The sequence below is a fragment of the Taudactylus pleione genome, unplaced genomic scaffold (genome assembly GCF_031769625.1).
Source record: "Taudactylus pleione unplaced genomic scaffold, aTauple2 ptg000324l, whole genome shotgun sequence".
NCBI lineage: Eukaryota > Metazoa > Chordata > Amphibia > Anura > Myobatrachidae > Taudactylus > Taudactylus pleione.
Genome location: NW_028284725.1, coordinates 2290797 through 2362885, shown reverse-complemented (window position 1 = coordinate 2362885; position 72089 = coordinate 2290797).

Here is a 72089-nt window from a genome sequence, read left to right as displayed (position 1 = left end):
TATGGGTGGAAAGGATTTGTTCAGAGCTAACTTTACACAGATTTTGGGGCTTTTTGACCTTCCGGTGGCGGAGAAATAGACAGTCAAAGGAAGGGTTCAAAAATCTCATCCGGTCCCACTTTAAGTCAATGAAGATTTCCATTTGCTTTAAAAGCTTGCGGTTATTGATCCATGGAGTCTAAAATTACAGGACAAGTATGGGTGGAAATGACTTGTTCAGTGCTAACTTCACTACAATTTTGGGCCATTTTGACCTTCAGGCGGCGGAGAAACAGCCGGTCAAAGTAAAGGTACAAAACTGCTCTGGTCCTGCTTTAAGTCAATGGAGATTTTAATTTGTTTTAAAGCTTGCAGTTATCAATCCATGGGGTCTAAAATTACAGGACCAGTATGGATGGAAATGAGTTGTTCAGAGCTAACTTCACAATAATTTTGGGCCATTTTGACATTCAGGCAGCGGAGAAACAGCCGGTCAAAGTAAGGGTACAAAACTGCTCTGGTCCTGCTTTAATTCAATGGAGATTTTAGTTTGCTTTAAAAGCTTGCGGTTCTAGGTCCTAAAATTACAGGACCAGTATGGGTGGAAAGGATTTGTTCAGAGCTAACTTTACACAGATTTTGGGGCTTTTTGACCTTCAGGTGGCGGAGAAATAGACAGTCAAAGGAAGGGTACAAATCTCATCCGGTCCCACTTTAAGTCAATGAAGATATTCATTTGCTTTAAAAGCTTGCGGTTATCGATCCATGGAGTCTAAAATTACAGGACCAGTATGGGTGGAAAGGACTTGTTCAGAGCTAACTTCATTACAATTTTGGGCCATTTTGACCTACAGTCGTCGGGGAAATAGCCGGTCAAATGAAGGGTACAAAACTCCTCCTGTCCCACTTTAAGTCAATGGAGATTTTAATTTGCTTTAAAAGCTTGCGGTTATCGATCCATGCGGTCAAAAATTACAGCACCAGTATGGCTGGAAAGTTCTTGTTCATAGCTAACTTCACAACAATTTTGTGCAATTTTGACCTTCAGGAGGTGGTGAAACAGCCGGTCAAAGTAAGGGTACAAAACTGCTCTGGTCCTGCTTTAAGTCAATGGAGATTTTCATTTGCTTTAAAAGCTTGCGGTTATCGATCCATGGAGTCTAAAATTAGAGGACCAGTAGGGATGGAAAGGACTTGTTCAGAGCTAACTTCACAACAATTTTGGGCCATTTTGACCTTCAGGCGGCGAAGAAATAGCCGGTCAAAGGAAGGGTACAAAACTCCTCCTGTCCCACTTTAAGTAAATGCAGATTTTCATATGCTTTAAAAGCTTGCGGTTATCGATCCATGGGGTCAAAAATTACAGGACCAGTATGGCTGGAAATCACTTGTTCAGAGCTAACTTCACATTAATTTTGGTCCATTTTGACATTCAGGTGGCGGAGAAACAGATGGTCAAAGTTAGGGTTCAAAACTGCTCTGGTCCTGCTTTAAGTCAATGGAGATTTTAATTTGCTTTAAAAGCTTGCAGTTATCGATCCATGGGGTCTAAAATTACAGGACCAGTATGGATGGAATGGACTTGCTCAGAGCTAACTTCACAATATTTTGGGCCATTTTGACATTCAGGCGGCAGAGAAACAGCCGGCCAAAGTAAGCGTACAAAACTCCTCCTGTCCCACTTTAAGTCAATGGAGATTTTAATTTGCTTTAAAAGCTTGCGGTTATCGATCCATGGGGTCAAAAATTACAGGACCAGTATAACTGGAAAGCACTTGTTCACTGCTAACTTCAGAACAATTTGGGGCCATTTTGACCTTCAGGCGGCGGAGAAATAGCCGGTCAAAGTAAGGGTACAAAACTGCTCCGGTCTCACTTTAAGTCAATGGAGATTTTAGTTTGCTTTAAAAGCTTGCGGTTATAGATCCATGGGGTATAAAATTACAGGACCATTATGGATGGAAAGGATTTGTTCAGAGATAACTTCACAATAATTTTGGGCCATTTTGACATTCAAGCGGTGGAGAAACAGCTGGTCAAAGTTATGGTACAAAACTGCTCCGGTCCCGCTTTAAGTCAATGGAGATTTTAGTTTGCTTTAAAAGCTTGAGGTTCTAGGTCCTAAAATTACAGGACCAGTATGGGTGGAAAGGATTTGTTCAGAGCTAACTTTACACAGATTTTGGGGCTTTTGACCTTCCGGTGGCGGAGAAATAGACAGTCAAAGGAAGGGTTCAAAAATCTCATCCGGTCCCACTTTAAGTCAATGAAGATTTCCATTTGCTTTAAAAGCTTGCGGTTATTGATCCATGGAGTCTAAAATTACAGGACAAGCATGGGTGGAAATGACTTGTTCAGTGCTAACTTCACTACAATTTTGGGCCATTTTGACCTTCAGGCGGCGGAGAAACAGCCGGTCAAAGTAAAGGTACAAAACTGCTCTGGTCCTGCTTTAAGTCAATGGAGATTTTAATTTGTTTTAAAGCTTGCAGTTATCAATCCATGGGGTCTAAAATTACAGGACCAGTATGGATGGAAATGAGTTGTTCAGAGCTAACTTCACAATAATTTTGGGCCATTTTGACATTCAGGCAGCGGAGAAACAGCCGGTCAAAGTAAGGGTACAAAACTGCTCTGGTCCTGCTTTAATTCAATGGAGATTTTAGTTTGCTTTAAAAGCTTGCGGTTCTAGGTCCTAAAATTACAGGACCAGTATGGGTGGAAAGGATTTGTTCAGAGCTAACTTTACACAGATTTTGGGGCTTTTTGACCTTCAGGTGGCGGAGAAATAGACAGTCAAAGGAAGGGTACAAATCTCATCCGGTCCCACTTTAAGTCAATGAAGATATTCATTTGCTTTAAAAGCTTGCGGTTATCGATCCATGGAGTCTAAAATTACAGGACCAGTATGGGAGGAAAGGACTTGTTCAGAGCTAACTTCATTACAATTTTGGGCCATTTTGACCTACAGTCGTCGGGGAAATAGCCGGTCAAATGAAGGGTACAAAACTCCTCCTGTCCCACTTTAAGTCAATGGAGATTTTAATTTGCTTTAAAAGCTTGCGGTTATCGATCCATGCGGTCAAAAATTACAGCACCAGTATGGCTGGAAAGTTCTTGTTCATAGCTAACTTCACAACAATTTTGTGCAATTTTGACCTTCAGGAGGTGGTGAAACAGCCGGTCAAAGTAAGGGTACAAAACTGCTCTGGTCCTGCTTTAAGTCAATGGAGATTTTCATTTGCTTTAAAAGCTTGCGGTTATCGATCCATGGAGTCTAAAATTAGAGGACCAGTAGGGATGGAAAGGACTTGTTCAGAGCTAACTTCACAACAATTTTGGGCCATTTTGACCTTCAGGCGGCGAAGAAATAGCCGGTCAAAGGAAGGGTACAAAACTCCTCCTGTCCCACTTTAAGTAAATGCAGATTTTCATATGCTTTAAAAGCTTGCGGTTATCGATCCATGGGGTCAAAAATTACAGGACCAGTATGGCTGGAAATCACTTGTTCAGAGCTAACTTCACATTAATTTTGGTCCATTTTGACATTCAGGTGGCGGAGAAACAGACGGTCAAAGTTAGGGTTCAAAACTGCTCTGGTCCTGCTTTAAGTCAATGGAGATTTTAATTTGCTTTAAAAGCTTGCAGTTATCGATCCATGGGGTCTAAAATTACAGGACCAGTATGGATGGAATGGACTTGCTCAGAGCTAACTTCACAATATTTTGGGCCATTTTGACATTCAGGCGGCAGAGAAACAGCCGGCCAAAGTAAGCGTACAAAACTCCTCCTGTCCCACTTTAAGTCAATGGAGATTTTAATTTGCTTTAAAAGCTTGCGGTTATCGATCCATGGGGTCAAAAATTACAGGACCAGTATAACTGGAAAGCACTTGTTCACTGCTAACTTCAGAACAATTTGGGGCCATTTTGACCTTCAGGCGGCGGAGAAATAGCCGGTCAAAGTAAGGGTACAAAACTGCTCCGGTCTCACTTTAAGTCAATGGAGATTTTAGTTTGCTTTAAAAGCTTGCGGTTATAGATCCATGGGGTATAAAATTACAGGACCATTATGGATGGAAAGGATTTGTTCAGAGATAACTTCACAATAATTTTGGGCCATTTTGACATTCAAGCGGTGGAGAAACAGCTGGTCAAAGTTATGGTACAAAACTGCTCCGGTCCCGCTTTAAGTCAATGGAGATTTTAGTTTGCTTTAAAAGCTTGAGGTTCTAGGTCCTAAAATTACAAGACCAGTATGGGTGGAAAGGATTTGTTCAGAGCTAACTTTACACAGATTTTGGGGCTTTTTGACCTTCCGGTGGCGGAGAAATAGACAGTCAAAGGAAGGGTTCAAAAATCTCATCCGGTCCCACTTTAAGTCAATGAAGATTTCCATTTGCTTTAAAAGCTTGCGGTTATTGATCCATGGAGTCTAAAATTACAGGACAAGTATGGGTGGAAATGACTTGTTCAGTGCTAACTTCACTACAATTTTGGGCCATTTTAACCTGCAGGCGGCGGAGAAATAGCCGGTCAAATGAAGGGTACAAAACTTCTCCTGTCCCACTTTAAGTCAATGGAGATATTCATTTGCTTTAAAAGCTTGTGGTTATCGATCCATGCGGTCAAAAATTACAGGACCAGTATGGCTGGAAAGTTCTTGTTCATAGCTAACTTCACAACACTTTTGTGCAATTTTGACCTTCAGGAGGCGGTGAAACAGCCGGTCAAAGTAAGGGTACAAAACTTCTCCTGTCCCACTTTAAGTCAATGGAGATTTTCATTTGTTTTAAAAGCGTGTGGTTATCGATCCATGGAGTCTAAAATTAGAGGACCAGTATGGATGGAAAGGACTTGTTCAGAGCTAACTTCACAATAATTTTGGGCCATTTTGACTCTCAGGCGGCGGAGAAACAGCCGGTCAAAGTTAGGGTTCAAAACTGCTCTGGTCCTGCTTTAAGTCAAAGGAGATTTTAATTTGCTTTTAAAGCTTGCAGTTATCAATCCATTTGGTCTAAAATTACAGGACCAGTATGGATGGAAATGAGTTGTTCAGAGCTAACTTCACAATAATTTTGGGCCATTTTGACATTCAGGCAGCGGAGAAACAGCCGGTCAAAGTAAGGGTACAAAACTGCTCTGGTCCTGCTTTAATTCAATGGAGATTTTAGTTTGCTTTAAAAGCTTGCGGTTATAGATCCATGGGGTATAAAATTACAGGACCATTATGGATGGAAAGGATTTGTTCAGAGATAACTTCACAATAATTTTGGGCCATTTTGACATTCAAGCGGTGGAGAAACAGCTGGTCAAAGTTATGGTACAAAACTCCTCCGGTCCCGCTTTAAGTCAATGGAGATTTTAGTTTGCTTTAAAAGCTTGAGGTTCTAGGTCCTAAAATTACAGGACCAGTATGGGTGGAAAGGATTTGTTCAGAGCTAACTTTACACAGATTTTGGGGCTTTTTGACCTTCCGGTGGCGGAGAAATAGACAGTCAAAGGAAGGGTTCAAAAATCTCATCCGGTCCCACTTTAAGTCAATGAAGATTTCCATTTGCTTTAAAAGCTTGCGGTTATTGATCCATGGAGTCTAAAATTACAGGACAAGTATGGGTGGAAATGACTTGTTCAGTGCTAACTTCACTACAATTTTGGGCCATTTTGACCTTCAGGCGGCGGAGAAACAGCCGGTCAAAGTAAAGGTACAAAACTGCTCTGGTCCTGCTTTAAGTCAATGGAGATTTTAATTTGTTTTAAAGCTTGCAGTTATCAATCCATGGGGTCTAAAATTACAGGACCAGTATGGATGGAAATGAGTTGTTCAGAGCTAACTTCACAATAATTTTGGGCCATTTTGACATTCAGGCAGCGGAGAAACAGCCGGTCAAAGTAAGGGTACAAAACTGCTCTGGTCCTGCTTTAATTCAATGGAGATTTTAGTTTGCTTTAAAAGCTTGCGGTTCTAGGTCCTAAAATTACAGGACCAGTATGGGTGGAAAGGATTTGTTCAGAGCTAACTTTACACAGATTTTGGGGCTTTTTGACCTTCAGGTGGCGGAGAAATAGACAGTCAAAGGAAGGGTACAAATCTCATCCGGTCCCACTTTAAGTCAATGAAGATATTCATTTGCTTTAAAAGCTTGCGGTTATCGATCCATGGAGTCTAAAATTACAGGACCAGTATGGGTGGAAAGGACTTGTTCAGAGCTAACTTCATTACAATTTTGGGCCATTTTGACCTACAGTCGTCGGGGAAATAGCCGGTCAAATGAAGGGTACAAAACTCCTCCTGTCCCACTTTAAGTCAATGGAGATTTTAATTTGCTTTAAAAGCTTGCGGTTATCGATCCATGCGGTCAAAAATTACAGCACCAGTATGGCTGGAAAGTTCTTGTTCATAGCTAACTTCACAACAATTTTGTGCAATTTTGACCTTCAGGAGGTGGTGAAACAGCCGGTCAAAGTAAGGGTACAAAACTGCTCTGGTCCTGCTTTAAGTCAATGGAGATTTTCATTTGCTTTAAAAGCTTGCGGTTATCGATCCATGGAGTCTAAAATTAGAGGACCAGTAGGGATGGAAAGGACTTGTTCAGAGCTAACTTCACAACAATTTTGGGCCATTTTGACCTTCAGGCGGCGAAGAAATAGCCGGTCAAAGGAAGGGTACAAAACTCCTCCTGTCCCACTTTAAGTAAATGCAGATTTTCATATGCTTTAAAAGCTTGCGGTTATCGATCCATGGGGTCAAAAATTACAGGACCAGTATGGCTGGAAATCACTTGTTCAGAGCTAACTTCACATTAATTTTGGTCCATTTTGACATTCAGGTGGCGGAGAAACAGACGGTCAAAGTTAGGGTTCAAAACTGCTCTGGTCCTGCTTTAAGTCAATGGAGATTTTAATTTGCTTTAAAAGCTTGCAGTTATCGATCCATGGGGTCTAAAATTACAGGACCAGTATGGATGGAATGGACTTGCTCAGAGCTAACTTCACAATATTTTGGGCCATTTTGACATTCAGGCGGCAGAGAAACAGCCGGCCAAAGTAAGCGTACAAAACTCCTCCTGTCCCACTTTAAGTCAATGGAGATTTTAATTTGCTTTAAAAGCTTGCGGTTATCGATCCATGGGGTCAAAAATTACAGGACCAGTATAACTGGAAAGCACTTGTTCACTGCTAACTTCAGAACAATTTGGGGCCATTTTGACCTTCAGGCGGCGGAGAAATAGCCGGTCAAAGTAAGGGTACAAAACTGCTCCGGTCTCACTTTAAGTCAATGGAGATTTTAGTTTGCTTTAAAAGCTTGCGGTTATAGATCCATGGGGTATAAAATTACAGGACCATTATGGATGGAAAGGATTTGTTCAGAGATAACTTCACAATAATTTTGGGCCATTTTGACATTCAAGCGGTGGAGAAACAGCTGGTCAAAGTTATGGTACAAAACTGCTCCGGTCCCGCTTTAAGTCAATGGAGATTTTAGTTTGCTTTAAAAGCTTGAGGTTCTAGGTCCTAAAATTACAGGACCAGTATGGGTGGAAAGGATTTGTTCAGAGCTAACTTTACACAGATTTTGGGGCTTTTTGACCTTCCGGTGGCGGAGAAATAGACAGTCAAAGGAAGGGTTCAAAAATCTCATCCGGTCCCACTTTAAGTCAATGAAGATTTCCATTTGCTTTAAAAGCTTGCGGTTATTGATCCATGGAGTCTAAAATTACAGGACAAGTATGGGTGGAAATGACTTGTTCAGTGCTAACTTCACTACAATTTTGGGCCATTTTGACCTTCAGGCGGCGGAGAAACAGCCGGTCAAAGTAAAGGTACAAAACTGCTCTGGTCCTGCTTTAAGTCAATGGAGATTTTAATTTGTTTTAAAGCTTGCAGTTATCAATCCATGGGGTCTAAAATTACAGGACCAGTATGGATGGAAATGAGTTGTTCAGAGCTAACTTCACAATAATTTTGGGCCATTTTGACATTCAGGCAGCAGAGAAACAGCCGGTCAAAGTAAGGGTACAAAACTGCTCTGGTCCTGCTTTAATTCAATGGAGATTTTAGTTTGCTTTAAAAGCTTGCGGTTCTAGGTCCTAAAATTACAGGACCAGTATGGGTGGAAAGGATTTGTTCAGAGCTAACTTTACACAGATTTTGGGGCTTTTTGACCTTCAGGTGGCGGAGAAATAGACAGTCAAAGGAAGGGTACAAATCTCATCCGGTCCCACTTTAAGTCAATGAAGATATTCATTTGCTTTAAAAGCTTGCGGTTATCGATCCATGGAGTCTAAAATTACAGGACCAGTATGGGAGGAAAGGACTTGTTCAGAGCTAACTTCATTACAATTTTGGGCCATTTTGACCTACAGTCGTCGGGGAAATAGCCGGTCAAATGAAGGGTACAAAACTCCTCCTGTCCCACTTTAAGTCAATGGAGATTTTAATTTGCTTTAAAAGCTTGCGGTTATCGATCCATGCGGTCAAAAATTACAGCACCAGTATGGCTGGAAAGTTCTTGTTCATAGCTAACTTCACAACAATTTTGTGCAATTTTGACCTTCAGGAGGTGGTGAAACAGCCGGTCAAAGTAAGGGTACAAAACTGCTCTGGTCCTGCTTTAAGTCAATGGAGATTTTCATTTGCTTTAAAAGCTTGCGGTTATCGATCCATGGAGTCTAAAATTAGAGGACCTGTAGGGTTGGAAAGGACTTGTTCAGAGCTAACTTCACAACAATTTTGGGCCATTTTGACCTTCAGGCGGCGAAGAAATAGCCGGTCAAAGGAAGGGTACAAAACTCCTCCTGTCCCACTTTAAGTAAATGCAGATTTTCATATGCTTTAAAAGCTTGCGGTTATCGATCCATGGGGTCAAAAATTACAGGACCAGTATGGCTGGAAATCACTTGTTCAGAGCTAACTTCACATTAATTTTGGTCCATTTTGACATTCAGGTGGCGGAGAAACAGACGGTCAAAGTTAGGGTTCAAAACTGCTCTGGTCCTGCTTTAAGTCAATGGAGATTTTAATTTGCTTTAAAAGCTTGCAGTTATTGATCCATGGGGTCTAAAATTACAGGACCAGTATGGATGGAATGGACTTGCTCAGAGCTAACTTCACAATATTTTGGGCCATTTTGACATTCAGGCGGCAGAGAAACAGCCGGCCAAAGTAAGCGTACAAAACTCCTCCTGTCCCACTTTAAGTCAATGGAGATTTTAATTTGCTTTAAAAGCTTGCGGTTATCGATCCATGGGGTCAAAAATTACAGGACCAGTATAACTGGAAAGCACTTGTTCACTGCTAACTTCAGAACAATTTGGGGCCATTTTGACCTTCAGGCGGCGGAGAAATAGCCGGTCAAAGTAAGGGTACAAAACTGCTCCGGTCTCACTTTAAGTCAATGGAGATTTTAGTTTGCTTTAAAAGCTTGCGGTTATAGATCCATGGGGTATAAAATTACAGGACCATTATGGATGGAAAGGATTTGTTCAGAGATAACTTCACAATAATTTTGGGCCATTTTGACATTCAAGCGGTGGAGAAACAGCTGGTCAAAGTTATGGTACAAAACTGCTCCGGTCCCGCTTTAAGTCAATGGAGATTTTAGTTTGCTTTAAAAGCTTGAGGTTCTAGGTCCTAAAATTACAAGACCAGTATGGGTGGAAAGGATTTGTTCAGAGCTAACTTTACACAGATTTTGGGGCTTTTTGACCTTCCGGTGGCGGAGAAATAGACAGTCAAAGGAAGGGTTCAAAAATCTCATCCGGTCCCACTTTAAGTCAATGAAGATTTCCATTTGCTTTAAAAGCTTGCGGTTATTGATCCATGGAGTCTAAAATTACAGGACAAGTATGGGTGGAAATGACTTGTTCAGTGCTAACTTCACTACAATTTTGGGCCATTTTAACCTGCAGGCGGCGGAGAAATAGCCGGTCAAATGAAGGGTACAAAACTTCTCCTGTCCCACTTTAAGTCAATGGAGATTTTCATTTGCTTTAAAAGCTTGTGGTTATCGATCCATGCGGTCAAAAATTACAGGACCAGTATTGCTGGAAAGTTCTTGTTCATAGCTAACTTCACAACAATTTTGTGCAATTTTGACCTTCAGGAGGCGGTGAAACAGCCGGTCAAAGTAAGGGTACAAAACTGCTCTGGTCCTGCTTTAAGTCAATGGAGATTTTCATTTGTTTTAAAAGCGTGTGGTTATCGATCCATGGAGTCTAAAATTAGAGGACCAGTATGGATGGAAAGGACTTGTTCAGAGCTAACTTCACAATAATTTTGGGCCATTTTGACTCTCAGGCGGCGGAGAAACAGCCGGTCAAAGTTAGGGTTCAAAACTGCTCTGGTCCTGCTTTAAGTCAAAGGAGATTTTAATTTGCTTTTAAAGCTTGCAGTTATCAATCCATTTGGTCTAAAATTACAGGACCAGTATGGATGGAAATGAGTTGTTCAGAGCTAACTTCACAATAATTTTGGGCCATTTTGACATTCAGGCAGCGGAGAAACAGCCGGTCAAAGTAAGGGTACAAAACTGCTCTGGTCCTGCTTTAATTCAATGGAGATTTTAGTTTGCTTTAAAAGCTTGCGGTTCTAGGTCCTAAAATTACAGGACCAGTATGGGTGGAAAGGACTTGTTCAGAGCTAACTTTACACAGATTTTGGGGCTTTTTGACCTGCAGGTGGCGGAGAAATAGATGGTCAAAGGAAGGGTACAAATCTCATCCGGTCCCACTTTAAGTCACTGAAGATTTTCATTTGCTTTTAAAGCTTGCGGTTATCGATCCATGGAGTCTAAAATTACAGGACCAGTATGGGTGGAAAGGACTTGTTCAGAGCTATCTTCACTACAATTTTGGGCCATTTTGACCTACAGGCGGCGGGGAAATAGCCGGTCAACTGAAGGGTACAAAACTCCTCCTGTCCCACTTTAAGTCAATGGAGATTTTAATTTGCTTTAAAAGCTTGCGGTTATCGATCCATGCGGTCAAAAATTACAGGACCAGTATGGCTGGAAAGTTCTTGTTCATAGCTAACTTCACAACAATTTTGTGCAATTTTGACCGCCAGGAGGCGGTGAAACAGCCGGTCAAAGTAAGGGTACAAAACTGCTCTGGTCCTGCTTTAAGTCAATGGAGATTTTCATTTGTTTTAAAAGCTTGTGGTTATCGATCCATGGAGTCTAAAATTAGAGGACCAGTATGGATGGAAAGGACTTGTTCAGAGATAACTTCACAATAATTTTGGGCCATTTTGACATTCAAGTGGTGGAGAAACAGCCGGTCAAAGTTATGGTACAAAACTGCTCCGGTCCCGCTTTAAGTCAATGGAGATTTTAGTTTGCTTTAAAAGCTTGAGGTTCTAGGTCCTAAAATTACAGGACCAGTATGGGTGGAAAGGATTTGTTCAGAGCTAACTTTACACAGATTTTGGGGCTTTTTGACCTTCCGGTGGCGGAGAAATAGCTGGTCAAAGGAAGGGTACAAATCTCATCCGGTCCCACTTTATGTCAATGAAGATTTCCATTTGCTTTAAAAGCTTGCGGTTATTGATCCATGGAGTCTAAAATTACAGGACAAGTATGGGTGGAAATGACTTGTTCAGTGCTAACTTCACTACAATTTTGGGCCATTTTAACCTGCAGGCGGCGGAGAAATAGCCGGTCAAATGAAGGGTACAAAACTTCTCCTGTCCCACTTTAAGTCAATGGAGATTTTCATTTGCTTTAAAAGCTTGCGGTTATCGATCCATGCGGTCAAAAATGACAGGACCAGTATGGCTGGAAAGTTCTTGTTCATAGCTAACTTCACAACAATTTTGTGCAATTTTGACCTTCAGGAGGTGGTGAAACAGCCGGTCAAAGTAAGGGAACAAAACTGCTCTGGTCCTGCTTTAAGTCAATGGAGATTTTCAATTGTTTTAAAAGCTTGTGGTTATCGATCCATGGAGTCTAAAATTAGAGGACCAGTATGGATGGAAAGGACTTGTTCAGAGCTAACTTCACAATAATTTTGGGCCATTTTGACTCTCAGGCGGCGGAGAAACAGCCGGTCAAAGTTAGGGTTCAAAACTGCTCTGGTCCTGCTTTATGTCAAAGGGGATTTAATTTGCTTTTAATGCTTGCAGTTATCAATCCATTTGGTCTAAAATTACAGGACCAGTATGGATGGAAATGAGTTGTTCAGAGCTAACTTCACAATAATTTTGGGCCATTTTGACCTTCAGGCGGTGAAGAAATAGCCGGTCAAAGGAAGGGTACAAAACTCCTCCTGTCCCACTTTAAGTCAATGCAGATTTTCATATGCTTTAAAAGCCTGCGGTTATCGATGCATGGGGTCAAAAATTACAGGACCAGTATGGCTGGAAATCACTTGTTCAGAGCTAACTTCACAATAATTTTGGTCCATTTTGACATTCAGGCGGCGGAGAAACAGCCTGTCAAAGGAAGGGTACAAATCTCATCCGGTCCCACTTTAAGTCAATGAAGATTTTCATTTGCTTTAAAGGCTTGAGGTTATCGATCCATGGAGTCTAAAATTACCTGACCAGTATGGATGGAAAGGACTTGTTCATAGCTAACTTCACAACAATTTTGTGCAATTTTGACCTTCAGGAGGCGGTGAAACAGCCGGTCAAAGTAAGGGTACAAAACTGCTCTGGTCCTGCTTTAAGTCAATGGAGATTTTCATTTGTTTTAAAAGCTTGTGGTTATCGATCCATGGAGTCTAAAATTAGAGGACCAGTATGGATGGAAAGGACTTGTTCAGAGCTAACTTCACAATAATTTTGGTCCATTTTGACTCTCAGGCGGCGGAGAAACAGCCGGTCAAAGTTAGGGTTCAAAACTGCTCTGGTCCTGCTTTAAGTCAAAGGAGATTTTAATTTGCTTTTAAAGCTTGCAGTTATCAATCTATTTGGTCTAAAATTACAGGACCAGTATGGATGGAAATGAGTTGTTCAGAGCTAACTTCACAATAATTTTGGGCCATTTTGACATTCAGGCAGCGGAGAAACAGCCGGTCAAAGTAAGGGTACAAAACTGCTCTGGTCCTGCTTTAATTCAATGGAGATTTTAGTTTGCTTTAAAAGCTTGCGGTTCTAGGTCCTAAAATTACAGGACCAGTATGGGTGGAAAGGACTTGTTCAGAGCTAACTTTACACAGATTTTGGGGCTTTTTGACCTGCAGGTGGCGGAGAAATAGATGGTCAAAGGAAGGGTACAAATCTCATCCGGTCCCACTTTAAGTCAATGAAGATTTTCATTTGCTTTTAAAGCTTGCGGTTATCGATCCATGGAGTCTAAAATTACAGGACCAGTATGGGTGGAAAGGACTTGTTCAAAGCTATCTTCACTACAATTTTGGGCCATTTTGACCTGCAGGCGGCGGGGAAATAGCCGGTCAACTGAAGGGTACAAAACTCCTCCTGTCCCACTTTAAGTCAATGGAGATTTTAATTTGCTTTAAAAGCTTGCGGTTATCGATCCATGCAGTCAAAAATTACAGGACCAGTATGGCTGGAAAGTTCTTGTTCATAGCTAACTTCACAACAATTTTGTTAAATTTTGACCTTCAGGAGGCGGTGAAACAGCCGGTCAAAGTAAGGGTACAAAACTGCTCTGGTCCTGCTTTAAGTCAATGGAGATTTTCATTTGTTTTAAAAGCTTGTGGTTATCGATCCATGGAGTCTAAAATTAGAGGACCAGTATGGATGGAAAGGACTTGTTCAGAGATAACTTCACAATAATTTTGGGCCATTTTGACATTCAAGCGGTGGAGAAACAGCCGGTCAAAGTTATGGTACAAAACTGCTCCGGTCCCGCTTTAAGTCAATGGAGATTTTAGTTTGCTTTAAAAGCTTGAGGTTCTAGGTCCTAAAATTACAGGACCAGTATGGGTGGAAAGGATTTGTTCAGAGCTAACTTTACACAGATTTTGGGGCTTTTTGACCTTCCGGTGGCGGAGAAATAGCTGGTCAAAGTAAGGGTACAAATCTCATCCGGTCCCACTTTATGTCAATGAAGATTTCCATTTGCTTTAAAAGCTTGCGGTTATTGATCCATGGAGTCTAAAATTACAGGACAAGTATGGGTAAAAATGACTTGTTCAGTGCTAACTTCACTACAATTTTGGGCCATTTTAACCTGCAGGCGGCGGAGAAATAGCCGGTCAAATGAAGGGTACAAAACTTCTCCTATCCCACTTTAAGTCAATGGAGATTTTCATTTGCTTTAAAAGCTTGCGGTTATCGATCCATGCGGTCAAAAATGACAGGACCAGTATGGCTGGAAAGTTCTTGTTCATAGCTAACTTCACAACAATTTTGTGCAATTTTGACCTTCAGGAGGTGGTGAAACAGCCGGTCAAAGTAAGGGTACAAAACTGCTCTGGTCCTGCTTTAAGTCAATGGAGATTTTCATTTGCTTTAAAAGCTTGTGGTTATCGATCCATGGAGTCTAAAATTAGAGGACCAGTATGGATGGAATGGACTTGCTCAGAGCTAACTTCACAATAATTTTGGGCCATTTTGACATTCAGGTGGCAGAGAAACAGCCGGCCAAAGTAAGCGTACAAAACTCCTCCTGTCCCACTTTAAGTCAATGGAGATTTTAATTTGCTTTAAAAGCTTGCGGTTATCGATCCATGGGGTCAAAAATTACAGGACCAGTATAACTGGAAAGCACTTGTTCAGTGCTAACTTCAGAACAATTTGGGGCCATTTTGACCTTCAGGCGGCGGAGAAATAGCCGGTCAAAGTAAGGGTACAAAACTGCTCCGGTCCCGCTTTAAGTCAATGGAGATTTTAGTTTGCTTTAAAAGCTTGCGGTTATAGATCCATGGGGTATAAAATTACAGGACCATTATGGATGGAAAGGATTTGTTCAGAGATAACTTCACAATAATTTTGGGCCATTTTGACATTCAAGCGGTGGAGAAACAGCCGGTCAAAGTTATGGTACAAAACTGCTTCGGTCCCGCTTTAAGTCAATGGAGATTTTAGTTTGCTTTAAAAGCTTGAGGTTCTAGGTCCTAAAATTACAGGACCAGTATGGGTGGAAAGGATTTGTTCAGAGCTAACTTTACACAGATTTTGGGGCTTTTTGACCTTCCGGTGGCGGAGAAATAGCTGGTCAAAGGAAGGGTACAAATCTCATCCGGTCCCACTTTAAGTCAATGAAGATTTCCATTTACTTTAAAAGCTTGCGGTTATTGATCCATGGAGTCTAAAATTACAGGACAAGTATGGGTGGAAATGACTTGTTCAGTGCTAACTTCACTACAATTTTGGGCCATTTTAACCTGCAGGCGGCGGAGAAATAGCCGGTCAAAAGAAGGGTACAAAACTTCTCCTGTCCCACTTTAAGTCAATGGAGATTTTCATTTGCTTTAAAAGCTTGCGGTTATCGATCCATGCAGTCAAAAATTACAGGACCAGTATGGCTGGAAATCACTTGTTCAGAGCTAACTTCACATTAATTTTGGTCCATTTTGACATTCAGGTGGCGGAGAAACAGACGGTCAAAGTTAGGGTTCAAAACTGCTCTGGTCCTGCTTTAAGTCAATGGAGATTTTAATTTGCTTTAAAAGCTTGCAGTTATCGATCCATGGGGTCTAAAATTACAGGACCAGTATGGATGGAATGGACTTGCTCAGAGCTAACTTCACAATATTTTGGGCCATTTTGACATTCAGGCGGCAGAGAAACAGCCGGCCAAAGTAAGCGTACAAAACTCCTCCTGTCCCACTTTAAGTCAATGGAGATTTTAGTTTGCTTTAAAAGCTTGCGGTTATCGATCCATGGGGTCAAAAATTACAGGACCAGTATAACTGGAAAGCACTTGTTCACTGCTAACTTCAGAACAATTTGGGGCCATTTTGACCTTCAGGCGGCGGAGAAATAGCCGGTCAAAGTAAGGGTACAAAACTGCTCCGGTCTCACTTTAAGTCAATGGAGATTTTAGTTTGCTTTAAAAGCTTGCGGTTATAGATCCATGGGGTATAAAATTACAGGACCATTATGGATGGAAAGGATTTGTTCAGAGATAACTTCACAATAATTTTGGGCCATTTTGACATTCAAGCGGTGGAGAAACAGCTGGTCAAAGTTATGGTACAAAACTGCTCCGGTCCCGCTTTAAGTCAATGGAGATTTTAGTTTGCTTTAAAAGCTTGAGGTTCTAGGTCCTAAAATTACAGGACCAGTATGGGTGGAAAGGATTTGTTCAGAGCTAACTTTACACAGATTTTGGGGCTTTTTGACCTTCCGGTGGCGGAGAAATAGACAGTCAAAGGAAGGGTTCAAAAATCTCATCCGGTCCCACTTTAAGTCAATGAAGATTTCCATTTGCTTTAAAAGCTTGTGGTTATTGATCCATGGAGTCTAAAATTACAGGACAAGTATGGGTGGAAATGACTTGTTCAGTGCTAACTTCACTACAATTTTGGGCCATTTTGACCTTCAGGCGGCGGAGAAACAGCCGGTCAAAGTAAAGGTACAAAACTGCTCTGGTCCTGCTTTAAGTCAATGGAGATTTTAATTTGTTTTAAAGCTTGCAGTTATCAATCCATGGGGTCTAAAATTACAGGACCAGTATGGATGGAAATGAGTTGTTCAGAGCTAACTTCACAATAATTTTGGGCCATTTTGACATTCAGGCAGCGGAGAAACAGCCGGTCAAAGTAAGGGTACAAAACTGCTCTGGTCCTGCTTTAATTCAATGGAGATTTTAGTTTGCTTTAAAAGCTTGCGGTTCTAGGTCCTAAAATTACAGGACCAGTATGGGTGGAAAGGATTTGTTCAGAGCTAACTTTACACAGATTTTGGGGCTTTTTGACCTTCAGGTGGCGGAGAAATAGACAGTCAAAGGAAGGGTACAAATCTCATCCGGTCCCACTTTAAGTCAATGAAGATATTCATTTGCTTTAAAAGCTTGCGGTTATCGATCCATGGAGTCTAAAATTACAGGACCAGTATGGGAGGAAAGGACTTGTTCAGAGCTAACTTCATTACAATTTTGGGCCATTTTGACCTACAGTCGTCGGGGAAATAGCCGGTCAAATGAAGGGTACAAAACTCCTCCTGTCCCACTTTAAGTCAATGGAGATTTTAATTTGCTTTAAAAGCTTGCGGTTATCGATCCATGCGGTCAAAAATTACAGCACCAGTATGGCTGGAAAGTTCTTGTTCATAGCTAACTTCACAACAATTTTGTGCAATTTTGACCTTCAGGAGGTGGTGAAACAGCCGGTCAAAGTAAGGGTACAAAACTGCTCTGGTCCTGCTTTAAGTCAATGGAGATTTTCATTTGCTTTAAAAGCTTGCGGTTATCGATCCATGGAGTCTAAAATTAGAGGACCAGTAGGGATGGAAAGGACTTGTTCAGAGCTAACTTCACAACAATTTTGGGCCATTTTGACCTTCAGGCGGCGAAGAAATAGCCGGTCAAAGGAAGGGTACAAAACTCCTCCTGTCCCACTTTAAGTAAATGCAGATTTTCATATGCTTTAAAAGCTTGCGGTTATCGATCCATGGGGTCAAAAATTACAGGACCAGTATGGCTGGAAATCACTTGTTCAGAGCTAACTTCACATTAATTTTGGTCCATTTTGACATTCAGGTGGCGGAGAAACAGACGGTCAAAGTTAGGGTTCAAAACTGCTCTGGTCCTGCTTTAAGTCAATGGAGATTTTAATTTGCTTTAAAAGCTTGCAGTTATCGATCCATGGGGTCTAAAATTACAGGACCAGTATGGATGGAATGGACTTGCTCAGAGCTAACTTCACAATATTTTGGGCCATTTTGACATTCAGGCGGCAGAGAAACAGCCGGCCAAAGTAAGCGTACAAAACTCCTCCTGTCCCACTTTAAGTCAATGGAGATTTTAATTTGCTTTAAAAGCTTGCGGTTATCGATCCATGGGGTCAAAAATTACAGGACCAGTATAACTGGAAAGCACTTGTTCACTGCTAACTTCAGAACAATTTGGGGCCATTTTGACCTTCAGGCGGCGGAGAAATAGCCGGTCAAAGTAAGGGTACAAAACTGCTCTGGTCTCACTTTAAGTCAATGGAGATTTTAGTTTGCTTTAAAAGCTTGCGGTTATAGATCCATGGGGTATAAAATTACAGGACCATTATGGATGGAAAGGATTTGTTCAGAGATAACTTCACAATAATTTTGGGCCATTTTGACATTCAAGCGGTGGAGAAACAGCTGGTCAAAGTAAGGGTACAAAACTGCTCTGGTCCTGCTTTAAGTCAATGGAGATTTTCATTTGTTTTAAAAGCGTGTGGTTATCGACCCATGGAGTCTAAAATTAGAGGACCAGTATGGATGGAAAGGACTTGTTCAGAGCTAACTTCACAATAATTTTGGGCCATTTTGACTCTCAGGCGGCGGAGAAACAGCCGGTCAAAGTTAGGGTTCAAAACTGCTCTGGTCCTGCTTTAAGTCAAAGGAGATTTTAATTTGCTTTTAAAGCTTGCAGTTATCAATCCATTTGGTCTAAAATTACAGGACCAGTATGGATGGAAATGAGTTGTTCAGAGCTAACTTCACAATAATTTTGGGCCATTTTGACATTCAGGCAGCGGAGAAACAGCCGGTCAAAGTAAGGGTACAAAACTGCTCTGGTCCTGCTTTAATTCAATGGAGATTTTAGTTTGCTTTAAAAGCTTGCGGTTCTAGGTCCTAAAATTACAGGACCAGTATGGGTGGAAAGGACTTGTTCAGAGCTAACTTTACACAGATTTTGGGGCTTTTTGACCTGCAGGTGGCGGAGAAATAGACGGTCAAAGGAAGGGTACAAATCTCATCCGGTCCCACTTTAAGTCACTGAAGATTTTCATTTGCTTTTAAAGCTTGCGGTTATCGATCCATGGAGTCTAAAATTACAGGACCAGTATGGGTGGAAAGGACTTGTTCAGAGCTATCTTCACTACAATTTTGGGCCATTTTGACCTACAGGCGGCGGGGAAATAGCCGGTCAACTGAAGGGTACAAAACTCCTCCTGTCCCACTTTAAGTCAATGGAGATTTTAATTTGCTTTAAAAGCTTGCGGTTATCGATCCATGCGGTCAAAAATTACAGGACCAGTATGGCTGGAAAGTTCTTGTTCATAGCTAACTTCACAACAATTTTGTGCAATTTTGACCGTCAGGAGGCGGTGAAACAGCCGGTCAAAGTAAGGGTACAAAACTGCTCTGGTCCTGCTTTAAGTCAATGGAGATTTTCATTTGTTTTAAAAGCTTGTGGTTATCGATCCATGGAGTCTAAAATTAGAGGACCAGTATGGATGGAAAGGACTTGTTCAGAGATAACTTCACAATAATTTTGGGCCATTTTGACATTCAAGCGGTGGAGAAACAGCCGGTCAAAGTTATGGTACAAAACTGCTCCGGTCCCGCTTTAAGTCAATGGAGATTTTAGTTTGCTTTAAAAGCTTGAGGTTCTAGGTCCTAAAATTACAGGACCAGTATGGGTGGAAAGGATTTGTTCAGAGCTAACTTTACACAGATTTTGGGGCTTTTTGACCTTCCGGTGGCGGAGAAATAGCTGGTCAAAGGAAGGGTACAAATCTCATCCGGTCCCACTTTATGTCAATGAAGATTTCCATTTGCTTTAAAAGCTTGCGGTTATTGATCCATGGAGTCTAAAATTACAGGACAAGTATGGGTGGAAATGACTTGTTCAGTGCTAACTTCACTACAATTTTGGGCCATTTTAACCTGCAGGCGGCGGAGAAATAGCCGGTCAAATGAAGGGTACAAAACTTCTCCTGTCCCACTTTAAGTCAATGGAGATTTTCATTTGCTTTAAAAGCTTGCGGTTATCGATCCATGTGGTCAAAAATGACAGGACCAGTATGGCTGGAAAGTTCTTGTTCATAGCTAACTTCACAACAATTTTGTGCAATTTTGACCTTCAGGAGGTGGTGAAACAGCCGGTCAAAGTAAGGGAACAAAACTGCTCTGGTCCTGCTTTAAGTCAATGGAGATTTTCAATTGTTTTAAAAGCTTGTGGTTATCGATCCATGGAGTCTAAAATTAGAGGACCAGTATGGATGGAAAGGACTTGTTCAGAGCTAACTTCACAATAATTTTGGGCCATTTTGACTCTCAGGCGGCGGAGAAACAGCCGGTCAAAGTTAGGGTTCAAAACTGCTCTGGTCCTGCTTTATGTCAAAGGGGATTTAATTTGCTTTTAATGCTTGCAGTTATCAATCCATTTGGTCTAAAATTACAGGACCAGTATGGATGGAAATGAGTTGTTCAGAGCTAACTTCACAATAATTTTGGGCCATTTTGACCTTCAGGCGGTGAAGAAATAGCCGGTCAAAGGAAGGGTACAAAACTCCTCCTGTCCCACTTTAAGTCAATGCAGATTTTCATATGCTTTAAAAGCCTGCGGTTATCGATGCATGGGGTCAAAAATTACAGGACCAGTATGGCTGGAAATCACTTGTTCAGAGCTAACTTCACAATAATTTTGGTCCATTTTGACATTCAGGCGGCGGAGAAACAGCCTGTCAAAGGAAGGGTACAAATCTCATCCGGTCCCACTTTAAGTCAATGAAGATTTTCATTTGCTTTAAAGGCTTGCGGTTATCGATCCATGGAGTCTAAAATTACCTGACCAGTATGGATGGAAAGGACTTGTTCATAGCTAACTTCACAACAATTTTGTGCAATTTTGACCTTCAGGAGGCGGTGAAACAGCCGGTCAAAGTAAGGGTACAAAACTGCTCTGGTCCTGCTTTAAGTCAATGGAGATTTTCATTTGTTTTAAAAGCTTGTGGTTATCGATCCATGGAGTCTAAAATTAGAGGACCAGTATGGATGGAAAGGACTTGTTCAGAGCTAACTTCACAATAATTTTGGTCCATTTTGACTCTCAGGCGGCGGAGAAACAGCCGGTCAAAGTTAGGGTTCAAAACTGCTCTGGTCCTGCTTTAAGTCAAAGGAGATTTTAATTTGCTTTTAAAGCTTGCAGTTATCAATCTATTTGGTCTAAAATTACAGGACCAGTATGGATGGAAATGAGTTGTTCAGAGCTAACTTCACAATAATTTTGGGCCATTTTGACATTCAGGCAGCGGAGAAACAGCCGGTCAAAGTAAGGGTACAAAACTGCTCTGGTCCTGCTTTAATTCAATGGAGATTTTAGTTTGCTTTAAAAGCTTGTGGTTCTAGGTCCTAAAATTACAGGACCAGTATGGGTGGAAAGGACTTGTTCAGAGCTAACTTTACACAGATTTTGGGGCTTTTTGACCTGCAGGTGGCGGAGAAATAGACGGTCAAAGGAAGGGTACAAATCTCATCTGGTCCCACTTTAAGTCAATGAAGATTTTCATTTGCTTTTAAAGCTTGCGGTTATCGATCCATGGAGTCTAAAATTACAGGACCAGTATGGGTGGAAAGGACTTGTTCAAAGCTATCTTCACTACAATTTTGGGCCATTTTGACCTGCAGGCGGCGGGGAAATAGCCGGTCAACTGAAGGGTACAAAACTCCTCCTGTCCCACTTTAAGTCAATGGAGATTTTAATTTGCTTTAAAAGCTTGCGGTTATCGATCCATGCGGTCAAAAATTACAGGACCAGTATGGCTGGAAAGTTCTTGCTCATAGCTAACTTCACAACAATTTTGTTCAATTTTGACCTTCAGGAGGCGGTGAAACAGCCGGTCAAAGTAAGGGTACAAAACTGCTCTGGTCCTGCTTTAAGTCAATGGAGATTTTCATTTGTTTTAAAAGCTTGTGGTTATCGATCCATGGAGTCTAAAATTAGAGGACCAGTATGGATGGAAAGGACTTGTTCAGAGATAACTTCACAATAATTTTGGGCAATTTTGACATTCAAGCGGTGGAGAAACAGCCGGTCAAAGTTATGGTACAAAACTGCTCCGGTCCCGCTTTAAGTCAATGGAGATTTTAGTTTGCTTTAAAAGCTTGAGGTTCTAGGTCCTAAAATTACAGGACCAGTATGGGTGGAAAGGATTTGTTCAGAGCTAACTTTACACAGATTTTGGGGCTTTTTGACCTTCCGGTGGCGGAGAAATAGCTGGTCAAAGTAAGGGTACAAATCTCATCCGGTCCCACTTTATGTCAATGAAGATTTCCATTTGCTTTAAAAGCTTGCGGTTATTGATCCATGGAGTCTAAAATTACAGGACAAGTATGGGTGAAAATGACTTGTTCAGTGCTAACTTCACTACAATTTTGGGCCATTTTAACCTGCAGGCGGCGGAGAAATAGCCGGTCAAATGAAGGGTACAAAACTTCTCCTGTCCCACTTTAAGTCAATGGAGATTTTCATTTGCTTTAAAAGCTTGCGGTTATCGATCCATGCGGTCAAAAATGACAGGACCAGTATGGCTGGAAAGTTCTTGTTCATAGCTAACTTCACAACAATTTTGTGCAATTTTGACCTTCAGGAGGTGGTGAAACAGCCGGTCAAAGTAAGGGTACAAAACTGCTCTGGTCCTGCTTTAAGTCAATGGAGATTTTCATTTGCTTTAAAAGCTTGTGGTTATCGATCCATGGAGTCTAAAATTAGAGGACCAGTATGGATGGAATGGACTTGCTCAGAGCTAACTTCACAATAATTTTGGGCCATTTTGACATTCAGGTGGCAGAGAAACAGCCGGCCAAAGTAAGCGTACAAAACTCCTCATGTCCCACTTTAAGTCAATGGAGATTTTAATTTGCTTTAAAAGCTTGCGGTTATCGATCCATGGGGTCAAAAATTACAGGACCAGTATAACTGGAAAGCACTTGTTCAGTGCTAACTTCAGAACAATTTGGGGCCATTTTGACCTTCAGGCGGCGGAGAAATAGCCGGTCAAAGTAAGGGTACAAAACTGCTCCGGTCCCGCTTTAAGTCAATGGAGATTTTAGTTTGCTTTAAAAGCTTGCGGTTATAGATCCATGGGGTATAAAATTACAGGACCATTATGGATGGAAAGGATTTGTTCAGAGATAACTTCACAATAATTTTGGGCCATTTTGACATTCAAGCGGTGGAGAAACAGCCGGTCAAAGTTATGGTACAAAACTGCTTCGGTCCCGCTTTAAGTCAATGGAGATTTTAGTTTGCTTTAAAAGCTTGAGGTTCTAGGTCCTAAAATTACAGGACCAGTATGGGTGGAAAGGATTTGTTCAGAGCTAACTTTACACAGATTTTGGGGCTTTTTGACCTTCCGGTGGCGGAGAAATAGCTGGTCAAAGGAAGGGTACAAATCTCATCCGGTCCCACTTTAAGTCAATGAAGATTTCCATTTACTTTAAAAGCTTGCGGTTATTGATCCATGGAGTCTAAAATTACAGGACAAGTATGGGTGGAAATGACTTGTTCAGTGCTAACTTCACTACAATTTTGGGCCATTTTAACCTGCAGGCGGCGGAGAAATAGCCGGTCAAATGAAGGGTACAAAACTTCTCCTGTCCCACTTTAAGTCAATGGAGATTTTCATTTGCTTTAAAAGCTTGCGGTTATCGATCCATGCAGTCAAAAATTACAGGACCAGTATGGCTGGAAATCACTTGTTCAGAGCTAACTTCACATTAATTTTGGTCCATTTTGACATTCAGGTGGCGGAGAAACAGACGGTCAAAGTTAGGGTTCAAAACTGCTCTGGTCCTGCTTTAAGTCAATGGAGATTTTAATTTGCTTTAAAAGCTTGCAGTTATCGATCCATGGGGTCTAAAATTACAGGACCAGTATGGATGGAATGGACTTGCTCAGAGCTAACTTCACAATATTTTGGGCCATTTTGACATTCAGGCGGCAGAGAAACAGCCGGCCAAAGTAAGCGTACAAAACTCCTCCTGTCCCACTTTAAGTCAATGGAGATTTTAATTTGCTTTAAAAGCTTGCGGCTATCGATCCATGGGGTCAAAAATTACAGGACCAGTATAACTGGAAAGCACTTGTTCACTGCTAACTTCAGAACAATTTGGGGCCATTTTGACCTTCAGGCGGCGGAGAAATAGCCGGTCAAAGTAAGGGTACAAAACTGCTCCGGTCTCACTTTAAGTCAATGGAGATTTTAGTTTGCTTTAAAAGCTTGCGGTTATAGATCCATGGGGTATAAAATTACAGGACCATTATGGATGGAAAGGATTTGTTCAGAGATAACTTCACAATAATTTTGGGCCATTTTGACATTCAAGCGGTGGAGAAACAGCTGGTCAAAGTTATGGTACAAAACTGCTCCGGTCCCGCTTTAAGTCAATGGAGATTTTAGTTTGCTTTAAAAGCTTGAGGTTCTAGGTCCTAAAATTACAGGACCAGTATGGGTGGAAAGGATTTGTTCAGAGCTAACTTTACACAGATTTTGGGGCTTTTTGACCTTCCGGTGGCGGAGAAATAGACAGTCAAAGGAAGGGTTCAAAAATCTCATCCGGTCCCACTTTAAGTCAATGAAGATTTCCATTTGCTTTAAAAGCTTGTGGTTATTGATCCATGGAGTCTAAAATTACAGGACAAGTATGGGTGGAAATGACTTGTTCAGTGCTAACTTCACTACAATTTTGGGCCATTTTGACCTTCAGGCGGCGGAGAAACAGCCGGTCAAAGTAAAGGTACAAAACTGCTCTGGTCCTGCTTTAAGTCAATGGAGATTTTAATTTGTTTTAAAGCTTGCAGTTATCAATCCATGGGGTCTAAAATTACAGGACCAGTATGGATGGAAATGAGTTGTTCAGAGCTAACTTCACAATAATTTTGGGCCATTTTGACATTCAGGCAGCGGAGAAACAGCCGGTCAAAGTAAGGGTACAAAACTGCTCTGGTCCTGCTTTAATTCAATGGAGATTTTAGTTTGCTTTAAAAGCTTGCGGTTCTAGGTCCTAAAATTACAGGACCAGTATGGGTGGAAAGGATTTGTTTAGAGCTAACTTTACACAGATTTTGGGGCTTTTTGACCTTCAGGTGGCGGAGAAATAGACAGTCAAAGGAAGGGTACAAATCTCATCCGGTCCCACTTTAAGTCAATGAAGATATTCATTTGCTTTAAAAGCTTGCGGTTATCGATCCATGGAGTCTAAAATTACAGGACCAGTATGGGAGGAAAGGACTTGTTCAGAGCTAACTTCATTACAATTTTGGGCCATTTTGACCTACAGTCGTCGGGGAAATAGCCGGTCAAATGAAGGGTACAAAACTCCTCCTGTCCCACTTTAAGTCAATGGAGATTTTAATTTGCTTTAAAAGCTTGCGGTTATCGATCCATGCGGTCAAAAATTACAGCACCAGTATGGCTGGAAAGTTCTTGTTCATAGCTAACTTCACAACAATTTTGTGCAATTTTGACCTTCAGGAGGTGGTGAAACAGCCGGTCAAAGTAAGGGTACAAAACTGCTCTGGTCCTGCTTTAAGTCAATGGAGATTTTCATTTGCTTTAAAAGCTTGCGGTTATCGATCCATGGAGTCTAAAATTAGAGGACCAGTAGGGATGGAAAGGACTTGTTCAGAGCTAACTTCACAACAATTTTGGGCCATTTTGACCTTCAGGCGGCGAAGAAATAGCCGGTCAAAGGAAGGGTACAAAACTCCTCCTGTCCCACTTTAAGTAAATGCAGATTTTCATATGCTTTAAAAGCTTGCGGTTATCGATCCATGGGGTCAAAAATTACAGGACCAGTATGGCTGGAAATCACTTGTTCAGAGCTAACTTCACATTAATTTTGGTCCATTTTGACATTCAGGTGGCGGAGAAACAGACGGTCAAAGTTAGGGTTCAAAACTGCTCTGGTCCTGCTTTAAGTCAATGGAGATTTTAATTTGCTTTAAAAGCTTGCAGTTATCGATCCATGGGGTCTAAAATTACAGGACCAGTATGGATGGAATGGACTTGCTCAGAGCTAACTTCACAATATTTTGGGCCATTTTGACATTCAGGCGGCAGAGAAACAGCCGGCCAAAGTAAGCGTACAAAACTCCTCCTGTCCCACTTTAAGTCAATGGAGATTTTAATTTGCTTTAAAAGCTTGCGGTTATCGATCCATGGGGTCAAAAATTACAGGACCAGTATAACTGGAAAGCACTTGTTCACTGCTAACTTCAGAACAATTTGGGGCCATTTTGACCTTCAGGCGGCGGAGAAATAGCCGGTCAAAGTAAGGGTACAAAACTGCTCTGGTCTCACTTTAAGTCAATGGAGATTTTAGTTTGCTTTAAAAGCTTGCGGTTATAGATCCATGGGGTATAAAATTACAGGACCATTATGGATGGAAAGGATTTGTTCAGAGATAACTTCACAATAATTTTGGGCCATTTTGACATTCAAGCGGTGGAGAAACAGCTGGTCAAAGTAAGGGTACAAAACTGCTCTGGTCCTGCTTTAAGTCAATGGAGATTTTCATTTGTTTTAAAAGCGTGTGGTTATCGACCCATGGAGTCTAATATTAGAGGACCAGTATGGATGGAAAGGACTTGTTCAGAGCTAACTTCACAATAATTTTGGGCCATTTTGACTCTCAGGCGGCGGAGAAACAGCCGGTCAAAGTTAGGGTTCAAAACTGCTCTGGTCCTGCTTTAAGTCAAAGGAGATTTTAATTTGCTTTTAAAGCTTGCAGTTATCAATCCATTTGGTCTAAAATTACAGGACCAGTATGGATGGAAATGAGTTGTTCAGAGCTAACTTCACAATAATTTTGGGCCATTTTGACATTCAGGCAGCGGAGAAACAGCCGGTCAAAGTAAGGGTACAAAACTGCTCTGGTCCTGCTTTAATTCAATGGAGATTTTAGTTTGCTTTAAAAGCTTGCGGTTCTAGGTCCTAAAATTACAGGACCAGTATGGGTGGAAAGGACTTGTTCAGAGCTAACTTTACACAGATTTTGGGGCTTTTTGACCTGCAGGTGGCGGAGAAATAGACGGTCAAAGGAAGGGTACAAATCTCATCCGGTCCCACTTTAAGTCACTGAAGATTTTCATTTGCTTTTAAAGTTTGCGGTTATCGATCCATGGAGTCTAAAATTACAGGACCAGTATGGGTGGAAAGGACTTGTTCAGAGCTATCTTCACTACAATTTTGGGCCATTTTGACCTACAGGCGGCGGGGAAATAGCCGGTCAACTGAAGGGTACAAAACTCCTCCTGTCCCACTTTAAGTCAATGGAGATTTTAATTTGCTTTAAAAGCTTGCGGTTATCGATCCATGCGGTCAAAAATTACAGGACCAGTATGGCTGGAAAGTTCTTGTTCATAGCTAGCTTCACAACAATTTTGTGCAATTTTGACCTTCAGGAGGCGGTGAAACAGCCGGTCAAAGTAAGGGTACAAAACTGCTCTGGTCCTGCTTTAAGTCAATGGAGATTTTCATTTGTTTTAAAAGCTTGTGGTTATCGATCCATGGAGTCTAAAATTAGAGGACCAGTATGGATGGAAAGGACTTGTTCAGAGATAACTTCACAATAATTTTGGGCCATTTTGACATTCAAGCGGTGGAGAAACAGCCGGTCAAAGTTATGGTACAAAACTGCTCCGGTCCCGCTTTAAGTCAATGGAGATTTTAGTTTGCTTTAAAAGCTTGAGGTTCTAGGTCCTAAAATTACAGGACCAGTATGGGTGGAAAGGATTTGTTCAGAGCTAACTTTACACAGATTTTGGGGCTTTTTGACCTTCCGGTGGCGGAGAAATAGCTGGTCAAAGGAAGGGTACAAATCTCATCCGGTCCCACTTTATGTCAATGAAGATTTCCATTTGCTTTAAAAGCTTGCGGTTATTGATCCATGGAGTCTAAAATTACAGGACAAGTATGGGTGGAAATGACTTGTTCAGTGCTAACTTCACTACAATTTTGGGCCATTTTAACCTGCAGGCGGCGGAGAAATAGCCGGTCAAATGAAGGGTACAAAACTTCTCCTGTCCCACTTTAAGTCAATGGAGATTTTCATTTGCTTTAAAAGCTTGCGGTTATCGATCCATGCTGTCAAAAATGACAGGACCAGTATGGCTGGAAAGTTCTTGTTCATAGCTAACTTCACAATAATTTTGTGCAATTTTGACCTTCAGGAGGTGGTGAAACAGCCGGTCAAAGTAAGGGAACAAAACTGCTCTGGTCCTGCTTTAAGTCAATGGAGATTTTCATTTGTTTTAAAAGCTTGTGGTTATCGATCCATGGAGTCTAAAATTAGAGGACCAGTATGGATGGAAAGGACTTGTTCAGAGCTAACTTCACAATAATTTTGGGCCATTTTGACTCTCAGGCGGCGGAGAAACAGCCGGTCAAAGTTAGGGTTCAAAACTGCTCTGGTCCTGCTTTATGTCAAAGGGGATTTAATTTGCTTTTAATGCTTGCAGTTATCAATCCATTTGGTCTAAAATTACAGGACCAGTATGGATGGAAATGAGTTGTTCAGAGCTAACTTCACAATAATTTTGGGCCATTTTGACCTTCAGGCGGTGAAGAAATAGCCGGTCAAAGGAAGGGTACAAAACTCCTCCTCTCCCACTTTAAGTCAATGCAGATTTTCATATGCTTTAAAAGCCTGCGGTTATCGATGCATGGGGTCAAAAATTACAGGACCAGTATGGCTGGAAATCACTTGTTCAGAGCTAACTTCACAATAATTTTGGTCCATTTTCACATTCAGGCGGCGGAGAAACAGCCTGTCAAAGGAAGGGTACAAATCTCATCCGGTCCCACTTTAAGTCAATGAAGATTTTCATTTGCTTTAAAGGCTTGCGGTTATCGATCCATGGAGTCTAAAATTACCTGACCAGTATGGATGGAAAGGACTTGTTCATAGCTAACTTCACAACAATTTTGTGCAATTTTGACCTTCAGGAGGCGGTGAAACAGCCGGTCAAAGTAAGGGTACAAAACTGCTCTGGTCCTGCTTTAAGTCAATGGAGATTTTCATTTGTTTTAAAAGCTTGTGGTTATCGATCCATGGAGTCTAAAATTAGAGGACCAGTATGGATGGAAAGGACTTGTTCAGAGCTAACTTCACAATAATTTTGGTCCATTTTGACTCTCAGGCGGCGGAGAAACAGCCGGTCAAAGTTAGGGTTCAAAACTGCTCTGGTCCTGCTTTAAGTCAAAGGAGATTTTAATTTGCTTTTAAAGCTTGCAGTTATCAATCTATTTGGTCTAAAATTACAGGACCAGTATGGATGGAAATGAGTTGTTCAGAGCTAACTTCACAATAATTTTGGGCCATTTTGACATTCAGGCAGCAGAGAAACAGCCGGTCAAAGTAAGGGTACAAAACTGCTCTGGTCCTGCTTTAATTCAATGGAGATTTTAGTTTGCTTTAAAAGCTTGCGGTTCTAGGTCCTAAAATTACAGGACCAGTATGGGTGGAAAGGACTTGTTCAGAGCTAACTTTACACAGATTTTGGGGCTTTTTGACCTGCAGGTGGCGGAGAAATAGACGGTCAAAGGAAGGGTACAAATCTCATCCGGTCCCACTTTAAGTCAATGAAGATTTTCATTTGCTTTTAAAGCTTGCGGTTATCGATCCATGGAGTCTAAAATTACAGGACCAGTATGGGTGGAAAGGACTTGTTCAAAGCTATCTTCACAACAATTTTGTTCAATTTTGACCTTCAGGAGGCGGTGAAACAGCCGGTCAAAGTAAGGGTACAAAACTGCTCTGGTCCTGCTTTAAGTCAATGGAGATTTTCATTTGTTTTAAAAGCTTGTGGTTATCGATCCATGGAGTCTAAAATTAGAGGACCAGTATGGATGGAAAGGACTTGTTCAGAGATAACTTCACAATAATTTTGGGCCATTTTGACATTCAAGCGGTGGAGAAACAGCCGGTCAAAGTTATGGTACAAAACTGCTCCGTTCCCGCTTTAAGTCAATGGAGATTTTAGTTTGCTTTAAAACCTTGAGGTTCTAGGTCCTAAAATTACAGGACCAGTATGGGTGGAAAGGATTTGTTCAGAGCTAACTTTACACAGATTTTGGGGCTTTTTGACCTTCCGGTGGCGGAGAAATAGCTGGTCAAAGTAAGGGTACAAATCTCATCCGGTCCCACTTTATGTCAATGAAGATTTCCATTTGCTTTAAAAGCTTGCGGTTATTGATCCATGGAGTCTAAAATTACAGGACAAGTATGGGTGAAAATGACTTGTTCAGTGCTAACTTCACTACAATTTTGGGCCATTTTAACTTGCAGGCGGCGGAGAAATAGCCGGTCAAATGAAGGGTACAAAACTTCTCCTGTCCCACTTTAAGTCAATGGAGATTTTAATTTGCTTTAAAAGCTTGTGGTTATCGATCCATGCGGTCAAAAATGACAGGACCAGTATGGCTGGAAAGTTCTTGTTCATAGCTAACTTCACAACAATTTTGTGCAATTTTGACCTTCAGGAGGTGGTGAAACAGCCGGTCAAAGTAAGGGTACAAAACTGCTCTGGTCCTGCTTTAAGTCAATGGAGATTTTCATTTGCTTTAAAAGCTTGTGGTTATCGATCCATGGAGTCTAAAATTAGAGGACCAGTATGGATGGAATGGACTTGCTCAGAGCTAACTTCACAATAATTTTGGGCCATTTTGACATTCAGGTGGCAGAGAAACAGCCGGCCAAAGTAAGCGTACAAAACTCCTCCTGTCCCACTTTAAGTCAATGGAGATTTTAATTTGCTTTAAAAGCTTGCGGTTATCGATCCATGGGGTCAAAAATTTCAGGACCAGTATAACTGGAAAGCAATTGTTCAGTGCTAACTTCAGAACAATTTGGGGCCATTTTGACCTTCAGGCGGCGGAGAAATAGCCGGTCAAAGTAAGGGTACAAAACTGCTCCGGTCCCGCTTTAAGTCAATGGAGATTTTAGTTTGCTTTAAAAGCTTGCGGTTATAGATCCATGGGGTATAAAATTACAGGACCATTATGGATGGAAAGGATTTGTTCAGAGATAACTTCACAATAATTTTGGGCCATTTTGACATTCAAGCGGTGGAGAAACAGCCGGTCAAAGTTATGGTACAAAACTGCTTCGGTCCCGCTTTAAGTCAATGGAGATTTTAGTTTGCTTTAAAAGCTTGAGGTTCTAGGTCCTAAAATTACAGGACCAGTATGGGTGGAAAGGATTTGTTCAGAGCTAACTTTACACAGATTTTGGGGCTTTTTGACCTTCCGGTGGCGGAGAAATAGCTGGTCAAAGGAAGGGTACAAATCTCATCCGGTCCCACTTTAAGTCAATGAAGATTTCCATTTGCTTTAAAAGCTTGCGGTTATTGATCCATGGAGTCTAAAATTACAGGACAAGTATGGGTGGAAATGACTTGTTCAGTGCTAACTTCACTACAATTTTGGGCCATTTTAACCTGCAGGCGGCGGAGAAATAGCCGGTCAAATGAAGGGTACAAAACTTCTCCTGTCCCACTTTAAGTCAATGGAGATTTTCATTTGCTTTAAAAGCTTGCGGTTATCGATCCATGCAGTCAAAAATTACAGGACCAGTATGGCTGGAAAGTTCTTGTTTATAGCTAACTTCACAACAATTTTGGGCCATTTTGACATTCAGGCAGCGGAGAAACAGCCGGTCAAAGTAAGGGTAAAACACTGCTCTGGTCCTGCTTTAATTCAATGGAGATTTTAGTTTGCTTTAAAAGCTTGAGGTTATAGGTCCTAAAATTACAGGACCAGTATGGGTGGAAAGGACTTGTTCAGAGCTAACTTTACACAGATTTTGGGGCTGTTTGACATTCAGGCGGCGGAGAAATAGCCGGTCAAAGGAAGGGTACAAAACTCCTCCTGTCCCACTTTAAGTCAATGAAGATTTCCATTTGCTTTAAAAGCTTGCGGTTATCGATCCATGGAGTCTAAAATTACAGGACAAGTATGGGTGGAAATGACTTGTTCAGAGCTAACTTCACTACAATTTTGGGCCATTTTGACCTGCAGGCGGCGGAGAAATAGCCGGTCAAATGAAGGGTACAAAACTCCTCCTGTCCCACTTTAAGTCAATGGAGATTTTCATTTGCTTTAAAAGCTTGCGGTTATCGATCCATGCAGTCAAAAATTACAGGACCAGAATGGCTGGAAAGTTCTTGTTCATAGCTAACTTCACAACAATTTTGTGCAATTTTGACCTTCAGGAGGCGGTGAAACAGCCGGTCAAAGAAAGGGTACAAAACTGCTCTGGTCCTGCTTTAAGTCAATGGAGATTTTCATTTGTTTTAAAAGCTTGTGGTTATCGATCCATGGAGTCTAAAATTAGAGGACCAGTATGGGTGGAAAGGACTTGTTCAGAGCTAACTTCACTACAATTTTGGGCCATTTTGACCTACAGGCGGCGGGGAAATAGCCGGTCAACTGAAGGGTACAAAACTCCTCCTGTCCCACTTTAAGTCAATGGAGATTTTAATTTGCTTTAAAAGCTTGCGGTTATCGATCCATGCGGTCAAAAATTACAGGACCAGTATGGATGGAAAGGACTTGTTCAGAGCTAACTTCACAACAATTTTGGGCCATTTTGACCTTCAGGCGGCAAAGAAATAGCTGGTCAAAGGAAGGGTACAAAACTCCTCCTGTCCCACTTTAAGTCAATGCAGATTTTCAAATGCTTTAAAAGCTTGCGGTTATCGATCCGTGGGGTCAAAAATTACAGGACCAGTATGGCTGGAAATGACTTGTTCAGAGCTAACTTCACAATAATTTTGGTCCATTTTGACATTCAGGCGGCGGAGAAACAGCCAGTCAAAGTTAGGGTTCAAAACTGCTCTAGTCCTGCTTTAAGTCAATGGAGATTTTAATTTGCTTTAAAAGCTTGCAGTTATCGATCCATGGGGACTAAAATTACAGGACCAGTATGGATGGAATGGACATGCTCAGAGCTAACTTCACAATAATTTTGGGCCATTTTGACATTCAGGCGGCAGAGAAACAGCCGGCCAAAGTAAGGGTACAAAACTCCTCCTTTCCCACTTTAAGTCAACGGAGATTTTCATTTGCTTTAAAAGCTTGCGGTTATCGATCCATGGGGTCAAAAATTACAGGACCAGTATACCTGGAAAGTACTTGTTCAGTGATAACTTCAGAACAATTTTGGGCCATTTTGACCTTCAGGCGGCGGAGAAATAGCCGGTCATAGGAAGGGTACAAATCTCATCCGGTCCCACTTTAAGTCAATGAAGATTTTCATTTGCTTTAAAAGCTTGCGGTTATCGATCCATGGAGTCTAAAATTACAGGACCAGTATGGATGGAAAGGACTTGTTCAGAGCTAACTTCACAACAATTTTGGGCCATTTTGACATTCAGGCGGCGGAGAAATAGCCTGTCAAAGGAAGGGTACAAAACTCCTCCTGTCCCACTTTAAGTCAATGGAGATTTTAATTTGCTTTAAAAGCTTGCGGTTATCGATCCATGCGGTCAAAAATTACAGGACCAGTATGGCTGGAAAGTTCTTGTTCATAGCTAGCTTCACAACAATTTTGTGCAATTTTGACCTTCAGGAGGCGGTGAAACAGCCGGTCAAAGTAAGGGTACAAAACTGCTCTGGTCCTGCTTTAAGTCAATGGAGATTTTCATTTGTTTTAAAAGCTTGTGGTTATCGATCCATGGAGTCTAAAATTAGAGGACCAGTATGGATGGAAAGGACTTGTTCAGAGATAACTTCACAATAATTTTGGGCCATTTTGACATTCAAGCGGTGGAGAAACAGCCGGTCAAAGTTATGGTACAAAACTGCTCCGGTCCCGCTTTAAGTCAATGGAGATTTTAGTTTGCTTTAAAAGCTTGAGGTTCTAGGTCCTAAAATTACAGGACCAGTATGGGTGGAAAGGATTTGTTCAGAGCTAACTTTACACAGATTTTGGGGCTTTTTGACCTTCCGGTGGCGGAGAAATAGCTGGTCAAAGGAAGGGTACAAATCTCATCCGGTCCCACTTTATGTCAATGAAGATTTCCATTTGCTTTAAAAGCTTGCGGTTATTGATCCATGGAGTCTAAAATTACAGGACAAGTATGGGTGGAAATGACTTGTTCAGTGCTAACTTCACTACAATTTTGGGCCATTTTAACCTGCAGGCGGCGGAGAAATAGCCGGTCAAATGAAGGGTACAAAACTTCTCCTGTCCCACTTTAAGTCAATGGAGATTTTCATTTGCTTTAAAAGCTTGCGGTTATCGATCCATGCTGTCAAAAATGACAGGACCAGTATGGCTGGAAAGTTCTTGTTCATAGCTAACTTCACAATAATTTTGTGCAATTTTGACCTTCAGGAGGTGGTGAAACAGCCGGTCAAAGTAAGGGAACAAAACTGCTCTGGTCCTGCTTTAAGTCAATGGAGATTTTCATTTGTTTTAAAAGCTTGTGGTTATCGATCCATGGAGTCTAAAATTAGAGGACCAGTATGGATGGAAAGGACTTGTTCAGAGCTAACTTCACAATAATTTTGGGCCATTTTGACTCTCAGGCGGCGGAGAAACAGCCGGTCAAAGTTAGGGTTCAAAACTGCTCTGGTCCTGCTTTATGTCAAAGGGGATTTAATTTGCTTTTAATGCTTGCAGTTATCAATCCATTTGGTCTAAAATTACAGGACCAGTATGGATGGAAATGAGTTGTTCAGAGCTAACTTCACAATAATTTTGGGCCATTTTGACCTTCAGGCGGTGAAGAAATAGCCGGTCAAAGGAAGGGTACAAAACTCCTCCTGTCCCACTTTAAGTCAATGCAGATTTTCATATGCTTTAAAAGCCTGCGGTTATCGATGCATGGGGTCAAAAATTACAGGACCAGTATGGCTGGAAATCACTTGTTCAGAGCTAACTTCACAATAATTTTGGTCCATTTTCACATTCAGGCGGCGGAGAAACAGCCTGTCAAAGGAAGGGTACAAATCTCATCCGGTCCCACTTTAAGTCAATGAAGATTTTCATTTGCTTTAAAGGCTTGCGGTTATCGATCCATGGAGTCTAAAATTACCTGACCAGTATGGATGGAAAGGACTTGTTCATAGCTAACTTCACAACAATTTTGTGCAATTTTGACCTTCAGGAGGCGGTGAAACAGCCGGTCAAAGTAAGGGTACAAAACTGCTCTGGTCCTGCTTTAAGTCAATGGAGATTTTCATTTGTTTTAAAAGCTTGTGGTTATCGATCCATGGAGTCTAAAATTAGAGGACCAGTATGGATGGAAAGGAGCTAACTTCACAATAATTTTGGTCCATTTTGACTCTCAGGCGGCGGAGAAACAGCCGGTCAAAGTTAGGGTTCAAAACTGCTCTGGTCCTGCTTTAAGTCAAAGGAGATTTTAATTTGCTTTTAAAGCTTGCAGTTATCAATCTATTTGGTCTAAAATTACAGGACCAGTATGGATGGAAATGAGTTGTTCAGAGCTAACTTCACAATAATTTTGGGCCATTTTGACATTCAGGCAGCAGAGAAACAGCCGGTCAAAGTAAGGGTACAAAACTGCTCTGGTCCTGCTTTAATTCAATGGAGATTTTAGTTTGCTTTAAAAGCTTGCGGTTCTAGGTCCTAAAATTACAGGACCAGTATGGGTGGAAAGGACTTGTTCAGAGCTAACTTTACACAGATTTTGGGGCTTTTTGACCTGCAGGTGGCGGAGAAATAGACGGTCAAAGGAAGGGTACAAATCTCATCCGGTCCCACTTTAAGTCAATGAAGATTTTCATTTGCTTTTAAAGCTTGCGGTTATCGATCCATGGAGTCTAAAATTACAGGACCAGTATGGGTGGAAAGGACTTGTTCAAAGCTATCTTCACTACAATTTTGGGCCATTTTGACCTGCAGGCGGCGGGGAAATAGCCGGTCAACTGAAGGGTACAAAACTCCTCCTGTCCCACTTTAAGTCAATGGAGATTTTAATTTGCTTTAAAAGCTTGTGGTTATCGATCCATGCGGTCAAAAATTACAGGACCAGTATGGCTGGAAAGTTCTTGTTCATAGCTAACTTCACAACAATTTTGTTCAATTTTGACCTTCAGGAGGCGGTGAAACAGCCGGTCAAAGTAAGGGTACAAAACTGCTCTGGTCCTGCTTTAAGTCAATGGAGATTTTCATTTGTTTTAAAAGCTTGTGGTTATCGATCCATGGAGTCTAAAATTAGAGGACCAGTATGGATGGAAAGGACTTGTTCAGAGATAACTTCACAATAATTTTGGGCCATTTTGACATTCAAGCGGTGGAGAAACAGCCGGTCAAAGTTATGGTACAAAACTGCTCCGTTCCCGCTTTAAGTCAATGGAGATTTTAGTTTGCTTTAAAACCTTGAGGTTCTAGGTCCTAAAATTACAGGACCAGTATGGGTGGAAAGGATTTGTTCAGAGCTAACTTTACACAGATTTTGGGGCTTTTTGACCTTCCGGTGGCGGAGAAATAGCTGGTCAAAGTAAGGGTACAAATCTCATCCGGTCCCACTTTATGTCAATGAAGATTTCCATTTGCTTTAAAAGCTTGCGGTTATTGATCCATGGAGTCTAAAATTACAGGACAAGTATGGGTGAAAATGACTTGTTCAGTGCTAACTTCACTACAATTTTGGGCCATTTTAACTTGCAGGCGGCGGAGAAATAGCCGGTCAAATGAAGGGTACAAAACTTCTCCTGTCCCACTTTAAGTCAATGGAGATTTTAATTTGCTTTAAAAGCTTGTGGTTATCGATCCATGCGGTCAAAAATGACAGGACCAGTATGGCTGGAAAGTTCTTGTTCATAGCTAACTTCACAACAATTTTGTGCAATTTTGACCTTCAGGAGGTGGTGAAACAGCCGGTCAAAGTAAGGGTACAAAACTGCTCTGGTCCTGCTTTAAGTCAATGGAGATTTTCATTTGCTTTAAAAGCTTGTGGTTATCGATCCATGGAGTCTAAAATTAGAGGACCAGTATGGATGGAATGGACTTGCTCAGAGCTAACTTCACAATAATTTTGGGCCATTTTGACATTCAGGTGGCAGAGAAACAGCCGGCCAAAGTAAGCGTACAAAACTCCTCCTGTCCCACTTTAAGTCAATGGAGATTTTAATTTGCTTTAAAAGCTTGCGGTTATCGATCCATGGGGTCAAAAATTACAGGACCAGTATAACTGGAAAGCAATTGTTCAGTGCTAACTTCAGAACAATTTGGGGCCATTTTGACCTTCAGGCGGCGGAGAAATAGCCGGTCAAAGTAAGGGTACAAAACTGCTCCGGTCCCGCTTTAAGTCAATGGAGATTTTAGTTTGCTTTAAAAGCTTGCGGTTATAGATCCATGGGGTATAAAATTACAGGACCATTATGGATGGAAAGGATTTGTTCAGAGATAACTTCACAATAATTTTGGGCCATTTTGACATTCAAGCGGTGGAGAAACAGCCGGTCAAAGTTATGGTACAAAACTGCTTCGGTCCCGCTTTAAGTCAATGGAGATTTTAGTTTGCTTTAAAAGCTTGAGGTTCTAGGTCCTAAAATTACAGGACCAGTATGGGTGGAAAGGATTTGTTCAGAGCTAACTTTACACAGATTTTGGGGCTTTTTGACCTTCCGGTGGCGGAGAAATAGCTGGTCAAAGGAAGGGTACAAATCTCATCCGGTCCCACTTTAAGTCAATGAAGATTTCCATTTGCTTTAAAAGCTTGCGGTTATTGATCCATGGAGTCTAAAATTACAGGACAAGTATGGGTGGAAATGACTTGTTCAGTGCTAACTTCACTACAATTTTGGGCCATTTTAACCTGCAGGCGGCGGAGAAATAGCCGGTCAAATGAAGGGTACAAAACTTCTCCTGTCCCACTTTAAGTCAATGGAGATTTTCATTTGCTTTAAAAGCTTGCGGTTATCGATCCATGCAGTCAAAAATTACAGGACCAGTATGGCTGGAAAGTTCTTGTTTATAGCTAACTTCACAACAATTTTGGGCCATTTTGACATTCAGGCAGCGGAGAAACAGCCGGTCAAAGTAAGGGTAAAACACTGCTCTGGTCCTGCTTTAATTCAATGGAGATTTTAGTTTGCTTTAAAAGCTTGAGGTTATAGGTCCTAAAATTACAGGACCAGTATGGGTGGAAAGGACTTGTTCAGAGCTAACTTTACACAGATTTTGGGGCTGTTTGACATTCAGGCGGCGGAGAAATAGCCGGTCAAAGGAAGGGTACAAAACTCCTCCTGTCCCACTTTAAGTCAATGAAGATTTCCATTTGCTTTAAAAGCTTGCGGTTATCGATCCATGGAGTCTAAAATTACAGGACAAGTATGGGTGGAAATGACTTGTTCAGAGCTAACTTCACTACAATTTTGGGCCATTTTGACCTGCAGGTGGCGGAGAAATAGCCGGTCAAATGAAGGGTACAAAACTCCTCCTGTCCCACTTTAAGTCAATGGAGATTTTCATTTGCTTTAAAAGCTTGCGGTTATCGATCCATGCAGTCAAAAATTACAGGACCAGAATGGCTGGAAAGTTCTTGTTCATAGCTAACTTCACAACAATTTTGTGCAATTTTGACCTTCAGGAGGCGGTGAAACAGCCGGTCAAAGAAAGGGTACAAAACTGCTCTGGTCCTGCTTTAAGTCAATGGAGATTTTCATTTGTTTTAAAAGCTTGTGGTTATCGATCCATGGAGTCTAAAATTAGAGGACCAGTATGGGTGGAAAGGACTTGTTCAGAGCTAACTTCACTACAATTTTGGGCCATTTTGACCTACAGGCGGCGGGGAAATAGCCGGTCAACTGAAGGGTACAAAACTCCTCCTGTCCCACTTTAAGTCAATGGAGATTTTAATTTGCTTTAAAAGCTTGCGGTTATCGATCCATGCGGTCAAAAATTACAGGACCAGTATGGATGGAAAGGACTTGTTCAGAGCTAACTTCACAACAATTTTGGGCCATTTTGACCTTCAGGCGGCAAAGAAATAGCTGGTCAAAGGAAGGGTACAAAACTCCTCCTGTCCCACTTTAAGTCAATGCAGATTTTCAAATGCTTTAAAAGCTTGCGGTTATCGATCCGTGGGGTCAAAAATTACAGGACCAGTATGGCTGGAAATGACTTGTTCAGAGCTAACTTCACAATAATTTTGGTCCATTTTGACATTCAGGCGGCGGAGAAACAGCCAGTCAAAGTTAGGGTTCAAAACTGCTCTAGTCCTGCTTTAAGTCAATGGAGATTTTAATTTGCTTTAAAAGCTTGCAGTTATCGATCCATGGGGACTAAAATTACAGGACCAGTATGGATGGAATGGACATGCTCAGAGCTAACTTCACAATAATTTTGGGCCATTTTGACATTCAGGCGGCAGAGAAACAGCCGGCCAAAGTAAGGGTACAAAACTCCTCCTTTCCCACTTTAAGTCAACGGAGATTTTCATTTGCTTTAAAAGCTTGCGGTTATCGATCCATGGGGTCAAAAATTACAGGACCAGTATACCTGGAAAGTACTTGTTCAGTGATAACTTCAGAACAATTTTGGGCCATTTTGACCTTCAGGCGGCGGAGAAATAGCCGGTCATAGGAAGGGTACAAATCTCATCCGGTCCCACTTTAAGTCAATGAAGATTTTCATTTGCTTTAAAAGCTTGCGGTTATCGATCCATGGAGTCTAAAATTACAGGACCAGTATGGATGGAAAGGACTTGTTCAGAGCTAACTTCACAACAATTTTGGGCCATTTTGACATTCAGGCGGCGGAGAAATAGCCGGTCAAAGGAAGGGTACAAAACTCCTCCTGTCCCACTTTAAGTAAATGCAGATTTTCATATGCTTTAAAAGCTTGCGGTTATCGATCCATGGGGTCAAAAATTACAGGACCAGTATGGCTGGAAATCACTTGTTCAGAGCTAACTTCACATTAATTTTGGTCCATTTTGACATTCAGGTGGCGGAGAAACAGACGGTCAAAGTTAGGGTTCAAAACTGCTCTGGTCCTGCTTTAAGTCAATGGAGATTTTAATTTGCTTTAAAAGCTTGCAGTTATCGATCCATGGGGTCTAAAATTACAGGACCAGTATGGATGGAATGGACTTGCTCAGAGCTAACTTCACAATATTTTGGGCCATTTTGACATTCAGGCGGCAGAGAAACAGCCGGCCAAAGTAAGCGTACAAAACTCCTCCTGTCCCACTTTAAGTCAATGGAGATTTTAATTTGCTTTAAAAGCTTGCGGTTATCGATCCATGGGGTCAAAAATTACAGGACCAGTATAACTGGAAAGCACTTGTTCACTGCTAACTTCAGAACAATTTGGGGCCATTTTGACCTTCAGGCGGCGGAGAAATAGCCGGTCAAAGTAAGGGTACAAAACTGCTCTGGTCTCACTTTAAGTCAATGGAGATTTTAGTTTGCTTTAAAAGCTTGCGGTTATAGATCCATGGGGTATAAAATTACAGGACCATTATGGATGGAAAGGATTTGTTCAGAGATAACTTCACAATAATTTTGGGCCATTTTGACATTCAAGCGGTGGAGAAACAGCTGGTCAAAGTAAGGGTACAAAACTGCTCTGGTCCTGCTTTAAGTCAATGGAGATTTTCATTTGTTTTAAAAGCGTGTGGTTATCGACCCATGGAGTCTAATATTAGAGGACCAGTATGGATGGAAAGGACTTGTTCAGAGCTAACTTCACAATAATTTTGGGCCATTTTGACTCTCAGGCGGCGGAGAAACAGCCGGTCAAAGTTAGGGTTCAAAACTGCTCTGGTCCTGCTTTAAGTCAAAGGAGATTTTAATTTGCTTTTAAAGCTTGCAGTTATCAATCCATTTGGTCTAAAATTACAGGACCAGTATGGATGGAAATGAGTTGTTCAGAGCTAACTTCACAATAATTTTGGGCCATTTTGACATTCAGGCAGCGGAGAAACAGCCGGTCAAAGTAAGGGTACAAAACTGCTCTGGTCCTGCTTTAATTCAATGGAGATTTTAGTTTGCTTTAAAAGCTTGCGGTTCTAGGTCCTAAAATTACAGGACCAGTATGGGTGGAAAGGACTTGTTCAGAGCTAACTTTACACAGATTTTGGGGCTTTTTGACCTGCAGGTGGCGGAGAAATAGACGGTCAAAGGAAGGGTACAAATCTCATCCGGTCCCACTTTAAGTCACTGAAGATTTTCATTTGCTTTTAAAGTTTGCGGTTATCGATCCATGGAGTCTAAAATTACAGGACCAGTATGGGTGGAAAGGACTTGTTCAGAGCTATCTTCACTACAATTTTGGGCCATTTTGACCTACAGGCGGCGGGGAAATAGCCGGTCAACTGAAGGGTACAAAACTCCTCCTGTCCCACTTTAAGTCAATGGAGATTTTAATTTGCTTTAAAAGCTTGCGGTTATCGATCCATGCGGTCAAAAATTACAGGACCAGTATGGCTGGAAAGTTCTTGTTCATAGCTAGCTTCACAACAATTTTGTGCAATTTTGACCTTCAGGAGGCGGTGAAACAGCCGGTCAAAGTAAGGGTACAAAACTGCTCTGGTCCTGCTTTAAGTCAATGGAGATTTTCATTTGTTTTAAAAGCTTGTGGTTATCGATCCATGGAGTCTAAAATTAGAGGACCAGTATGGATGGAAAGGACTTGTTCAGAGATAACTTCACAATAATTTTGGGCCATTTTGACATTCAAGCGGTGGAGAAACAGCCGGTCAAAGTTATGGTACAAAACTGCTCCGGTCCCGCTTTAAGTCAATGGAGATTTTAGTTTGCTTTAAAAGCTTGAGGTTCTAGGTCCTAAAATTACAGGACCAGTATGGGTGGAAAGGATTTGTTCAGAGCTAACTTTACACAGATTTTGGGGCTTTTTGACCTTCCGGTGGCGGAGAAATAGCTGGTCAAAGGAAGGGTACAAATCTCATCCGGTCCCACTTTATGTCAATGAAGATTTCCATTTGCTTTAAAAGCTTGCGGTTATTGATCCATGGAGTCTAAAATTACAGGACAAGTATGGGTGGAAATGACTTGTTCAGTGCTAACTTCACTACAATTTTGGGCCATTTTAACCTGCAGGCGGCGGAGAAATAGCCGGTCAAATGAAGGGTACAAAACTTCTCCTGTCCCACTTTAAGTCAATGGAGATTTTCATTTGCTTTAAAAGCTTGCGGTTATCGATCCATGCTGTCAAAAATGACAGGACCAGTATGGCTGGAAAGTTCTTGTTCATAGCTAACTTCACAATAATTTTGTGCAATTTTGACCTTCAGGAGGTGGTGAAACAGCCGGTCAAAGTAAGGGAACAAAACTGCTCTGGTCCTGCTTTAAGTCAATGGAGATTTTCATTTGTTTTAAAAGCTTGTGGTTATCGATCCATGGAGTCTAAAATTAGAGGACCAGTATGGATGGAAAGGACTTGTTCAGAGCTAACTTCACAATAATTTTGGGCCATTTTGACTCTCAGGCGGCGGAGAAACAGCCGGTCAAAGTTAGGGTTCAAAACTGCTCTGGTCCTGCTTTATGTCAAAGGGGATTTAATTTGCTTTTAATGCTTGCAGTTATCAATCCATTTGGTCTAAAATTACAGGACCAGTATGGATGGAAATGAGTTGTTCAGAGCTAACTTCACAATAATTTTGGGCCATTTTGACCTTCAGGCGGTGAAGAAATAGCCGGTCAAAGGAAGGGTACAAAACTCCTCCTGTCCCACTTTAAGTCAATGCAGATTTTCATATGCTTTAAAAGCCTGCGGTTATCGATGCATGGGGTCAAAAATTACAGGACCAGTATGGCTGGAAATCACTTGTTCAGAGCTAACTTCACAATAATTTTGGTCCATTTTCACATTCAGGCGGCGGAGAAACAGCCTGTCAAAGGAAGGGTACAAATCTCATCCGGTCCCACTTTAAGTCAATGAAGATTTTCATTTGCTTTAAAGGCTTGCGGTTATCGATCCATGGAGTCTAAAATTACCTGACCAGTATGGATGGAAAGGACTTGTTCATAGCTAACTTCACAACAATTTTGTGCAATTTTGACCTTCAGGAGGCGGTGAAACAGCCGGTCAAAGTAAGGGTACAAAACTGCTCTGGTCCTGCTTTAAGTCAATGGAGATTTTCATTTGTTTTAAAAGCTTGTGGTTATCGATCCATGGAGTCTAAAATTAGAGGACCAGTATGGATGGAAAGGACTTGTTCAGAGCTAACTTCACAATAATTTTGGTCCATTTTGACTCTCAGGCGGCGGAGAAACAGCCGGTCAAAGTTAGGGTTCAAAACTGCTCTGGTCCTGCTTTAAGTCAAAGGAGATTTTAATTTGCTTTTAAAGCTTGCAGTTATCAATCTATTTGGTCTAAAATTACAGGACCAGTATGGATGGAAATGAGTTGTTCAGAGCTAACTTCACAATAATTTTGGGCCATTTTGACATTCAGGCAGCAGAGAAACAGCCGGTCAAAGTAAGGGTACAAAACTGCTCTGGTCCTGCTTTAATTCAATGGAGATTTTAGTTTGCTTTAAAAGCTTGCGGTTCTAGGTCCTAAAATTACAGGACCAGTATGGGTGGAAAGGACTTGTTCAGAGCTAACTTTACACAGATTTTGGGGCTTTTTGACCTGCAGGTGGCGGAGAAATAGACGGTCAAAGGAAGGGTACAAATCTCATCCGGTCCCACTTTAAGTCAATGAAGATTTTCATTTGCTTTTAAAGCTTGCGGTTATCGATCCATGGAGTCTAAAATTACAGGACCAGTATGGGTGGAAAGGACTTGTTCAAAGCTATCTTCACTACAATTTTGGGCCATTTTGACCTGCAGGCGGCGGGGAAATAGCCGGTCAACTGAAGGGTACAAAACTCCTCCTGTCCCACTTTAAGTCAATGGAGATTTTAATTTGCTTTAAAAGCTTGTGGTTATCGATCCATGCGGTCAAAAATTACAGGACCAGTATGGCTGGAAAGTTCTTGTTCATAGCTAACTTCACAACAATTTTGTTCAATTTTGACCTTCAGGAGGCGGTGAAACAGCCGGTCAAAGTAAGGGTACAAAACTGCTCTGGTCCTGCTTTAAGTCAATGGAGATTTTCATTTGTTTTAAAAGCTTGTGGTTATCGATCCATGGAGTCTAAAATTAGAGGACCAGTATGGATGGAAAGGACTTGTTCAGAGATAACTTCACAATAATTTTGGGCCATTTTGACATTCAAGCGGTGGAGAAACAGCCGGTCAAAGTTATGGTACAAAACTGCTCCGGTCCCGCTTTAAGTCAATGGAGATTTTAGTTTGCTTTAAAACCTTGAGGTTCTAGGTCCTAAAATTACAGGACCAGTATGGGTGGAAAGGATTTGTTCAGAGCTAACTTTACACAGATTTTGGGGCTTTTTGACCTTCCGGTGGCGGAGAAATAGCTGGTCAAAGTAAGGGTACAAATCTCATCCGGTCCCACTTTATGTCAATGAAGATTTCCATTTGCTTTAAAAGCTTGCGGTTATTGATCCATGGAGTCTAAAATTACAGGACAAGTATGGGTGAAAATGACTTGTTCAGTGCTAACTTCACTACAATTTTGGGCCATTTTAACCTGCAGGCGGCGGAGAAATAGCCGGTCAAATGAAGGGTACAAAACTTCTCCTGTCCCACTTTAAGTCAATGGAGATTTTCATTTGCTTTAAAAGCTTGCGGTTATCGATCCATGCGGTCAAAAATGACAGGACCAGTATGGCTGGAAAGTTCTTGTTCATAGCTAACTTCACAACAATTTTGTGCAATTTTGACCTTCAGGAGGTGGTGAAACAGCCGGTCAAAGTAAGGGTACAAAACTGCTCTGGTCCTGCTTTAAGTCAATGGAGATTTTCATTTGCTTTAAAAGCTTGTGGTTATCGATCCATGGAGTCTAAAATTAGAGGACCAGTATGGATGGAATGGACTTGCTCAGAGCTAACTTCACAATAATTTTGGGCCATTTTGACATTCAGGTGGCAGAGAAACAGCCGGCCAAAGTAAGCGTACAAAACTCCTCCTGTCCCACTTTAAGTCAATGGAGATTTTAATTTGCTTTAAAAGCTTGCGGTTATCGATCCATGGGGTCAAAAATTACAGGACCAGTATAACTGGAAAGCACTTGTTCAGTGCTAACTTCAGAACAATTTGGGGCCATTTTGACCTTCAGGCGGCGGAGAAATAGCCGGTCAAAGTAAGGGTACAAAACTGCTCCGGTCCCGCTTTAAGTCAATGGAGATTTTAGTTTGCTTTAAAAGCTTGCGGTTATAGATCCATGGGGTATAAAATTACAGGACCATTATGGATGGAAAGGATTTGTTCAGAGATAACTTCACAATAATTTTGGGCCATTTTGACATTCAAGCGGTGGAGAAACAGCCGGTCAAAGTTATGGTACAAAACTGCTTCGGTCCCGCTTTAAGTCAATGGAGATTTTAGTTTGCTTTAAAAGCTTGAGGTTCTAGGTCCTAAAATTACAGGACCAGTATGGGTGGAAAGGATTTGTTCAGAGCTAACTTTACACAGATTTTGGGGCTTTTTGACCTTCCGGTGGCGGAGAAATAGCTGGTCAAAGGAAGGGTACAAATCTCATCCGGTCCCACTTTAAGTCAATGAAGATTTCCATTTGCTTTAAAAGCTTGCGGTTATTGATCCATGGAGTCTAAAATTACAGGACAAGTATGGGTGGAAATGACTTGTTCAGTGCTAACTTCACTACAATTTTGGGCCATTTTAACCTGCAGGCGGCGGAGAAATAGCCGGTCAAATGAAGGGTACAAAACTTCTCCTGTCCCACTTTAAGTCAATGGAGATTTTCATTTGCTTTAAAAGCTTGCGGTTATCGATCCATGCAGTCAAAAATTACAGGACCAGTATGGCTGGAAAGTTCTTGTTTATAGCTAACTTCACAACAATTTTGGGCCATTTTGACATTCAGGCAGCGGAGAAACAGCCGGTCAAAGTAAGGGTAAAACACTGCTCTGGTCCTGCTTTAATTCAATGGAGATTTTAGTTTGCTTTAAAAGCTTGAGGTTATAGGTCCTAAAATTACAGGACCAGTATGGGTGGAAAGGACTTGTTCAGAGCTAACTTTACACAGATTTTGGGGCTGTTTGACATTCAGGCGGCGGAGAAATAGCCGGTCAAAGGAAGGGTACAAAACTCCTCCTGTCCCACTTTAAGTCAATGAAGATTTCCATTTGCTTTAAAAGCTTGCGGTTATCGATCCATGGAGTCTAAAATTACAGGACAAGTATGGGTGGAAATGACTTGTTCAGAGCTAACTTCACTACAATTTTGGGCCATTTTGACCTGCAGGCGGCGGAGAAATAGCCGGTCAAATGAAGGGTACAAAACTCCTCCTGTCCCACTTTAAGTCAATGGAGATTTTCATTTGCTTTAAAAGCTTGCGGTTATCGATCCATGCAGTCAAAAATTACAGGACCAGAATGGCTGGAAAGTTCTTGTTCATAGCTAACTTCACAACAATTTTGTGCAATTTTGACCTTCAGGAGGCGGTGAAACAGCCGGTCAAAGAAAGGGTACAAAACTGCTCTGGTCCTGCTTTAAGTCAATGGAGATTTTCATTTGTTTTAAAAGCTTGTGGTTATCGATCCATGGAGTCTAAAATTAGAGGACCAGTATGGGTGGAAAGGACTTGTTCAGAGCTAACTTCACTACAATTTTGGGCCATTTTGACCTACAGGCGGCGGGGAAATAGCCGGTCAACTGAAGGGTACAAAACTCCTCCTGTCCCACTTTAAGTCAATGGAGATTTTAATTTGCTTTAAAAGCTTGCGGTTATCGATCCATGCGGTCAAAAATTACAGGACCAGTATGGATGGAAAGGACTTGTTCAGAGCTAACTTCACAACAATTTTGGGCCATTTTGACCTTCAGGCGGCAAAGAAATAGCTGGTCAAAGGAAGGGTACAAAACTCCTCCTGTCCCACTTTAAGTCAATGCAGATTTTCAAATGCTTTAAAAGCTTGCGGTTATCGATGCGTGGGGTCAAAAATTACAGGACCAGTATGGCTGGAAATGACTTGTTCAGAGCTAACTTCACAATAATTTTGGTCCATTTTGACATTCAGGCGGCGGAGAAACAGCCAGTCAAAGTTAGGGTTCAAAACTGCTCTAGTCCTGCTTTAAGTCAATGGAGATTTTAATTTGCTTTAAAAGCTTGCAGTTATCGATCCATGGGGACTAAAATTACAGGACCAGTATGGATGGAATGGACATGCTCAGAGCTAACTTCACAATAATTTTGGGCCATTTTGACATTCAGGCGGCAGAGAAACAGCCGGCCAAAGTAAGGGTACAAAACTCCTCCTTTCCCACTTTAAGTCAACGGAGATTTTCATTTGCTTTAAAAGCTTGCGGTTATCGATCCATGGGGTCAAAAATTACAGGACCAGTATACCTGGAAAGTACTTGTTCAGTGATAACTTCAGAACAATTTTGGGCCATTTTGACCTTCAGGCGGCGGAGAAATAGCCGGTCATAGGAAGGGTACAAATCTCATCCGGTCCCACTTTAAGTCAATGAAGATTTTCATTTGCTTTAAAAGCTTGCGGTTATCGATCCATGGAGTCTAAAATTACAGGACCAGTATGGATGGAAAGGACTTGTTCAGAGCTAACTTCACAACAATTTTGGGCCATTTTGACATTCAGGCGGCGGAGAAATAGCCGGTCAAAGCAAGGGTACAAAAGTCCTCCTGTCCCACTTTAAGTCAATGGAGATTTTAGTTTGCTTTAAAAGCTTGCGGTTATAGATACATGGGGTATAAAATTACAGGACCAGTATGGCTGGAAAGGTCTTGTTCAGAGCTAACTTTGCACAGATTTTGGGGCTTTTTGACCTTCAGGCGGCGGAGAAATAGCTGGTCAAAGGAAGGGTACAAATCTCATCCGATCCCACTTTAAGTCAATGAAGATTTTCATTTGCTTTAAAAGCTTTCGGTTATCAATCCATGGGGTCGAAAATTACAGGACCAGTATGGCTGGAAGGGACTTGTTCAGAGCTAATATCACACAAATATTGGGCAATTTTGACCTGCAGGTGGCGGAGAAACAGCCAGTCAAAGTGAGTTTACAAAACTCATCCGGTTCCACTTTAAGTTAATGGAGATTTTCATTTGATTTAAAGCTTGCAGTTATCGATCCATGGGGTCTAAAATTACAGGACCAGTATGGATGGAAAGTACTTGTTCATAGCTAACTTCACAACAATTTTGGGCCATTTTGACCTTCAGGCGGCGGAGAAACAGCCGGTCAAAGTAAAGGTACAAAACTGCTCTGGTCCTGCTTTAAGTCAATGGAGATTTTAATTTGTTTTAAAGCTTGCAGTTATCAATCCATGGGGTCTAAAATTACAGGACCAGTATGGATGGAAATGAGTTGTTCAGAGCTAACTTCACAATAATTTTGGGCCATTTTGACATTCAGGCAGCGGAGAAACAGCCTGTCAAAGTAAGGGTACAAAACTGCTCTGGTCCTGCTTTAATTCAATGGAGATTTTAGTTTGCTTTAAAAGCTTGCGGTTCTAGGTCCTAAAATTACAGGACCAGTATGGGTGGAAAGGATTTGTTCAGAGCTAACTTTACACAGATTTTGGGGCTTTTTGACCTTCAGGTGGCGGAGAAATAGACAGTCAAAGGAAGGGTACAAATCTCATCCGGTCCCACTTTAAGTCAATGAAGATTTTCATTTGCTTTAAAAGCTTGCGGTTATCGATCCATGGAGTCTAAAATTACAGGACCAGTATGGGTGGAAAGGACTTGTTCAGAGCTAACTTCATTACAATTTTGGGCCATTTTGACCTACAGTCGTCGGGGAAATAGCCGGTCAAATGAAGGGTACAAAACTCCTCCTGTCCCACTTTAAGTCAATGGAGATTTTAATTTGCTTTAAAAGCTTGCGGTTATCGATCCATGCTGTCAAAAATTACAGCACCAGTATGGCTGGAAAGTTCTTGTTCATAGCTAACTTCACAACAATTTTGTGCAATTTTGACCTTCAGGAGGTGGTGAAACAGCCGGTCAAAGTAAGGGTACAAAACTGCTCTGGTCCTGCTTTAAGTCAATGGAGATTTTCATTTGCTTTAAAAGCTTGCGGTTATCGATCCATGGAGTCTAAAATTAGAGGACCAGTAGGGATGGAAAGGACTTGTTCAGAGCTAACTTCACAACAATTTTGGGCCATTTTGACCTTCAGGCGGCGAAGAAATAGCCGGTCAAAGGAAGGGTACAAAACTCCTCCTGTCCCACTTTAAGTAAATGCAGATTTTCATATGCTTTAAAAGCTTGCGGTTATCGATCCATGGGGTCAAAAATTACAGGACCAGTATGGCTGGAAATCACTTGTTCAGAGCTAACTTCACATTAATTTTGGTCCATTTTGACATTCAGGTGGCGGAGAAACAGACGGTCAAAGTTAGGGTTCAAAACTGCTCTGGTCCTGCTTTAAGTCAATGGAGATTTTAATTTGCTTTAAAAGCTTGCAGTTATCGATCCATGGGGTCTAAAATTACAGGACCAGAATGGATGGAATGGACTTGCTCAGAGCTAACTTCACAATATTTTGGGCCATTTTGACATTCAGGCGGCAGAGAAACAGCCGGCCAAAGTAAGCGTACAAAACTCCTCCTGTCCCACTTTAAGTCAATGGAGATTTTAATTTGCTTTAAAAGCTTGCGGTTATCGATCCATGGGGTCAAAAATTACAGGACCAGTATAACTGGAAAGCACTTGTTCACTGCTAACTTCAGAACAATTTGGGGCCATTTTGACCTTCAGGCGGCGGAGAAATAGCCGGTCAAAGTAAGGGTACAAAACTGCTCCGGTCTCACTTTAAGTCAATGGAGATTTTAGTTTGCTTTAAAAGCTTGCGGTTATAGATCCAAGGGGTATAAAATTACAGGACCATTATGGATGGAAAGGATTTGTTCAGAGATAACTTCACAATAATTTTGGGCCATTTTGACATTCAAGCGGTGGAGAAACAGCTGGTCAAAGTTATGGTACAAAACTGCTCCGGTCCCGCTTTAAGTCAATGGAGATTTTAGTTTGCTTTAAAAGCTTGAGGTTCTAGGTCCTAAAATTACAGGACCAGTATGGGTGGAAAGGATTTGTTCAGAGCTAACTTTACACAGATTTTGGGGCTTTTTGACCTTCCGGTGGCGGAGAAATAGACAGTCAAAGGAAGGGTTCAAAAATCTCATCCGGTCCCACTTTAAGTCAATGAAGATTTCCATTTGCTTTAAAAGCTTGTGGTTATTGATCCATGGAGTCTAAAATTACAGGACAAGTATGGGTGGAAATGACTTGTTCAGTGCTAACTTCACTACAATTTTGGGCCATTTTGACCTTCAGGCGGCGGAGAAACAGCCGGTCAAAGTAAAGGTACAAAACTGCTCTGGTCCTGCTTTAAGTCAATGGAGATTTTAATTTGTTTTAAAGCTTGCAGTTATCAATCCATGGGGTCTAAAATTACAGGACCAGTATGGATGGAAATGAGTTGTTCAGAGCTAACTTCACAATAATTTTGGGCCATTTTGACATTCAGTCAGCGGAGAAACAGCCGGTCAAAGTAAGGGTACAAAACTGCTCTGGTCCTGCTTTAATTCAATGGAGATTTTAGTTTGCTTTAAAAGCTTGCGGTTCTAGGTTCTAAAATTACAGGACCAGTATGGGTGGAAAGGATTTGTTCAGAGCTAACTTTACACAGATTTTGGGGCTTTTTGACCTTCAGGTGGCGGAGAAATAGACAGTCAAAGGAAGGGTACAAATCTCATCCGGTCCCACTTTAAGTCAATGAAGATATTCATTTGCTTTAAAAGCTTGCGGTTATCGATCCATGGAGTCTAAAATTACAGGACCAGTATGGGTGGAAAGGACTTGTTCAGAGCTAACTTCATTACAATTTTGGGCCATTTTGACCTACAGTCGTCGGGGAAATAGCCGGTCAAATGAAGGGTACAAAACTCCTCCTGTCCCACTTTAAGTCAATGGAGATTTTAATTTGCTTTAAAAGCTTGCGGTTATCGATCCATGCGGTCAAAAATTACAGCACCAGTATGGCTGGAAAGTTCTTGTTCATAGCTAACTTCACAACAATTTTGTGCAATTTTGACCTTCAGGAGGTGGTGAAACAGCCGGTCAAAGTAAGGGTACAAAACTGCTCTGGTCCTGCTTTAAGTCAATGGAGATTTTCATTTGCTTTAAAAGCTTGCGGTTATCGATCCATGGAGTCTAAAATTAGAGGACCAGTAGGGATGGAAAGGACTTGTTCAGAGCTAACTTCACAACAATTTTGGGCCATTTTGACCTTCAGGCGGCGAAGAAATAGCCGGTCAAAGGAAGGGTACAAAACTCCTCCTGTCCCACTTTAAGTAAATGCAGATTTTCATATGCTTTAAAAGCTTGCGGTTATCGATCCATGGGGTCAAAAATTACAGGACCAGTATGGCTGGAAATCACTTGTTCAGAGCTAACTTCACATTAATTTTGGTCCATTTTGACATTCAGGTGGCGGAGAAACAGACGGTCAAAGTTAGGGTTCAAAACTGCTCTGGTCCTGCTTTAAGTCAATGGAGATTTTAATTTGCTTTAAAAGCTTGCAGTTATCGATCCATGGGGTCTAAAATTACAGGACCAGAATGGATGGAATGGACTTGCTCAGAGCTAACTTCACAATATTTTGGGCCATTTTGACATTCAGGCGGCAGAGAAACAGCCGGCCAAAGTAAGCGTACAAAACTCCTCCTGTCCCACTTTAAGTCAATGGAGATTTTAATTTGCTTTAAAAGCTTGCGGTTATCGATCCATGGGGTCAAAAATTACAGGACCAGTATAACTGGAAAGCACTTGTTCACTGCTAACTTCAGAACAATTTGGGGCCATTTTGACCTTCAGGCGGCGGAGATATAGCCGGTCAAAGTAAGGGTACAAAACTGCTCCGGTCTCACTTTAAGTCAATGGAGATTTTAGTTTGCTTTAAAAGCTTGCGGTTATAGATCCATGGGGTATAAAATTACAGGACCATTATGGATGGAAAGGATTTGTTCAGAGATAACTTCACAATAATTTTGGGCCATTTTGACATTCAAGCGGTGGAGAAACAGCTGGTCAAAGTTATGGTACAAAACTGCTCTGGTCCCGCTTTAAGTCAATGGAGATTTTAGTTTGCTTTAAAAGCTTGAGGTTCTAGGTCCTAAAATTACAGGACCAGTATGGGTGGAAAGGATTTGTTCAGAGCTAACTTTACACAGATTTTGGGGCTTTTTGACCTTCCGGTGGCGGAGAAATAGACAGTCAAAGGAAGGGTTCAAAAATCTCATCCGGTCCCACTTTAAGTCAATGAAGATTTCCATTTGCTTTAAAAGCTTGCGGTTATTGATCCATGGAGTCTAAAATTACAGGACAAGTATGGGTGGAAATGACTTGTTCAGTGCTAACTTCACTACAATTTTGGGCCATTTTAACCTGCAGGCGGCGGAGAAATAGCCGGTCAAATGAAGGGTACAAAACTTCTCCTGTCCCACTTTAAGTCAATGGAGATTTTCATTTGCTTTAAAAGCTTGCGGTTATCGATCCATGCGGTAAAAAATTACAGGACCAGTATGGCTGGAAAGTTCTTGTTCATAGCTAACTTCACAACAATTTTGTGCAATTTTGACGTTCAGGAGGCGGTGAAACAGCCGGTCAAAGTAAGGGTACAAAACTGCTCTGGTCCTGCTTTAAGTCAATGGAGATTTTCATTTGTTTTAAAAGCGTGTGGTTATCGATCCATGGAGTCTAAAATTAGAGGACCAGTATGGATGGAAAGGACTTGTTCAGAGCTAACTTCACAATAATTTTGGTCCATTTTGACTATCAGGCGGCGGAGAAACAGCCGGTCAAAGTTAGGGTTCAAAACTGCTCTGGTCCTGCTTTAAGTCAAAGGAGATTTTAATTTGCTTTTAAAGCTTGCAGTTATCAATCCATTTGGTCTAAAATTACAGGACCAGTATGGATGGAAATGAGTTGTTCAGAGCTAACTTCACAATAATTTTGGGCCATTTTGACATTCAGGCAGCGGAGAAACAGCCGGTCAAAGTAAGGGTACAAAACTGCTCTGGTCCTGCTTTAATTCAATGGAGATTTTAGTTTGCTTTAAAAGCTTGCGGTTCTAGGTCCTAAAATTACAGGACCAGTATGGGTGGAAAGGACTTGTTCAGAGCTAACTTTACACAGATTTTGGGGCTTTTTGACCTGCAGGTGGCGGAGAAATAGACGGTCAAAGGAAGGGTACAAATCTCATCCGGTCCCACTTTAAGTCACTGAAGATTTTCATTTGCTTTTAAAGCTTGCGGTTATCGATCCATGGAGTCTAAAATTACAGGACCAGTATGGGTGGAAAGGACTTGTTCAGAGCTATCTTCACTACAATTTTGGGCCATTTTGACCTACAGGCGGCGGGGAAATAGCCGGTCAACTGAAGGGTACAAAACTCCTCCTGTCCCACTTTAAGTCAATGGAGATTTTAATTTGCTTTAAAAGCTTGCGGTTATCGATCCATGCGGTCAAAAATTACAGGACCAGTATGGCTGGAAAGTTCTTGTTCATAGCTAACTTCACAACAATTTTGTGCAATTTTGACCTTCAGGAGGCGGTGAAACAGCCGGTCAAAGTAAGGGTACAAAACTGCTCTGGTCCTGCTTTAAGTCAATGGAGATTTTCATTTGTTTTAAAAGCTTGTGGTTATCGATCCATGGAGTCTAAAATTAGAGGACCAGTATGGATGGAAAGGACTTGTTCAGAGATAACTTCACAATAATTTTGGGCCATTTTGACATTCAAGCGGTGGAGAAACAGCCGGTCAAAGTTATGGTACAAAACTGCTCCGGTCCCGCTTTAAGTCAATGGAGATTTTAGTTTGCTTTAAAAGCTTGAGGTTCTAGGTCCTAAAATTACAGGACCAGTATGGGTGGAAAGGATTTGTTCAGAGCTAACTTTACACAGATTTTGGGGCTTTTTGACCTTCCGGTGGCGGAGAAATAGCTGGTCAAAGGAAGTGTACAAATCTCATCCGGTCCCACTTTATGTCAATGAAGATTTCCATTTGCTTTAAAAGCTTGCGGTTATTGATCCATGGAGTCTAAAATTACAGGACAAGTATGGGTGGAAATGACTTGTTCAGTGCTAACTTCACTACAATTTTGGGCCATTTTAACCTGCAGGCGGCGGAGAAATAGCCGGTCAAATGAAGGGTACAAAACTTCTCCTGTCCCACTTTAAGTCAATGGAGATTTTCATTTGCTTTAAAAGCTTGCGGTTATCGATCCATGCGGTCAAAAAGGACAGGACCAGTATGGCTGGAAAGTTCTTGTTCATAGCTAACTTCACAACAATTTTGTGCAATTTTGACCTTCAGGAGGTGGTGAAACAGCCGGTCAAAGTAAGGGAACAAAACTGCTCTGGTCCTGCTTTAAGTCAATGGAGATTTTCATTTGTTTTAAAAGCTTGTGGTTATCGATCCATGGAGTCTAAAATTAGAGGACCAGTATGGATGGAAAGGACTTGTTCAGAGCTAACTTCACAATAATTTTGGGCCATTTTGACTCTCAGGCGGCGGAGAAACAGCCGGTCAAAGTTAGGGTTCAAAACTGCTCTGGTCCTGCTTTATGTCAAAGGGGATTTTAATTTGCTTTTAATGCTTGCAGTTATCAATCCATTTGGTCTAAAATTACAGGACCAGTATGGATGGAAATGAGTTGTTCAGAGCTAACTTCACAATAATTTTGGGCCATTTTGACCTTCAGGCGGTGAAGAAATAGCCGGTCAAAGGAAGGGTACAAAACTCCTCCTGTCCCACTTTAAGTCAATGCAGATTTTCATATGCTTTAAAAGCCTGCGGTTATCGATGCATGGGGTCAAAAATTACAGGACCAGTATGGCTGGAAATCACTTGTTCAGAGCTAACTTCACAATAATTTTGGTCCATTTTGACATTCAGGCGGCGGAGAAACAGCCTGTCAAAGGAAGGGTACAAATCTCATCCGGTCCCACTTTAAGTCAATGAAGATTTTAATTTGCTTTAAAGGCTTGCGGTTATCGATCCATGGAGTCTAAAATTACCTGACCAGTATGGATGGAAAGGACTTGTTCATAGCTAACTTCACAACAATTTTGTGCAATTTTGACCTTCAGGAGGCGGTGAAACAGCCGGTCAAAGTAAGGGTACAAAACTGCTCTGGTCCTGCTTTAAGTCAATGGAGATTTTCATTTGTTTTAAAAGCTTGTGGTTATTGATCCATGGAGTCTAAAATTAGAGGACCAGTATGGATGGAAAGGACTTGTTCAGAGCTAACTTCACAATAATTTTGGTCCATTTTGACTCTCAGGCGGCGGAGAAACAGCCGGTCAAAGTTAGGGTTCAAAACTGCTCTGGTCCTGCTTTAAGTCAAAGGAGATTTTAATTTGCTTTTAAAGCTTGCAGTTATCAATCCATTTGGTCTAAAATTACAGGACCAGTATGGATGGAAATGAGTTGTTCAGAGCTAACTTCACAATAATTTTGGGCCATTTTGACATTCAGGCAGCGGAGAAACAGCCGGTCAAAGTAAGGGTACAAAACTGCTCTGGTCCTGCTTTAATTCAATGGAGATTTTAGTTTGCTTTAAAAGCTTGCGGTTCTAGGTCCTAAAATTACAGGACCAGTATGGGTGGAAAGGACTTGTTCAGAGCTAACTTTACACAGATTTTGGGGCTTTTTGACCTGCAGGTGGCGGAGAAATAGACGGTCAAAGGAAGGGTACAAATCTCATCCGGTCCCACTTTAAGTCAATGAAGATTTTCATTTGCTTTTAAAGCTTGCGGTTATCGATCCATGGAGTCTAAAATTACAGGACCAGTATGGGTGGAAAGGACTTGTTCAAAGCTATCTTCACTACAATTTTGGGCCATTTTGACCTGCAGGCGGCGGGGAAATAGCCGGTCAACTGAAGGGTACAAAACTCCTCCTGTCCCACTTTAAGTCAATGGAGATTTTAATTTGCTTTAAAAGCTTGCGGTTATCGATCCATGCGGTCAAAAATTACAGGACCAGTATGGCTGGAAAGTTCTTGTTCATAGCTAACTTCACAACAATTTTGTTCAATTTTGACCTTCAGGAGGCGGTGAAACAGCCGGTCAAAGTAAGGGTACAAAACTGCTCTGGTCCTGCTTTAAGTCAATGGAGATTTTCATTTGTTTTAAAAGCTTGTGGTTATCGATCCATGGAGTCTAAAATTAGAGGACCAGTATGGATGGAAAGGACTTGTTCAGAGATAACTTCACAATAATTTTGGGCCATTTTGACATTCAAGCGGTGGAGAAACAGCCGGTCAAAGTTATGGTACAAAACTGCTCCGGTCCCGCTTTAAGTCAATGGAGATTTTAGTTTGCTTTAAAACCTTGAGGTTCTAGGTCCTAAAATTACAGGACCAGTATGGGTGGAAAGGATTTGTTCAGAGCTAACTTTACACAGATTTTGGGGCTTTTTGACCTTCCGGTGGCGGAGAAATAGCTGGTCAAAGTAAGGGTACAAATCTCATCCGGTCCCACTTTATGTCAATGAAGATTTCCATTTGCTTTAAAAGCTTGCGGTTATTGATCCATGGAGTCTAAAATTACAGGACAAGTATGGGTGAAAATGACTTGTTCAGTGCTAACTTCACTACAATTTTGGGCCATTTTAACCTGCAGGCGGCGGAGAAATAGCCGGTCAAATGAAGGGTACAAAACTTCTCCTGTCCCACTTTAAGTCAATGGAGATTTTCATTTGCTTTAAAAGCTTGCGGTTATCGATCCATGCGGTCAAAAATGACAGGACCAGTATGGCTGGAAAGTTCTTGTTCATAGCTAACTTCACAACAATTTTGTGCAATTTTGACCTTCAGGAGGTGGTGAAACAGCCGGTCAAAGTAAGGGTACAAAACTGCTCTGGTCCTGCTTTAAGTCAATGGAGATTTTCATTTGCTTTAAAAGCTTCTGGTTATCGATCCATGGAGTCTAAAATTAGAGGACCAGTATGGATGGAATGGACTTGCTCAGAGCTAACTTCACAATAATTTTGGGCCATTTTGACATTCAGGTGGCAGAGAAACAGCCGGCCAAAGTAAGCGTATAAAACTCCTCCTGTCCCACTTTAAGTCAATGGAGATTTTAATTTGCTTTAAAAGCTTGCGGTTATCGATCCATGGGGTCAAAAATTACAGGACCAGTATAACTGGAAAGCACTTGTTCAGTGCTAACTTCAGAACAATTTGGGGCCATTTTGACCTTCAGGCGGCGGAGAAATAGCCGGTCACAGTAAGGGTACAAAACTGCTCCGGTCCCGCTTTAAGTCAATGGAGATTTTAGTTTGCTTTAAAAGCTTGCGGTTATAGATCCATGGGGTATAAAATTACAGGACCATTATGGATGGAAAGGATTTGTTCAGAGATAACTTCACAATAATTTTGGGCCATTTTGACATTCAAGCGGTGGAGAAACAGCCGGTCAAAGTTATGGTACAAAACTGCTTCGGTCCCGCTTTAAGTCAATGGAGATTTTAGTTTGCTTTAAAAGCTTGAGGTTCTAGGTCCTAAAATTACAGGACCAGTATGGGTGGAAAGGATTTGTTCAGAGCTAACTTTACACAGATTTTGGGGCTTTTTTACCTTCCGGTGGCGGAGAAATAGCTGGTCAAAGGAAGGGTACAAATCTCATCCGGTCCCACTTTAAGTCAATGAAGATTTCCATTTGCTTTAAAAGCTTGCGGTTATTGATCCATGGAGTCTAAAATTACAGGACAAGTATGGGTGGAAATGACTTGTTCAGTGCTAACTTCACTACAATTTTGGGCCATTTTAACCTGCAGGCGGCGGAGAAATAGCCGGTCAAATGAAGGGTACAAAACTTCTCCTGTCCCACTTTAAGTCAATGGAGATTTTCATTTGCTTTAAAAGCTTGCGGTTAACGATCCATGCAGTCAAAAATTACAGGACCAGTATGGCTGGAAAGTTCTTGTTTATAGCTAACTTCACAACAATTTTGTGCAATTTTGACCTTCAGGAGGCGGTGAAACAGCCGGTCAAAGTAAGGGTTCAAAACTGCTCTGGTCCTGCTTTAAGTCAATGGAGATTTTCATTTGTTTTAAAAGCTTGTGGTTATCGATCCATGGAGTCTAAAATTAGAGGACCAGTATGGATGGAAAGGACTTGTTCAGAGCTAACTTCACAATAATTTTGGTCCATTTTGACTCTCAGGCGGCGGAGAAACAGCCGGTCAAAGTTAGGGTTCAAAACTGCTCTGGTCCTGCTTTAAGTCAAAGGAGATTTTAATTTGCTTTTAAAGCTTGCAGTTATCAATCCATTTGGTCTAAAATTACAGGACCAGTATGGATGGAAATGATTTGTTCAGAGCTAACTTAACAATAATTTTGGGCCATTTTGACATTCAGGCAGCGGAGAAACAGCCGGTCAAAGTAAGGGTACAAAACTGCTCTGGTCCTGCTTTAATTCAATGGAGATTTTAGTTTGCTTTAAAAGCTTGCGGTTCTAGGTCCTAAAATTACAGGACCAGTATGGGTGGAAAGGACTTGTTCAGAGCTAACTTTACACAGATTTTGGGGCTTTTTGACCTGCAGGTGGCGGAGAAATAGACGGTCAAAGGAAGGGTACAAATCTCATCCGGTCCCACTTTAAGTCAATGAAGAATTTCATTTGCTTTAAAAGCTTGCGGTTATCGATCCATGGAGTCTAAAATTACAGGACCAGTATGGGTGGAAAGTTCTTGTTCATAGCTAACTTCACAACAATTTTGTGCAATTTTGACCTTCAGGAGGCGGTGAAACAGCCGGTCAAAGTAAGGGTACAAAACTGCTCTGGTCCTGCTTTAAGTCAATGGAGATTTTCATTTGCTTTAAAAGCTTGTGGTTATCGATCCATGGAGTCTAAAATTAGAGGACCAGCAGGGATGGAAAGGACTTGTTCAGAGCTAACTTCACAACAATTTTGGGCCATTTTGACCTTCAGGCGGCGAAGAAATAGCCGGTCAAAGGAAGGGTACAAAACTCCTCCTGTCCCACTTTAAGTCAATGGAGATTTTAGTTTGCTTTAAAAGCTTGCAGTTATAGATACATGGGGTCGAAAATTACAGGACCAGTATGGCTGGAAGGGACTTGTTCAGAGCTAATATCACACAAATATTGGGCAATTTTGACCTTCAGGCGGCGGAGAAATAGCTGGTCAAAGGAAGGGTACAAATCTCATCCAATCCCACTTTAAGTCAATGAAGATTTTCATTTGCTTTAAAAGCTTTCGGTTATCAATCCATGGGGTCGAAAATTACAGGACCAGTATGGCTGGAAGGGACTTGTTCAGAGCTAATATCACACAAATATTGGGCAATTTTGACCTGCAGGTGGCGGAGAAACAGCCAGTCAAAGTGAGTTTACAAAACTCATCCGGTTCCACTTTAAGTTAATGGAGATTTTCATTTGATTTAAAGCTTGCAGTTATCGATCCATGGGGTCTAAAATTACAGGACCAGTATGGATGGAAAGTACTTGTTCATAGCTAACTTCACAACAATTTTGGTCCATTTTGACCTTCAGGCGGCGGAGAAACAGCCGGTCAAAGTAAAGGTACAAAACTGCTCTGGTCCTGCTTTAAGTCAATGGAGATTTTAATTTGTTTTAAAGCTTGCAGTTATCAATCCATGGGGTCTAAAATTACAGGACCAGTATGGATGGAAATGAGTTGTTCAGAGCTAACTTCACAATAATTTTGGGCCATTTTGACATTCAGGCAGCGGAGAAACAGCCGGTCAAAGTAAGGGTACAAAACTGCTCTGGTCCTGCTTTAATTCAATGGAGATTTTAGTTTGCTTTAAAAGCTTGCGGTTCTAGGTCCTAAAATTACAGGACCAGTATGGGTGGAAAGGACTTGTTCAGAGCTAACTTTACACAGATTTTGGGGCTTTTTGACCTGCAGGTGGCGGAGAAATAGACGGTCAAAGGAAGGGTACAAATCTCATCCGGTCCCACTTTAAGTCAATGAAGATTTTCATTTGCTTTTAAAGCTTGCGGTTATCGATCCATGGAGTCTAAAATTACAGGACCAGTATGGGTGGAAAGGACTTGTTCAAAGCTATCTTCACTACAATTTTGGGCCATTTTGACCTGCACGCGGCGGGGAAATAGCCGGTCAACTGAAGGGTACAAAACTCCTCCTGTCCCACTTTAAGTAAATGCAGATTTTCATATGCTTTAAAAGCTTGCGGTTATCGATCCATGGGGTCAAAAATTACAGGACCAGTATGGCTGGAAATCACTTGTTCAGAGCTAACTTCACATTAATTTTGGTCCATTTTGACATTCAGGTGGCGGAGAAACAGACGGTCAAAGTTAGGGTTCAAAACTGCTCTGGTCCTGCTTTAAGTCAATGGAGATTTTAATTTGCTTTAAAAGCTTGCAGTTATCGATCCATGGGGTCTAAAATTACAGGACAAGTATGGATGGAATGGACTTGCTCAGAGCTAACTTCACAATATTTTGGGCCATTTTGACATTCAGGCGGCAGAGAAACAGCCGGCCAAAGTAAGCGTACAAAACTCCTCCTGTCCCACTTTAAGTCAATGTAGATTTTAATTTGCTTTAAAAGCTTGCGGTTATCGATCCATAGGGTCAAAAATTACAGGACCAGTATAACTGGAAAGCACTTGTTCACTGCTAACTTCAGAACAATTTGGGGCCATTTTGACCTTCAGGCGGCGGAGAAATAGCCGGTCAAAGTAAGGGTACAAAACTGCTCCGGTCTCACTTTAAGTCAATGGAGATTTTAGTTTGCTTTAAAAGCTGGCGGTTATAGATCCATGGGGTATAAAATTACAGGACCATTATGGATGGAAAGGATTTGTTCAGAGATAACTTCACAATAATTTTGGGCCATTTTGACATTCAAGCGGTGGAGAAACAGCTGGTCAAAGTTATGGTACAAAACTGCTCCGGTCCCGCTTTAAGTCAAAGGAGATTTTAGTTTGCTTTAAAAGCTTGAGGTTCTAGGTCCTAAAATTACAGGACCAGTATGGGTGGAAAGGATTTGTTCAGAGCTAACTTTACACAGATTTTGGGGCTTTTTGACCTTCCGGTGGTGGAGAAATAGACAGTCAAAGGAAGGGTTCAAAAATCTCATCCGGTCCCACTTTAAGTCAATGAAGATTTCCATTTGCTTTAAAAGCTTGCGGTTATTGATCCATGAAGTCTAAAATTACAGGACAAGTATGGGTGGAAATGACTTGTTCAGTGCTAACTTCACTACAATTTTGGGCCATTTTGACATTCAGGCGGCGGAGAAACAGCCGGTCAAAGTAAAGGTACAAAAGGTACAAAACTGCTCTGGTCCTGCTTTAAGTCAATGGAGATTTTAATTTGTTTTAAAGCTTGCAGTTATCAATCCATGGGGTCTAAAATTACAGGACCAGTATGGATGGAAATGAGTTGTTCAGAGCTAACTTCACAATAATTTTGGGCCATTTTGACATTCAGGCAGCGGAGAAACAGCCGGTCAAAGTAAGGGTACAAAACTGCTCTGGTCCTGCTTTAATTCAATGGAGATTTTAGTTTGCTTTAAAAGCTTGCGGTTCTAGGTCCTAAAATTACAGGACCAGTATGGGTGGAAAGGATTTGTTCAGAGCTAACTTTACACAGATTTTGGGGCTTTTTGACCTTCAGGTGGCGGAGAAATAGACAGTCAAAGGAAGGGTACAAATCTCATCCGGTCCCACTTTAAGTCAATGAAGATATTCATTTGCTTTAAAAGCTTGCGGTTATCGATCCATGGAGTCTAAAATTACAGGACCAGTATGGGTGGAAAGGACTTGTTCAGAGCTAACTTCATTACAATTTTGGGCCATTTTGACCTACAGTCGTCGGGGAAATAGCCGGTCAAATGAAGGGTACAAAACTCCTCCTGTCCCACTTTAAGTCAATGGAGATTTTAATTTGCTTTAAAAGCTTGCGGTTATCGATCCATGCGGTCAAAAATTACAGCACCAGTATGGCTGGAAAGTTCTTGTTCATAGCTAACTTCACAACAATTTTGTGCAATTTTGACCTTCAGGAGGTGGTGAAACAGCCGGTCAAAGTAAGGGTACAAAACTGCTCTGGTCCTGCTTTAAGTCAATGGAGATTTTCATTTGCTTTAAAAGCTTGCGGTTATCGATCCATGGAGTCTAAAATTAGAGGACCAGTAGGGATGGAAAGGACTTGTTCAGTGCTAACTTCACAACAATTTTGGGCCATTTTGACCTTCAGGCGGCGAAGAAATAGCCGGTCAAAGGAAGGGTACAAAACTCCTCCTGTCCCACTTTAAGTAAATGCAGATTTTCATATGCTTTAAAAGCTTGCGGTTATCGATCCATGGGGTCAAAAATTACAGGACCAGTATGGCTGGAAATCACTTGTTCAGAGCTAACTTCACATTAATTTTGGTCCATTTTGACATTCAGGTGGCGGAGAAACAGACGGTCAAAGTTAGGGTTCAAAACTGCTCTGGTCCTGCTTTAAGTCAATGGAGATTTTAATTTGCTTTAAAAGCTTGCAGTTATCGATCCATGGGGTCTAAAATTACAGGACCAGTATGGATGGAATGGACTTGCTCAGAGCTAACTTCACAATATTTTGGGCCATTTTGACATTCAGGCGGCAGAGAAACAGCCGGCCAAAGTAAGCGTACAAAACTCCTCCTGTCCCACTATAAGTCAATGGAGATTTTAATTTGCTTTAAAAGCTTGCGGTTATCGATCCATGGGGTCAAAAATTACAGGACCAGTATAACTGGAAAGCACTTGTTCACTGCTAACTTCAGAACAATTTGGGGCCATTTTGACCTTCAGGCGGCGGAGAAATAGCCGGTCAAAGTAAGGGTACAAAACTGCTCCGGTCTCACTTTAAGTCAATGGAGATTTTAGTTTGCTTTAAAAGCTTGCGGTTATAGATCCATGGGGTATAAAATTACAGGACCATTATGGATGGAAAGGATTTGTTCAGAGATAACTTCACAATAATTTTGGGCCATTTTGACATTCAAGCGGTGGAGAAACAGCTGGTCAAAGTTATGGTACAAAACTGCTCCGGTCCCGCTTTAAGTCAATGGAGATTTTAGTTTGCTTTAAAAGCTTGAGGTTCTAGGTCCTAAAATTACAGGACCAGTATGGGTGGAAAGGATTTGTTCAGAGCTAACTTTACACAGATTTTGGGGCTTTTTGACCTTCCGGTGGCGGAGAAATAGACAGTCAAAGGAAGGGTTCAAAAATCTCATCCGGTCCCACTTTAAGTCAATGAAGATTTCCATTTGCTTTAAAAGCTTGCGGTTATTGATCCATGGAGTCTAAAATTACAGGACAAGTATGGGTGGAAATGACTTGTTCAGTGCTAACTTCACTACAATTTTGGGCCATTTTAACCTGCAGGCGGCGGAGAAATAGCCGGTCAAATGAAGGGTACAAAACTTCTCCTGTCCCACTTTAAGTCAATGGAGATTTTCATTTGCTTTAAAAGCTTGCGGTTATCGATCCATGCAGTCAAAAATTACAGGACCAGTATGGCTGGAAAGTTCTTGTTTATAGCTAACTTCACAACAATTTTGTGCAATTTTGACCTTCAGGAGGCGGTGAAACAGCCGGTCAAAGTAAGGGTACAAAACTGCTCTGGTCCTGCTTTAAGTCAATGGAGATTTTCATTTGTTTTAAAAGCTTGTGGTTATCGATCCATGGAGTCTAAAATTAGACGACCAGTATGGATGGAAAGGACTTGTTCAGAGCTAACTTCACAATAATTTTGGTCCATTTTGACTCTCAGGCGGCGGAGAAACAGCCGGTCAAAGTTAGGGTTCAGAACTGCTCTGGTCCTGCTTTAAGTCAAAGGAGATTTTAATTTGCTTTTAAAGCTTGCAGTTATCAATCCATTTGGTCTAAAATTACAGGACCAGTATGGATGGAAATGATTTGTTCAGAGCTAAGTTAACAATAATTTTGGGCCATTTTGACATTCAGGCAGCGGAGAAACAGCCGGTCAAAGTAAGGGTACAAAACTGCTCTGGTCCTGCTTTAATTCAATGGAGATTTTAGTTTGCTTTAAAAGCTTGCGGTTCTAGGTCCTAAAATTACAGGACCAGTATGGGTGGAAAGGACTTGTTCAGAGCTAACTTTACACAGATTTTGGGGCTTTTTGACCTGCAGGTGGCGGAGAAATAGACGGTCAAAGGAAGGGTACAAATCTCATCTGGTCCCACTTTAAGTCAATGAAGAATTTCATTTGCTTTAAAAGCTTGCGGTTATCGATCCATGGAGTCTAAAATTACAGGACCAGTATGGGTGGAAAGGACTTGTTCAGAGCTATCTTCACTACAATTTTGGGCCAATTTGACCTACAGGCGGCGGGGAAATAGCCGGTCAACTGAAGGGTACAAAACTCCTCCTGTCCCACTTTAAGTCAATGGAGATTTTAATTTCCTTTAAAAGCTTGCGGTTATCGATCCATGCGGTCAAAAATTACAGGACCAGTATGGCTGGAAAGTTCTTGTTCATAGCTAACTTCACAACAATTTTGTGCAATTTTGACCTTCAGGAGGCGGTGAAACAGCCGGTCAAAGTAAGGGTACAAAACTGCTCTGGTCCTGCTTTAAGTCAATGGAGATTTTCATTTGCTTTAAAAGCTTGTGGTTATCGATCCATGGAGTCTAAAATTAGAGGACCAGCAGGGATGGAAAGGACTTGTTCAGAGCTAACTTCACAACAATTTTGGGCCATTTTGACCTTCAGGCGGCGAAGAAATAGCCGGTCAAAGGAAGGGTACAAAACTCCTCCTGTCCCACTTTAAGTCAATGGAGATTTTAGTTTGCTTTAAAAGCTTGCAGTTATAGATACATGGGGTATAAAATTACAGGACCAGTATGGCTGGAAAGGTCTTGTTCAGAGCTAACTTTGCACAGATTTGGGGGCTTTTTGACCTTCAGGCGGCGGAGAAATAGCTGGTCAAAGGAAGGGTACAAATCTCATCCAATCCCACTTTAAGTCAATGAAGATTTTCATTTGCTTTAAAAGCTTTCGGTTATCAATCCATGGGGTCGAAAATTACAGGACCAGTATGGCTGGAAGGGACTTGTTCAGAGCTAATATCACACAAATATTGGGCAATTTTGACCTGCAGGTGGCGGAGAAACAGCCAGTCAAAGTGAGTTTACAAAACTCATCCGGTTCCACTTTAAGTTAATGGAGATTTTCATTTGATTTAAAGCTTGCAGTTATCGATCCATGCGGTCTAAAATTACAGGACCAGTATGGATGGAAAGTACTTGTTCATAGCTAACTTCACAACAATTTTGGTCCATTTTGACCTTCAGGCGGCGGAGAAACAGCCGGTCAAAGTAAAGGTACAAAACTGCTATGGTCCTGCTTTAAGTCAATGGAGATTTTAATTTGTTTTAAAGCTTGCAGTTATCAATCCATGGGGTCTAAAATTACAGGACCAGTATGGATGGAAATGAGTTGTTCAGAGATAACTTCACAATAATTTTGGGCCATTTTGACATTCAGGCAGCGGAGAAACAGCCGGTCAAAGTAAGGGTACAAAACTGCTCTGGTCCTGCTTTAATTCAATGGAGATTTTAGTTTGCTTTAAAAGCTTGCGGTTCTAGGTCCTAAAATTACAGGACCAGTATGGGTGGAAAGGACTTGTTCAGAGCTAACTTTACACAGATTTTGGGGCTTTTTGACCTGCAGGTGGCGGAGAAATAGACGGTCAAAGGAAGGGTACAAATCTCATCCGGTCCCACTTTAAGTCAATGAAGATTTTCATTTGCTTTTAAAGCTTGCGGTTATCGATCCATGGAGTCTAAAATTACAGGACCAGTATGGGTGGAAAGGACTTGTTCAAAGCTATCTTCACTACAATTTTGGGCCATTTTGACCTGCACGCGGCGGGGAAATAGCCGGTCAACTGAAGGGTACAAAACTCCTCCTGACCCACTTTAAGTAAATGCAGATTTTCATATGCTTTAAAAGCTTGCGGTTATCGATCCATGGGGTCAAAAATTACAGGACCAGTATGGCTGGAAATCACTTGTTCAGAGCTAACTTCACATTAATTTTGGTCCATTTTGACATTCAGGTGGCGGAGAAACAGACGGTCAAAGTTAGGGTTCAAAACTGCTCTGGTCCTGCTTTAAGTCAATGGAGATTTTAATTTGCTTTAAAAGCTTGCAGTTATCGATCCATGGGGTCTAAAATTACAGGACAAGTATGGATGGAATGGACTTGCTCAGAGCTAACTTCACAATATTTTGGGCCATTTTGACATTCAGGCGGCAGAGAAACAGCCGGCCAAGGTAAGCGTACAAAACTCCTCCTGTCCCACTTTAAGTCAATGGAGATTTTAATTTGCTTTAAAAGCTTGCGGTTATCGATCCATGGGGTCAAAAATTACAGGACCAGTATAACTGGAAAGCACTTGTTCACTGCTAACTTCAGAACAATTTGGGGCCATTTTGACCTTCAGGCGGCGGAGAAATAGCCGGTCAAAGTAAGGGTACAAAACTGCTCCGGTCTCACTTTAAGTCAATGGAGATTTTAGTTTGCTTTAAAAGCTTGCGGTTATAGATCCATGGGGTATAAAATTACAGGACCATTATGGATGGAAAGGATTTGTTCAGAGATAACTTCACAATAATTTTGGGCCATTTTGACATTCAAGCGGTGGAGAAACAGCTGGTCAAAGTTATGGTACAAAACTGCTCCGGTCCCGCTTTAAGTCAATGGAGATTTTAGTTTGCTTTAAAAGCTTGAGGTTCTAGGTCCTAAAATTACAGGACCAGTATGGGTGGAAAGGATTTGTTCAGAGCTAACTTTACACAGATTTTGGGGCTTTTTGACCTTCCGGTGGCGGAGAAATAGACAGTCAAAGCAAGGGTTCAAAAATCTCATCCGGTCCCACTTGAAGTCAATGAAGATTTCCATTTGCTTTAAAAGCTTGCGGTTATTGATCCATGGAGTCTAAAATTACAGGACAAGTATGGGTGGAAATGACTTGTTCAGTGCTAACTTCACTACAATTTTGGGCCATTTTAACCTGCAGGCGGCGGAGAAATAGCCGGTCAAATGAAGGGTACAAAACTTCTCCTGTCCCACTTTAAGTCAATGGAGATTTTCATTTGCTTTAAAAGCTTGCGGTTATCGATCCATGCGGTCAAAAATTACAGGACCAGTATGGCTGGAAAGTTCTTGTTCATAGCTAACTTCACAACAATTTTGTGCAATTTTGACCTTCAGGAGGCGGTGAAACAGCCGGTCAAAGTAAGGGTACAAAACTGCTCTGGTCCTGCTTTAAGTCAATGGAGATTTTCATTTGTTTTAAAAGCTTGTGGTTATCGATCCATGGAGTCTAAAATTAGAGGACCAGTATGGATGGAAAGGACTTGTTCAGAGCTAACTTCACAATAATTTTGGTCCATTTTGACTCTCAGGCGGCGGAGAAACAGCCGGTCAAAGTTAGGGTTCAAAACTGCTCTGGTCCTGCTTTAAGTCAAAGGAGATTTTAAATTGCTTTTAAAGCTTGCAGTTATCAATCCATATGGTCTAAAATTACAGGACCAGTATGGATGGAAATGAGTTGTTCAGAGCTAACTTAACAATAATTTTGGGCCATTTTGACATTCAGGCAGCGGAGAAACAGCCGGTCAAAGTAAGGGTACAAAACTGCTCTGGTCCTGCTTTAATTCAATGGAGATTTTAGTTTGCTTTAAAAGCTTGCGGTTCTAGGTCCTAAAATTACAGGACCAGTATGGGTGGAAAGGACTTGTTCAGAGCTAACTTTACACAGATTTTGGGGCTTTTTGACCTGCAGGTGGCGGAGAAATAGACGGTCAAAGGAAGGGTACAAATCTCATCTGGTCCCACTTTAAGTCAATGAAGAATTTCATTTGCTTTAAAAGCTTGCGGTTATCGATCCATGGAGTCTAAAATTACAGGACCAGTATGGGTGGAAAGGACTTGTTCAGAGCTATCTTCACTACAATTTTGGGCCAATTTGACCTACAGGCGGCGGGGAAATAGCCGGTCAACTGAAGGGTACAAAACTCCTCCTGTCCCACTTTAAGTCAATGGAGATTTTAATTTCCTTTAAAAGCTTGCGGTTATCGATCCATGCGGTCAAAAATTACAGGACCAGTATGGCTGGAAAGTTCTTGTTCATAGCTAACTTCACAACAATTTTGTGCAATTTTGACCTTCAGGAGGCGGTGAAACAGCCGGTCAAAGTAAGGGTACAAAACTGCTCTGGTCCTGCTTTAAGTCAATGGAGATTTTCATTTGCTTTAAAAGCTTGTGGTTATCGATCCATGGAGTCTAAAATTAGAGGACCAGCAGGGATGGAAAGGACTTGTTCAGAGCTAACTTCACAACAATTTTGGGCCATTTTGACCTTCAGGCGGCGAAGAAATAGCCGGTCAAAGGAAGGGTACAAAACTCCTCCTGTCCCACTTTAAGTCAATGGAGATTTTAGTTTGCTTTAAAAGCTTGCAGTTATAGATACATGGGGTATAAAATTACAGGACCAGTATGGCTGGAAAGGTCTTGTTCAGAGCTAACTTTGCACAGATTTGGGGGCTTTTTGACCTTCAGGCGGCGGAGAAATAGCTGGTCAAAGGAAGGGTACAAATCTCATCCAATCCCACTTTAAGTCAATGAAGATTTTCATTTGCTTTAAAAGCTTTCGGTTATCAATCCATGGGGTCGAAAATTACAGGACCAGTATGGCTGGAAGGGACTTGTTCAGAGCTAATATCACACAAATATTGGGCAATTTTGACCTGCAGGTGGCGGAGAAACAGCCAGTCAAAGTGAGTTTACAAAACTCATCCGGTTCCACTTTAAGTTAATGGAGATTTTCATTTGATTTAAAGCTTGCAGTTATCGATCCATGCGGTCTAAAATTACAGGACCAGTATGGATGGAAAGTACTTGTTCATAGCTAACTTCACAACAATTTTGGTCCATTTTGACCTTCAGGCGGCGGAGAAACAGCCGGTCAAAGTAAAGGTACAAAACTGCTATGGTCCTGCTTTAAGTCAATGGAGATTTTAATTTGTTTTAAAGCTTGCAGTTATCAATCCATGGGGTCTAAAATTACAGGACCAGTATGGATGGAAATGAGTTGTTCAGAGATAACTTCACAATAATTTTGGGCCATTTTGACATTCAGGCAGCGGAGAAACAGCCGGTCAAAGTAAGGGTACAAAACTGCTCTGGTCCTGCTTTAATTCAATGGAGATTTTAGTTTGCTTTAAAAGCTTGCGGTTCTAGGTCCTAAAATTACAGGACCAGTATGGGTGGAAAGGACTTGTTCAGAGCTAACTTTACACAGATTTTGGGGCTTTTTGACCTGCAGGTGGCGGAGAAATAGACGGTCAAAGGAAGGGTACAAATCTCATCCGGTCCCACTTTAAGTCAATGAAGATTTTCATTTGCTTTTAAAGCTTGCGGTTATCGATCCATGGAGTCTAAAATTACAGGACCAGTATGGGTGGAAAGGACTTGTTCAAAGCTATCTTCACTACAATTTTGGGCCATTTTGACCTGCACGCGGCGGGGAAATAGCCGGTCAACTGAAGGGTACAAAACTCCTCCTGACCCACTTTAAGTAAATGCAGATTTTCATATGCTTTAAAAGCTTGCGGTTATCGATCCATGGGGTCAAAAATTACAGGACCAGTATGGCTGGAAATCACTTGTTCAGAGCTAACTTCACATTAATTTTGGTCCATTTTGACATTCAGGTGGCGGAGAAACAGACGGTCAAAGTTAGGGTTCAAAACTGCTCTGGTCCTGCTTTAAGTCAATGGAGATTTTAATTTGCTTTAAAAGCTTGCAGTTATCGATCCATGGGGTCTAAAATTACAGGACAAGTATGGATGGAATGGACTTGCTCAGAGCTAACTTCACAATATTTTGGGCCATTTTGACATTCAGGCGGCAGAGAAACAGCCGGCCAAGGTAAGCGTACAAAACTCCTCCTGTCCCACTTTAAGTCAATGGAGATTTTAATTTGCTTTAAAAGCTTGCGGTTATCGATCCATGGGGTCAAAAATTACAGGACCAGTATAACTGGAAAGCACTTGTTCACTGCTAACTTCAGAACAATTTGGGGCCATTTTGACCTTCAGGCGGCGGAGAAATAGCCGGTCAAAGTAAGGGTACAAAACTGCTCCGGTCTCACTTTAAGTCAATGGAGATTTTAGTTTGCTTTAAAAGCTTGCGGTTATAGATCCATGGGGTATAAAATTACAGGACCATTATGGATGGAAAGGATTTGTTCAGAGATAACTTCACAATAATTTTGGGCCATTTTGACATTCAAGCGGTGGAGAAACAGCTGGTCAAAGTTATGGTACAAAACTGCTCCGGTCCCGCTTTAAGTCAATGGAGATTTTAGTTTGCTTTAAAAGCTTGAGGTTCTAGGTCCTAAAATTACAGGACCAGTATGGGTGGAAAGGATTTGTTCAGAGCTAACTTTACACAGATTTTGGGGCTTTTTGACCTTCCGGTGGCGGAGAAATAGACAGTCAAAGCAAGGGTTCAAAAATCTCATCCGGTCCCACTTGAAGTCAATGAAGATTTCCATTTGCTTTAAAAGCTTGCGGTTATTGATCCATGGAGTCTAAAATTACAGGACAAGTATGGGTGGAAATGACTTGTTCAGTGCTAACTTCACTACAATTTTGGGCCATTTTAACCTGCAGGCGGCGGAGAAATAGCCGGTCAAATGAAGGGTACAAAACTTCTCCTGTCCCACTTTAAGTCAATGGAGATTTTCATTTGCTTTAAAAGCTTGCGGTTATCGATCCATGCGGTCAAAAATTACAGGACCAGTATGGCTGGAAAGTTCTTGTTCATAGCTAACTTCACAACAATTTTGTGCAATTTTGACCTTCAGGAGGCGGTGAAACAGCCGGTCAAAGTAAGGGTACAAAACTGCTCTGGTCCTGCTTTAAGTCAATGGAGATTTTCATTTGTTTTAAAAGCTTGTGGTTATCGATCCATGGAGTCTAAAATTAGAGGACCAGTATGGATGGAAAGGACTTGTTCAGAGCTAACTTCACAATAATTTTGGTCCATTTTGACTCTCAGGCGGCGGAGAAACAGCCGGTCAAAGTTAGGGTTCAAAACTGCTCTGGTCCTGCTTTAAGTCAAAGGAGATTTTAAATTGCTTTTAAAGCTTGCAGTTATCAATCCATATGGTCTAAAATTACAGGACCAGTATGGATGGAAATGAGTTGTTCAGAGCTAACTTCACAATAATTTTGGGCCATTTTGACATTCAGGCAGCGGAGAAACAGCCGGTCAAAGTAAGGGTACAAAACTGCTCTGGTCCTGCTTTAATTCAATGGAGATTTTAGTTTGCTTTAAAAGCTTGCGGTTCTAGGTCCTAAAATTACAGGACCAGTATGGGTGGAAAGGACTTGTTCAGAGCTAACTTTACACAGATTTTGGGGCTTTTTGACCTGCAGGTGGCGGAGAAATAGACGGTCAAAGGAAGGGTACAAATCTCATCCGGTCCCACTTTAAGTCACTGAAGATTTTCATTTGCTTTTAAAGCTTGCGGTTATCGATCCATGGAGTCTAAAATTACAGGACCAGTATGGGTGGAAAGGACTTGTTCAGAGCTATCTTCACTACAATTTTGGGCCATTTTGACCTACAGGCGGCGGGGAAATAGCCGGTCAACTGAAGGGTACAAAACTCCTCCTGTCCCACTTTAAGTCAATGGAGATTTTAATTTGCTTTAAAAGCTTGCGGTTATCGATCCATGCGGTCAAAAATTACAGGACCAGTATGGCTGGAAATTTCTTGTTCATAGCTAACTTCACAACAATTTTGTGCAATTTTGACCTTCAGGAGGCGGTGAAACAGCCGGTCGAAGTAAGGGTACAAAACTGCTCTGGTCCTGCTTTAAGTCAATGGAGATTTTCATTTGTTTTAAAAGCTTGTGGTTCTAGGTCCTAAAATTACAGGACCAGTATGGGTGGAAAGGACTTGTTCAGAGCTAACTTTACACAGATTTTGGGGCTTTTTGACCTGCAGGTGGCGGAGAAATAGACGGTCAAAGGAAGGGTACAAATCTCATCCGGTCCCACTTTAAGTCAATGAAGATTTTCATTTGCTTTTAAAGCTTGCGGTTATCGATCCATGGAGTCTAAAATTACAGGACCAGTATGGGTGGAAAGGACTTGTTCAAAGCTATCTTCACTAC